General features: G+C 36.2%; 4 protein-coding genes across 8 annotated transcripts; 3 read left to right on the top strand and 1 right to left on the bottom strand.

Moving 5' to 3' along the window:
* The first annotated feature begins 32,344 nt into the window (after positions 1 to 32,344).
* LOC127073818 (ABC transporter A family member 6) lies at positions 32,345 to 37,776 on the top strand. Of its 5 annotated transcripts, XR_007785870.1 has the most exons (17): positions 32,347 to 32,526; positions 32,610 to 32,934; positions 33,052 to 33,131; positions 33,224 to 33,419; positions 33,631 to 33,747; positions 33,832 to 33,956; positions 34,104 to 34,454; positions 34,617 to 34,779; positions 34,854 to 34,979; positions 35,089 to 35,172; positions 35,345 to 35,706; positions 36,031 to 36,231; positions 36,451 to 36,560; positions 36,656 to 36,740; positions 37,069 to 37,197; positions 37,572 to 37,660; positions 37,741 to 37,776. XR_007785870.1 is itself a non-coding variant. In XM_051015045.1 (14 exons), the coding sequence occupies exons 1-13, from the start codon at positions 32,461 to 32,463 to the stop codon at positions 36,547 to 36,549; spliced, it is 2,295 nt and encodes a 764-aa protein (XP_050871002.1). In that variant the 5' UTR covers positions 32,347 to 32,460; the 3' UTR covers positions 36,550 to 36,560; positions 36,656 to 36,758. The 5 variants fall into 5 exon arrangements, 1 of the variants encoding a protein (XP_050871002.1); XR_007785871.1 differs by lacking the exons at positions 37,572 to 37,660; positions 37,741 to 37,776 and having other exon boundaries at positions 36,656 to 36,723; positions 37,069 to 37,121; XR_007785872.1 differs by lacking the exons at positions 37,069 to 37,197; positions 37,572 to 37,660; positions 37,741 to 37,776 and having other exon boundaries at positions 32,346 to 32,526; positions 36,031 to 36,226; positions 36,656 to 36,746.
* On the top strand, positions 36,801 to 38,040 carry LOC127136260 (ABC transporter A family member 7). The gene is made up of 5 exons (XM_051062843.1): positions 36,801 to 36,818; positions 37,069 to 37,197; positions 37,295 to 37,400; positions 37,572 to 37,660; positions 37,741 to 38,040. The coding sequence occupies exons 1-5, from the start codon at positions 36,801 to 36,803 to the stop codon at positions 38,038 to 38,040; spliced, it is 642 nt and encodes a 213-aa protein (XP_050918800.1).
* Positions 38,041 to 48,650: 10,610 nt separating this feature from the next.
* On the top strand, positions 48,651 to 50,368 carry LOC127073816 (uncharacterized). Its single transcript, XM_051015043.1, has 5 exons — positions 48,651 to 48,903; positions 48,999 to 49,048; positions 49,244 to 49,367; positions 49,463 to 49,561; positions 49,655 to 50,368. The coding sequence occupies exons 1-5, from the start codon at positions 48,735 to 48,737 to the stop codon at positions 50,272 to 50,274; spliced, it is 1,062 nt and encodes a 353-aa protein (XP_050871000.1). The 5' UTR covers positions 48,651 to 48,734; the 3' UTR covers positions 50,275 to 50,368.
* A 5,059-nt stretch (positions 50,369 to 55,427) lies between these two features.
* On the bottom strand, positions 55,428 to 58,460 carry LOC127073815 (probable serine/threonine-protein kinase PBL3). The gene is made up of 6 exons (XM_051015042.1): positions 58,232 to 58,460; positions 57,549 to 57,880; positions 56,996 to 57,131; positions 56,713 to 56,849; positions 56,181 to 56,304; positions 55,428 to 56,114 (listed from the first exon to the last, which is right to left on the bottom strand). The coding sequence occupies exons 1-6, from the start codon at positions 58,293 to 58,295 to the stop codon at positions 55,744 to 55,746; spliced, it is 1,164 nt and encodes a 387-aa protein (XP_050870999.1). The 5' UTR covers positions 58,296 to 58,460; the 3' UTR covers positions 55,428 to 55,743.
* Between the last annotated feature and the right edge of the window lie 13,629 nt (positions 58,461 to 72,089).

The raw sequence follows: 72,089 nt of genomic DNA, 5'->3' as shown, positions 1-72,089 counted from the left end.
AGAAGGCACCTTGTTGGATGCATCTACCTCAAGTTCAGGAGGAGTATCTTGTACCTCTTCAGTGTTGGCTGGAATGTCTGTTGAAGTCTCAAGGAATGTTCCAACATCTTCTATGACATTGGATCCTTCATCTTTATCATCCACAATCACATTTATAGATTCTATCAGGACATTGGTTCTGGAGTTGAAAACTCTGTAAGCTCTGCTGTTAGTAGAGTATCCAAGGAATATACCCTCATCACTTTTGGGGTCCATTTTCCTTCTCTGTTCACGATCTGTGAGAATGTAACATTTGCTTCCAAAGATATGAAAGTACTTCAAAGTAGGTTTTCTACCTTTTCATATTTCATACAGAATGGAAGAGGTTCCCTTTCTCAAGGTAACTCTATTGTGAACATAGCAAGTTGTATTCATAGCTTCAACCCAGAAGTGCATAGGAAGCTTCTTTGCATGAATCATAACTCTAGCAGATTCTTGAATAGTTCTGTTTTTCCTTTCAACTATTCCATTTTGCGGAGGAGTAATAGGTGAGGAAAACTCATGACTTATCCCTTCAGATGAGCAAAAATCGTCAAACTTGGAATTTTTAAACTCCTTCCCATGGTCACTCCTTATTCTGATAACACAACTATCCTTTTCCCTTTGGAGTCTGATGCACAGATCTTTGAAGACATCAAATGCATCTGATTTTTCTCTGATGAAGCTTATCCATGTGTATCTGGAATGGTCATCAACAACCACATAAGCATATCTCTTCCCACCAAGACTTTCAACCTGCATAGGTCCCATTAAGTCCATGTGCAAAAGTTCCAGAGTTTTGGATGTTGTAGGATGTCCCAGCTTAGGATGTGACATCTTGGTTTGCTTGCCAACCTGGCATTCTCCACAGACTCTTCCTTCATCAATAAGCAGCTTTGGGATTCCTCTAACTGCTTCCTTGGATATGATCTTTTTCATTCCTCTTCAATGAAGATGTCCAAGTCGTCTATGCCACATCTTCACCTCCTGTTCTTCCTTGGCTGAGGAGCACATTGAGGAGTAGTTTGAGACTTTAGGTTCCCATAAATAGCAGTTATCTTTGGATCTGGATCCTCTCATAACTTCCTGATTATCTCCATTCGTCACAACACATACTTCCTTAGTGAACTGAACATAGAAACCTTGATCACATAGCTGGCTTATGCTGATGAGATTAGCAGTTAGTCCTTTTACTAACAACACATTATTCAGTTCTGGAACTCCAGGACTGTCCAGCTTACCAACACCTTTGATTTTTCCTTTAGCTCCATCACCAAAGGTCACATAACTGGTAGTATGAGGTTGTATATCCACCAATAAGTTCTCCATATCAGTCATATGTCTTGAGCAACCACTATCAAAATACCAGTCTTCTCTGGTAGATGCCCTTAGAGCTGTGTGAGCTAATCTTGCAACCTTTTGTTGTTTCTTGATAGGGGCATTATGCTTAGATGCCTTCTGCTTGGGTCTGACTTGAGGGGTCTGGTTAGGATAACCATGCAACCTGTAACAGAAGGGTTTTATGTGACCAAATCTACCACAGTAGTGACATCTCCATCTTTGAAATTTCTTCTTCTGATGGTTAATCCTCTTGTTTCCCCGATGTTGTGACATTGGTTGTGACTTCTGCTTGATTTTTTGAACTTCAACCTTTGAGCTTTTGAGTTCAGTTGAGGATTCCTTAACAAAGCCTAAACCAGACATGGTTCCTGATTTCTGTCCCACCTTTAGAATCTCTTCCAAAGTGTCAATTCCTTTATTCAATATTCTGATGGATTTTGTCATTTGATCTAGCTTAGAGGTCAGCAAGGTTATCTCACCACTTAGACCATCTATGACAGTCAGATGCTTCTTTTTCTCAGCTTCCAACTCCTTGATGAGTTTCTTCTGCTTTTCTCCTTGTATACACACTTCTGCACTTTTGACACATAGCTCTTTATATGAAGCAGCAAGTTCATCAAATGTGAGTTCATTTCCACTTGATTCATCATCAGAGGCACAGACACTTGTTAGTGCAGTGACATGTTTAGCAGATTCTCCTTCAGATTCACTCTCAGAGTCTCCTTCAGACCAGGTGACAGATAGTCTCTTCTTTTGCATCTTGAGGTACGTAGGACATTCAACTCTAATGTGTCCAAAACCTTCACATCCATGACACTGGATTCCCTTGCCTTGGTTGAACTTTTCTTCAGATGTTGATCTTTTACTGATGTCAGACGAAATGTTCTTGACATTTGGTCTACCTTTTTGATCAATCTTCTTTATGAACTTGTTGAACTGTCTTCCAAGCATGGCTATAGCTTCTGATATGCTTTCATCACCTCCAATACTTCCTTCTTCTGAATCCTCTTCAGTATTTGATACGAAAGCTATGCTTTTGTTTTTCTTTTCAACATTCTCACACAAGCCCATTTCAAAAGTTTGGAGAGAGCCAATAAGCTCATCAACCTTCATATTGCAGATATCTTGAGCCTTTTCTATAGCAGTAACCTTCATGGCAAATCTCTTGGGCAATGATATGAGAATCTTTCTTACAAGTTTTTCTTCAGACATTTTCTCTCCTAAGCCTCCAGAAGTGTTGGCAATTTCAAGAACATTCATGTGGAAGTCATGAATAGTCTCATCCTCTTTCATCCTCAGATTTTCAAACTTAGTAGTCAGCATCTGAAATTTAGACATCCTTATCTTGGAGGTACCTTCATGAGTTGTTTTGAGAGTATCCCAAACTTCTTTAGCCAGCTCACAGTGATGCACCAGTCTGAAGATGTTCTTATTTATCCCATTGAACAGTGCATTCAAGGCCTTAGAGTTTCCAAGGGCTAATGCCTCTTGCTCCTTGTCCCACTCCTCTTCAGGAATTTGCATAATGATTCCGTCTTTACCTGTCTTAGTTGGATGTTCCCATCCTTTGTTGACAGCTCTCCAGACCTTGCTATCCAGAGACCTCAAGAAGGCTATCATGCGAGGTTTCCAGTCATCATAGTTAGAACCATCCAGCATGGGTGGTATATTTGAGAATCCTACATCCTTGTCCATGGTACTAGAAAGTAACGTCCCTAGATCTCACCCAGAAATTAACAGGCAGGGTGCCTGCTCTGATGGCAATTGAAATTCTAGTAACAGACTATCGATGTCATACTGGATGTTATGACATCCAATTCTGCGCAGACAGGAAATGTATGCAGAAGGTAAATGAAAAATACAGTAAAAGACACAGACAATTGTTTACCCAGTTCGGTGACAAACACACCTACGTCTGGGGGCTACCAAGCCAGGGAGGAAATCCACTATAAGCAGTATTAATTCAGGACTTAAACCAACTGTTTAATCCTATCACTTAAGACCTACCCAGTGCAATTTCAATCTAAACTAAGACCTGAGTTCCTACTCACTCCCCCTCAACCACCACAGTGATTACAACCTTTAATTAGTTTAAAGTCAATGGCGAAGTTATACTTCAAACAACTCTTGATTGTTGTTATACGGTGAACTGACTTTTGTGTTTTGCTTTGAAAAGCAATGTCGCGGATAGCAAGAGTCGCCACCGACTTTTCTTTTATCCAATAAGGAAAGGCGGAAAAGAACAGAAAAGACCTTGATTAGATTTTGGGTTCGGGAGGTACATTATACAAAGGGAAGGTGTTAGCACCCTTTGTATCCATGGTTATCCATGGGCTCTTAATTGCTTAACTCACTTATGTTTTCCTTGTTCGAGAAAGTGTTTGAGAAATATGGTGTGTTTAGAAAATATTTTGAAAGGAGAGTTTAACTTTGTAATGATTCTCGTACGAATGTATACAAAGTGTTTATCTCGTTTGATTTTGAAAGATGTTTAGAAAAATATAACTCGGCGATGATTCTGGTGCGAATGTATACCAAGTGGTGATTTTCTAAAAGATGTTATGAAAAGTGTGAGGTGTGAAAAGTATTTTAAGCTGTGAGCAAGCATTTAAGAGTTATACCTAACAAAGGTCTTTATAGGTATTTCCTATCCTTATGAGGGTAAAAACTGTCCCTACTATTGAGAAGTAAGTAGTCTTATCCTTTGGATGTAAAGGGACATCATAGGTTCGTCGATTGGTCATTGAAGGCAACATTTGTAAGGATACCTTAGCATTCGAAGGGACGATCATCATTTTAACCGTAGGCTACCACGAAGGGTCATCGAGGGAAAAAGTCATGTATTCGAAGGCAACATTCGAAGGACTATGATGATTTAACCGAAGGGTCTTTGCTAAGAGTATCCTTACATTCGCGGGACATGGCCGTAATATCGTAAGGCAACAAGGAGAGGGCCCAGATCATATGTTCGAAGGCGATGTAATCAGTCAAGTAATTAAAATGAATCTTCACAAGGGTATCCCACAAATAAAGTGGAATACCTAGCCAACTGTCTCTTCAGGAGTATGTGAACCCTCACAAAATTCAACAAACGGGTTAGAATACCAAGTTATGGTGCAACCAAGAATTGCACCAAACAGCAATAATGGTGTCAGGCAAACAGCGTGTAGATGCAATAGAAAACATGTCAATCAAGTACAGAACAGATTAGAATGCAACTGGAAAAAAACGAATACTGTCATATTCGCTACTGCCTCGCCTAGCGAAGGCTTGGCGAACCCTCGTTACATGTTTGCTCAGCGAAGTGCTGGCGAACGGCTGCGGGTTCTGGGTTCTCCTTTGATAACAATGCAATTTCCGGAACCCCAAACCCTATGGCATCCATTACAGAAATTACATGGTTAAACATTCAAGATATTGTGTTACACGTTCATGCATACTTAAACTCATATGCAAAGCCTAATGAGAAATTCAATCATAATGCCTCATGTATTTGCAGATATCAAATTAGGAGCATAAAATTAATGGGGTTGTGGCAAACCTGTTTGCAATTGAGTTGGGCGGAGGTAACCTTTGTGCAGATGAGTTTCCTTCGGGGTATCCGGGGGTTACTCTGAATTCTCTTTGTTAGCCTCCAGGGTCTTTCCGGTTGCCTCTGTTAGGGTTTTCCTGTTCCCTCTCTGTCCACCGTCTGTCTCTATTCTTTTCTCTGTGTGAAGTTCTGGTATTTATAATAATTGTGTCTTGGTGGGCTCAGAATTAAGCCCAAAATTTTCTGGTATTTCGTGAGCTCGCTAGGCGAGTGAGCTAGCGAAGGATTCGCTAGGCGAGCGGCTAGCGAAGGAATGATGCGTGGGCCTCGCTTAGCGAAGGGTTTGCTCGCCTAGCGAGCATGCCAGTTTAGGTCATCTTCTGGATCTGGTAACCTGTGCGCTGGACCTTTGTTCCTTTCACATTAATGTCTTGAAAATGGGTTAGAATGTCTTGAAAAATGTCCTGAAAACTTAACGGGAAAATTTTGGGGTATGACAGCTGCCCCTGTTCAATATTCATAAACCGAGAGAGTTAGAATGGCATGTATGCCGTTCGTGATCTGGAGGTAGAAGATTATTGAACACTTAGAATGCCCAAAAATTTGCGCTTGTTAATTAAAAGTTAGTCTTGATGGAGACGGGCTTAGAGATGCCATCCAGAAAGTATGATGATGGGGGCTTCAGAGTGCGTCGTACATTAGATCATATCTGAAGACATGGGTGTCATACTGGGTCACACGCTAGGCCGTATAATGAGTCATCCATTAGGTGTTGTTATGGTGAGCTGAACCTGATGAGATAAGGATCAGAATGGGCCATACGTTGCTGGGGATAAAGGATCAGAATGGATCATACGCTAGATCGTATCTGAATTGCAGGACGAACCGTCCGTTAGGCTGCATCTGGAGAGGTAAAGATCAGAATGGATCGTACGCTAGATCGTATCTGAGTAGCAGAATGAGTCGTCCGATTGGCTGTATCTGATGATAAAAGGTAGTCGTATACTAGACTACATTTCAGAATATACCGTACGCTAGGTAGTATCTGAGGAATAAAGATCAGAATAGATCGTACGCTAGATCGTATCTGAGCAGAATGAGCCATCCGTTAGGTTGTATCTGATGATAAAAGGGGTAGTCATACGCTAGACTACACTTCAGAATGTACCGTACGCTAGGTAGTATCTGAGGGGATGAACATCCAAATGGGTCGTACGCTAGACCGTATTGGAACAGTTGAAGGAACCATACGTTAGGCTGAATCAGAATGAACCGTACGTTAGGCTATATCTGATAATATTTGTATATGTTGTATTTGCAATAAATGTCTGGTTTGGGCTTAAAGATGCCATCACTAGGAGGTTGTCAGAATGCTTGCCAGAATGAACATTCATATGGATTATATGAAAGATGCATCTGAATCTCAAATGTAACCGATGAGGGTGTCCGTCTGAATGAACCTTTATTTTGACTGTATCGGGAGGATAATTAACCTGAAAAAGTTAGCCCCATGCCATGTCATGATGCATGAGATGTTTTATGCTTTTGAAAATAAATGCGAACATTGCATGCACGTATATGATGTGAAATGATGCATGAATGAATTATGCGTCTGAAAATTTTTGCCAGGGGAAAATAAATCCCCATATTCTGGTTGGAGATATTTGTATTGATGACCCTTTCTTAGCTGGGGACATTTGATTTCTTGTCTGATGGTAGAAATATTCACTAGGACCTGGCTGGGGATAAAAGAGATGACCAGTCTGTCTAGTAATGCCGATTTCTTCTGGGAAATAACTGGTTTTGCTGGGGAATAGGATTAGCAACCGGACTCATTGGAAAGCATGGTTAGACTTTATCCTCGACCCTAAAGTCTTTTAGTAACTGCTATTTCTATTTTATGCATGTATTTTTGGTAAACATCAATCATATTCAAATGCATATATCAATTCGAATTAAATCAATGGGCGTTTATGCAAACAAAACGGAGAAAGTATCTTTTTGGTAATAAAATTGTATTGATTTTGAAAGGGGGCCTATAAATAGGCAATTTGAGTACAAGGAGACAGAAATCCTAGTAAGAGGAAATTGTCAAGAAAACAAAGAAAAAGCTATGAAGAAAAAGTCCTATTGATTTTAATTCCACTACTGTCATTATGTCTTCAAGCCTCTCATCTCCTGCTGTCGGATAGAAGTGATTGGCTTGTTCAGTCCCTTTGATTTGGGTGAAGCTGACTGAGAACGGGACATAGTCATACGCTTTAATCCCTAATTTTTGCCTGGACCGCCTTTTCAGGTTTTCAGTCCACCAGGATACCCTTTTTTGCCCAAGCCGCCTTTTCAGGTTTTCGACTTGCCGGGTGTACATTTTTATATGTTTATCCCTAATTTTTGCCCGAACCCTTTTGGTTCGCCGGGATGCCCTTACTTTTGCCTAGATACGTCGACCTAGCGGGTCTCTTTTATGCGTAGTATTTTTTAACTATGTCTGCGTTAACGGGATGTGGGAAGTCTTCGCCATCCATTGTAGCAAGCATCATGGCTCCACCAGAGAATACCTTCTTAACTACAAATGGCCCTTCGTATGTGGGAGTCCATTTGCCTCTAGAATCACCTTGTGGTAGAATGATACGCTTTATTACCAAGTCGCCAATTTGATATACCTGTCTCTTGACTTTTTTATTAAACGCCTGGGTCATGCGCTTCTGATATATCTACCAGTGACAAACAGCCGCAAGTCTCTTTTCATCAATCAAATTTATCTGATCGAGTCGAGTCTGAATCCATTCATCTTCATCTAAGCCTACATCTTTCATAATTCTTAGAGAGGGAATCTGAACTTCCACTGGTAAAATAGCTTCCATTCCGTAGACCAAAGAGAAAGGAGTTGCCCCTGTCGAAGTGCGCACTGAAGTGCGATAACCATGAAGAGCAAATGGTAACATCTCATGCCAGTCTTTGTATGTTACTGTCATCTTTTGTATGATCTTCTTAATATTCTTATTAGCAGCTTCTACGGCGCCATTCATCTTTGGCCGGTACGGAGAAGAGTTATGGTGTTTTATTTTGAACTGCGCGCAGAGTTCAGTAATCATCTTGTTGTTCAAATTAGTACCATTATCAGTGATAACTCTTTCAGGGATGCCATACCGACAAATAAGACTATTCTTGATGAACCGTGCCACCACATTCTTGGTGACAGAAGCAAATGAGCCTGCCTCTACCCACTTCGTAAAGTAATCAATAGCAACAAGAATGAAACGATGTCCATTAGAAGCAGTAGGTTTAATCTCTCCAATCATATCAATGCCCCACATCGCAAAGGGCCAAGGTGCTGTCAACACGTTCAACGGAGCAGGAGGTACATGTACTTTGTCCGCATAGATCTGGCACTTGTGACAAGTTCTGGAGTGATGGTGGCAATCAGCTTCCATGGTAGACCAATAATACCCTGATCTCAGAATCTTCTTGGCCATCGTATGCCCACTAGAATGAGTCCCAAAAATACCGTCATGTATGTCTTCCATAATCTTTTCTGCTTCCCTTTCATCCACACAACGCAGCAAAGTCGAATCATGATTACGTTTGTATAATACTCCATTACTCAAAAAGAATTTAGCGGAGAATTTCCTCAGAAATTTTTTGTCATTGATGGATGCCCCTTCAGGGTATTCCTGAGTTTCTAAATATCTTTTTACTTCGTGGAACCAAGGTTTCTCTTCTACTTCATCAGCATTAAGTTCATAACAATATGCTGGTTCATCTAATCGTTCAATGGTGATCATGGGAGCTTCATTGTCCCATCTGACTCTGAACATAGATGACATGGTAGCCAATGCGTCTGCCAACTGATTCTCTTCTCGTGGAATATGTTCAAATGTAATCTTTTCAAAGTATGGGATTAATGTTAACACCCGCTCTCGATAAGGGATGAGATTCGGATGTTTAGTGTCCCATGATCCTTTGATCTGACTGATTACTAAGGCTGAGTCTCCGTACACACTTAAAAACTTGATTCTCAGGTCTATAGCAGCCTTGAGTCCCAAAATACATGCTTCATACTCAACCATATTATTGGTACAATCAAAACATAGTCTAGCAGTGAAAGGCATATGGCAACCCTTGGGAGAAATAATTACAACACCAACACCATTGCCCAATGCATTAGAAGATCCATCAAAAACCATAGTCCATCGGGATCCCAGTTCGGGTCCTTCATCCGGTCCAGGTTCTTCATAATCAGTAACAAGCATGACATCCTCATCTGGGAACTCAAAATTCATAGATTGGTAATCATCCACTGCTTGATGAGCCAAATGATCAGCTAACACGCTTCCTTTGATTGCTTTCTGAGTAGTATATTGGATATCATACTCTGTTAAAATCATCTGCCACCTTGCTATTCTTCCGGAGAGGGCAGGTTTCTCAAATATATATTTGATAGGATCCATCTTAGAAATCAATAAAGTGGTATGATTCAACATATACTGTCTTAGTCGGCGAGCAGCCCAAGCCAAAGCACAACAAGTTTTCTCGAGCAATGAGTATCTTGTTTCACAGTCGGTAAACTTTTTGCTAAGGTACTATATGGCGTGCTCTTTTCGACCAGACTCGTCATGTTGCCCCAACACACACCCCATCGAATTTTCAAACACGGTCAAATACATGATTAAAGGTCTTCCTTCAACTGGTGGCATCAGAATTGGAGGTTCTTGGAGGTACTTCTTGATTTTGTCAAAAGCTTCTTGACATTCATCATTCCATATCATCTCTTGATTTTTCCTCAGTAATTTGAAGATGGGTTTGCAGGTAGCAGTCAAATGGGAGATAAATCGGGCGATGTAATTCAAACGTCCCAAGAAACCTCTGACTTCTTTATCTGTACGGGGAACTGGAATTTCTTGAATAGCTCTCACTTTAGCCGGGTCAACCTCAATTCCTTTACTACTGACAATAAAGCCCAAGAGTTTACCGGATCTTACTCCAAAGGTGCATTTGTTCGGGTTCAATCTCAACTTGTATTTCTTCAACCTCTCAAACAGTTTGTATAAATGATCGAGATGTTCTTCTTCAGTATGAGATCTGGCTATCATGTCATCCACATATACCTCTATTTCATGATGGATCATATCATGGAACAAAACCACCATAGCACGCTGGTATGTTGCCCCTGCATTCTTTAAACCGAATGACATTACTTTGTAACAGAAAGTGCCCCATTGCGTCACAAATGTAGTTTTCTCCATGTCCTCAGGTGCCATCTTAATCTGGTTATAACCTGAGAATCCATCCATGAATGAGAATACCTTGTGTTGAGCGGTGTTATCTACCAGAACATCAATCTGCGGAAGTGGAAAGTCATCTTTGGGACTCGCTTTATTCAAATCTCTGTAATCTACACACATTCGCACCTTACCATCCTTCTTTGGCACTGGTACCACATTAGCAACCCATTGAGGATAAGAAGTAACAGCCAGAAAACCTGCATCGAATTGTTTCATAACCTCGACTTTGATTTTCTCAGACATTTCAGGATGCATGCGACGAACCTTTTACTTAATAGGACGACAATCTTCCTTCATTGGCAAACGATGCACTACTATATCAGTATCCAGTCCTGGCATGTCTTCATAAGACCAAGCAAAAATTTCTATATAGTCATGTAACATCTGAATCAATCTTTCTTTGACACTATTTCCCAAGCCTGCTCCTATTTTGACTTCTTTCTTGTCTACTTCAGTACCCAGATTTACAGTTTCAATTGATTCCTCATGCGGCTGTATAGTCTTTTCCTCTTGCAGTAACAGTCTGGAAAGCTCTCCAGGTACTTCACGATCTTCCTCGCTTCCATCCTCGGCTTGGTAGATCGGATTTTCAGTGTCATAATGAACAGTAGCAGAATTATTATCAACGGGATCCAGAGTGGATATGGATCTGCAATTTGTTACGTGAGTGTGTGTAAGAAAGCATAGCTTGTTTAAAAGATGACAGGAAAGATAAAGAGCACAATATTTGAATGCAAAAAGTCCATTGATTTATTGAATGTGGATATGCTTATGAAAATGACAAAACCCTTAACAAATTAGCTATTTGTGCCTCGGGCATAGACACAATGCTTTAAGAAGTTCAATTGTAAAAATTAAAAATTTACAACACTAAAATAGGCAATAACAATTACTCCTGACTAAAGGAAATCGGGATAGTATCTTCAGCCTTCCAATTATTGAGTCCGTCACCAATTGTTGGGAAAATCCAGCTATCCAAGTCGCAATCGCTATCAGCATCTTCTACATCATTAATCTGATCTTTGACTGCCTTTTCAGAGCTAAATCCCATGCCAAATCTATCAGACTTGTACGGTACGTCGATCAGTTGACCCCAGCCAGTACGACCACCATCTTCGACCACGGCTTAAGCGTCTTTCAGAGAAGTCATAGCAGGAGGAGCACGAATAACCTTGGGCACACGGGAAGTTGGCTTACGGACAGGACCGGTCGGAGGAACTACTTCAAATGACTGAGAAGGAGTCTCAGAGAATTCACCATCCATCTCGACGTATCTGAAGGTATGCACACTACTGACAATATACTCTTCTTCTCCACACACAATGACAATCTTACCCTCTACTGGATACCTCAGCTTTTGATGGAGAGACGAAGCTACAACACTTGCCCCATGAATCCAAGGGCGTCCCAGCAAGCAGGAATAGGCAGGACGAATGTTCATTACGTGAAAGGTAGTGTTGAAGAGTTGAGGTCCTATCTTGATAGGGAGAACTACTTCACCATGGACAACACTCTTCGCACCATCGTAAGCACGTACCACAACGTCACTAGGTTTCAGTTCAATGCTTTTACAGTCAAGTTTATCGAGCACAGCTTTCGGTAGCACATTCAAAGAAGAGCCATTATCGATCAGCACATGAGACAAGGTGATCCCCTTACACTCAATGGAGATATGCAGAGCTTTATTGTGATTCTTTCCTGCTGGTGTCAGGTCAGCATCGGAAAAGCCTGGGCCATTGTCAACAGCCAAGTTAGCAACATAATTTTCGAACTGATCGACAGATGTCTCCTGAGGTACATGAGCGGTCTTCAAGAATTTTATCAATGCATTGGCATGAGATTCAGAAGATAACAACAAGGATAACATCGAAATTTTAGACGGAGTATGCCCCAACTGTTCTACCACATCAAAATCACTCTTGGGAATGATTTTCAGCATTTCTTCCATTTCCTGTTTGGCAACATCTTCGGTAGTAACTTCGACAGGTGTCCTTGACTGAGAAGGATTGATTACTGGGCCAGGTGCAGTAATAATTAGGGGAGCAGTAATAATTAGGGCCAGGTGCAGTAATAATTAGGGGAGCTACCTTGGGCTCAGCAGTAATCTTCACAGGCACTCTAGTAGCGGTAATCTTCACTGGAACTTTGGACCTAGCAATCACAGATATTTCTTCAATAGGGTTTTCCACCTTAGGAATCTTTTCAAAGAGAATTGTATGATCATCCATCAGCTGTTGAATACCATTCCTCAACTTTAAGCAATCATTGGGGCGGAGTATACAAAGATCGCAATTTTCAGCGCAACCTGGAAATAAACCCGCTTGCAATAAATTCTTCTTGACGATCAAGAGAGGAGATGCTAAGTCAGCTACATTAGAAGTGTGAGAATCGTCATCCACAGCATTAACAGTCTTGTCATGATTAGGCATAGGAGCAGTGATGACATTAGGAGTCTCCGGAGGATCAAATTCAATTTCTCCAGCGTCGATCATATCCTGAATCTTATTCTTCAACAACCAACAATCGTTCGTATCATGCTCGGGGCTATCAGAGTGATATGCACACCTGGCATTGGGATTATAACGAGGAGAAGTAGTGTTGGGATTTGCAGGAGGATCTCTGAGGGTAATTAACTTTGCTTTTAGCATACCCTGCAGTGCTTGTGCTAAAGTCATATTGATCTTGGTAAACTGCCTTCTTGGCCTGTCTTGTTTGTGTTGGAAGTTTTGAGATGGCGGTGCTGTAATCGTAACTGCTCCAACAGCATGGTCACGATTTTTCTTGTTATGACCCTTTTGACCGTACACAGCATTTGATTCGCTCCTCCCCTGATAGGGCTTTTTGATGCTTGCAGAGGTAGCCACCTGTATCTTTCCACTTCGAATGCCACTTTCAACACATTCACCTGTTAATATAAGTTCAGTGAAACCCGATGAGGAACTTCCTAATAGATGGTTGTAGAAGGGGCCAGTCAATGTACCCATGAACATGTCCACTAATTCTCGATCAGTCATAGGGGGTTTGACTCTGCCAGCCAAATCTCTCCATTTTTGAGCATATTCTTTGAAGCTTTCTTTAGATCCCATAGTCATATTCTGCAACTGTAGCCGAGTAGGCGCCAATTCAGAATTATACTGGTAGTGCTTGTAGAAAGCTGTCGCTAAATCAGTCCAGGTGCGGATGTTAGAGCTCTCGAGTTGATAATACCATTCTAACTGTGTTCCAGACAGACTCTCTTGGAAGAAATGGATCCATAGCTTCCTATCAGTGATATACGGCTGAATCTTTCTCACATAAGCTCTCAGATGCATCTGAGGACAAGACACACCATCATACTTAGTGAAAGCGGGGACCTTGAATTTGCGGGGAATGACCTCATCAGAGACCAGACCTAAGCCTTTGAAATCCAGACCGGGCGCCTTCTGACCCTCCATAGCTAGCATGCGTTCTTCCAGCAACTTATACTTATCATCTTTCGGAGAGTACTGTTCATTTTCATAATCCTCCTCGTCGTCCTCAGGGTTGAAGGGATCAACATTTTCCTCTTCCGAATCATTTTCTGTCTCATCTTCTTTATCCTTCGAAATTCCAATCTTGACTCCTGTGACCTGTCCTTTAAGCCTTCTCCCAGGGTTAATGTAACTCACAGCTTTCTTGTCTTTCTTCTTCTCGAGCAAGAGAGCCTTCAGCTCATCCTGCCCCTTGGATAAGTTCAAGATCATCTCCTGGAATTGAGCATTCTGAGCCTGGAGATCTTTGACAGTTTGTTCGAGAGCCATCTTTCTGTTTAGAAGGAAGACCGTGAGAACATTGATCCTTTAGAATACCTGTTATGCAATGTTATGTTATGCTATGCAATGTATGAAATGTTTTCAAGGACTTTTGGAATTTAACTTTGCGTAAACCACCAAAAAGGGGAATTTTTTATTATATTTCTTTAATCAATGTTCATTACAAAAATAATAAAAATACAATGAAAGCTCAAGTCTCCCAGGGACGGCTTCTTTTTGGGCGGAGATATGCATTGAGTCTTCGTTCCTCATTAAGCTGGCTGGTGAGCTCCAATACTTTCTTCCTTTCTGCACCGAACTGAGTTTCAAAAGTATCCCTTTCCTCTCTCAACTGGATCCAGGATTTCTTCAATTCTTCAACGTTGGTAGGCATATCTGGATAAGGAATGATCTGAGGGGCACCTCCTTCAACTTTTGGTTCGACAATCAGAGGTCCAATTGCAAGATATGGCATGGTAAGCTCACGAGCTCTGGCGCGTACCCATCTGAGATAAGGTTCCATAGGAATAGAGTTTTTCTGTCCTAAAGTGCTTCTTTTTACCATGCCCCAAGCTCGTACAAACCTTTGACGGAGACCTTGAGAGTCGTTGTCATAGTCAAACACAGTGCCTTGAATAATTATTTCATGTGGACCATCTCTTCGAGTATAACCGAACTGACGTAGGGCTAAAGCTGGGTTATAAGTAATACCTCCTCTTATCCCCAAGAGTGGTACGTTAGAGAATTCTCCGCAACGGTCAATGATGATAACATTTTCTTTGGGTTGGGGACACTAATGGATGTCCGAATGGGAGAGCGACATTATCCTTTGAGACCATTTCAAATTTTGCTCATTCTTTAATACTGATTGAGGAAGGTGCGAAATAAACCACCTAGATAATAAAGGTACGCAGCACATGAGAGTCCCTTGCCTTTTCATAGTACGAGTGTGAAGGGAATGCAAAATGTCTCCAAGCAAGGTGGGCACAGGATTATGAGTGAGAAATATCCTAACAGCATTAATGTCTATGAATTTATCCGGGTTAGGAAATAGCACCAAACCATAGATTAGTAGGGCTAGAACATCTTCGAAAGCATGGACATTCATAACTTTTAGGAATTCTCGGGCCTTATTTATCAGAAATTTGGCAAGTAAACCCTTAACTCCACTTCTTGTTACCCAATTAGTTTCAATGTCGGACTTTGTTATGTGTAAAGCCGCGGCAACCTCTTCAGACCTCAGAATCTTTTCTAAACCACTGAAAGGTGTTTGATCAAGGATAGGTATCCCAAGCATCCTGGAGAATTCTTCTAATGTGGGTACCAACTGATAATTTGGGAAGGTGAAGCAATGATGTTTAGGATCGAAGAACTGGAATATAACTCTCATCATATCTTATTTGAAACCGGTGGTAACTAAATTGAGGAGAGAACAATGCTTATTGATGAACTGAGCATGATCGGGCAGCTCTGACACTAAATTCTTGAGTTGAGGAGAGATCGCTATAAGATTGATCCGGATGGCCTTCCTGGAAGCCATAGTCTGTTTAACAGAGCAAAGTTAAACCCCTAAGTCCTTGAAATGGTTAGTACAATGTCATGATGTCATGATGTTATGATGTTATGATGTTATAATGTTATGATGTTATGATGTTATGTAAGTAACAAACACAAACAAGTCACACCGCAATCATTCCTAGGTTTTTAAGGCTTGCATGAGTTCCATAGGTAAGTACCCTCCCCACTGAAGTTTGGTTGGTTCCACCTGTTCTAGAATAGTAACCGGGTTCTAGAAGGATCTCAAATCATCGACCTTTCCTTAAGTCCACTTCAGTGCAACACCAAGCGGTTGACCAAAATTTCCCTAAAGTCCAATCTCAAAGAGTGTAGTATCGAGTATCAACCAACCCCAGTCGGAACCGAAGTCAGTTACCTCACTACTTCCTAATGGCTAGGATGAGTCAATTAGGGTTCTAAAGGTCTGGTTAATGCTTTGATGACACCACGCATACGCCAAATTTTTCCTCAAGTAAACATGAGGAACATCAGGACATCTAAAGTGTCACATCAACCGTAGCCATCACTTTAACCATTCCAGTATACGCCGGACAGTCGCGATGATCTCTTGCTAGTTACCTAAGGTACACTAGATCCGGGTGTAGGATCTTTCACTCAAGCATAGAATACCCAAGCAATCCCTTAAAAGTAAATCAGACGAAGGAACAATTCGAAAACATAAATGACCTTATTTTTTTTTTTTATTTTTTTTTTAAGGTAACCTCTCTTTTTAAGTCCCCAGCAGAGTCGCCAATTCTGTTATACGGTGAACTGACTTTTGTGTTTTGCTTTGAAAAGCAATGTCGCGGATAGCAAGAGTCGCCACCGACTTTTCTTTTATCCAATAAGGAAAGGCGGAAAAGAACAGGAAATACCTTGATTAGATTTTGGGTTCGGGAGGTACATTATACAAAGGGAAGGTGATAGCACCCTTTGTATCCATGGTTATCCATGGGCTCTTAATTGCTTAACTCACTTATGTTTTCCTTGTTCGAGAAAGTGTTTGAGAAATATGGTGTGTTTAGAAAATATTTTGAAAGGAGAGTTTAACTTTGTAATGATTCTCGTACGAATGTATACAAAGTGTTTATCTCGTTTGATTTTGAAAGATGTTTAGAAAAATATAACTCGACGATGATTCTGGTGCGAATGTATACCAAGTGGTGATTTTCTAAAAGATGTTATGAAAAGTGTGAGGTGTGAAAAGTATTTTAAGCTGTGAGCAAGCATTTAAGAGTTATACCTAACAAAGGTCTTTATAGGTATTTCCTATCCTTATGAGGGTAAAAACTGTCCCTACTATTGAGAAGTAAGTAGTCTTATCCTTTGGATGTAAAGGGACATCGTAGGGTCGTCGATTGGTCATTGAAGGCAACATTTGTAAGGATACCTTAGCATTCGAAGGGACGATCATCATTTTAACCGTAGGCTACCACGAAGGGTCATCGAGGGACAAAGTCATGTATTCAAAGGCAACATTCGAGGGACTATGATGATTTAACCAAAGGGTCTTTGCTAAGGGTATCCTTACATCCGCGGGACATGGCCGTAATATCGTAAGGCAACAAGGAGAGGGCCCAGATCATATGTTCGAAGGCGATGTAATCAGTCAAGTAATTAAAATGAATCTTCACAAGGGTATCCCACAAATAAAGTGGAATACCTAGCCAACTGTCTCTTCAGAAGTATGTGAACCCTCACAAAATTCAACAAACGGGTTAGAATACCAAGCTAGGGTGCAACCAAGAATTGCACCAAACAACAATAATGGTGTCAGGCAAACAGCATGTAGATGCAATAGAAAACATGTCAATCAAGTACATAACAGATTAGAATGCAACTGGAAAAAAACGAATACTGTCATATTCGCTACTGCCTCGCCTAGCGAAGGCTTGGCGAACCCTCGCTACATGTTTGCTCAGCGAAGTGCTGGCGAACGGCTGCGGGTTCTGGGTTTTCCTTTGATAACAGTGCGATTTCCGGAACCCCAAACCCTATGGCATCCATTACAGAAATTACATGGTTAAACATTCAAGATATTGTGTTACACGTTCATGCATACTTAAACTCATATGCAAAGCCTAATGAGAAATTCAATCATAATGCCTCATGTATTTGCAGATATCAAATTAGGAGCATAAAATTAATGGGGTTGTGGCAAACCTGTTTGCAATTGAGTTGGGCGGAGGTAACCTTTGTGCAGATGAGTTTCCTTCGGGGTATCCGGGGGTTACTCTGAATTCTCTTTGTTAGCCTCCAAGGTCTTTCCGGTTGCCTCTGTTAGGGTTTGCCTGTTCCCTCTCTGTCCACCGCCTGTCTCTATTCTTTTCTCTGTGTGAAGTTCTGGTATTTATAATAATTGTGTCTTGGTGGGCTCAGAATTAAGCCCAAAATTTTCTGGTATTTCGTGAGCTCGCTAGGCGAGTGAGCTAGCGAAGGAATGATGCGTGGGCCTCGCTTAGCGAAGGGTTTGCTCGCCTAGCGAGCATGCCAGTTTAGGTCATCTTCTGGATCTGGTAACCTGTGCGTTGGACCTTTGTTCCTTTCACATTAATGTCTTGAAAATGGGTTAGAATGTCTTGAAAAATGTCCTGAAAACTTAACGGGCAAATTTTGGGGTATGACAATTGTGCTTAACAGCTTTAATCAAGAAACACAACACTCACACTTAAAAGGTTAGAGTGACACAACAATTACAACTCAATGAACACCCTAGTCCAATGCAGTCATCTAGGTGATAATTGCTTGGCTCACAAGTAAAACCTAATACACGACACAATCAAAGTACAACAGTGAAATATGATGATATAATAAATGCTTCACGCTTCAAACCCATGAGTTGCTGAAAGTAGGATTGCCATCCTTTTATAATGCAGCACTTGGGCCTTGTACTTGAATTTCCTAAAATTAAGGTTAAACAAGTTAACCTAAATTCCACATATTAGGGTGCTAACAAATAGGCTATTTGTTAGGGCTCTTAGATTTAGCTCTTCTGTTAGTTTTCTGGATTTTAGCACAGCTGTTAGATTCCTGAAAAACAGCCTGAGATAAATACTGAAACAGAAAAACTAACTAGCCTACACTTTAGCATATGCTGTCAGGAATGAATGTCATAATATTCAGTTTGACGTCCAGAACAAAGGCTATATGCTAGGTTTCTTAATTCTAGCTCTGATGTTAGTTTCCTGAAACAGCAACTTGAATTAAATACTGAACTATACCAGAAAAAACCAACTGGCCTATAATTGAGTATCTGCTGTCAGGGATGAATGTCATAACATTCAGTTTGACATTCAGTAAATCCTATATTAGCTAATCCTGCAGCATACTACTCAAGCATGTCATGACATCAGTCAAGACATCAGAGTATAGTTTGTGTTTTAACACAAAATGCAGTCAATCAAAAACATCTACAGCTCTAAATCAAATTGGTTGTTTAAGCCATTTGCCATATTGATTTTGTTTTTTTCTTGTTCGGTAGCTTTTTCCATTCCTTATTTCGTTTCTTTTGGTTGTATTCGGCTTATCTACCTCTTATGCTCACTTTAATATAACTTTTTTGCTTATAAAAAAAGTCAAATAAAATTTATATATCAACATTCTAAGATAAGGATATATTAGTTATTTAGGTGGAGAGTCACTATTTTCTAGAAGGATTTAAATAAAATATTATAATGAATGATTGATTAGATTGTTAGAATATGTCAATGTTATAAGAATGGAATTGGTGGAGCATTTGACTTGACACCCCCTATTTGAACTTGACACCCCCAATTTGTATGAATAGACAATACTGCCTCTACAATTTTTTTCACTCATTTTCGAAATTCACAATTTCAACGCGCGAATTTGAAGTCTTTGGGGCGATACCAGAAATTTTGTTTCTTCTATCGGAAATTTCAAAATCAGTAATTTTATTTACCGCAAATTACTAAATTTGAGTGATTTTGTACCTAAAATTTCAAAATTTATAGTAGAAATGGAAACATTTTAACCAGAAATTTCAAAGTTTATGATAAAAAATCACCTGGAATTTCCCAAAAATTTCAGAATTTTCGATAGTTATAAAAACTTTATTTTTTTAGCGAAAATTTCAGAATTTCTGGTAGTTATAAAAACTTTGTTTTTTACTAGAAATTTCTGAATTTCCGGTAGTTATTAATTTTTTTCCATCATTTGCAGTGACATACAATGGCAGGGAAGACATTATTGAAGGCATAACGATAGATAGAGTGACAGACTAGGCTAAGGATGTTGAGGTTGAGTCTTCTTATATACGGGTTGGACGAGTGGTTCCAACTGGTTCATATTGGAAACAGTTGGTTGAGCACGAGCAGTTTCGCGCACCCCATAGCACCAGACGTCGACTGGTTAGATCAGTTGAGTAGCCCATAAATGATGTTGAGGTTGTTCATGCTCAGGATGTTCATGACCTAGGGGTCGAGACAAATGCGACACATATTACTGATGAGATAACTGCTAATGAGGTGGCTCAGCCATATGCCTCTGTTCCAGATGAGATAGTCCAGTCAGATGTCGTTGTGTTGATCCGGTCCCATCTGCTACTGCTGACACAAAGGTCACAGCTCCTTCGACCGAGTCATCTGTGCACACTGATGGAGGATTCCTGGGAGGACCCATTGACCCATCAATGTTGATCGAGTATGTTGACCATGTGGCATACCGACTATGGCAAGGAAAGTTATATATTTTATGTTTAACTTTAATTTATTTATTATTGTTACATGAAAGCTAACTGGTAATTTTTTAAAAATTGTTTGTTACATGATTGTCTCCCACTGAAGGTGACATCACACGGGTCGAAGTTGAAGGGCTTCCCGAAGACTCAGATGCCTGAGGAGGTCATCCTATTGTATGTGATTTTGAGCTCATTGATTTTGCACACTACTCCCTCACCATGCTCAACGCTTCACTACTTACTGCTTTTGTTAAAAGATGGCACAAGGAGACATCTTTATTTCATCTTCCATTTGGAGAGATGACTATCTGAAGGAAAATTGCGATCCAAAATGTAACAGAAATTAAATATTTTCTTTTAGTGATCCTTACAAATGGGCATGATCAGTGATTGAAACGGTTACCTCTTGTGGCAATTGAAACCTTTGACGCAGATCTAAGGAGTGATCACGAGCGTTGAATGGTGGCAACGCCTCTACTCAATCCATACGAACGTATTCCTTCAGTCTCAGTGCTAGTTGCTACGAATGAAGGTTTTGAATGAGTGAGTGTGTGTGTGTGTGTGTGTGTGTGTGAGAGAGAGAGAGAGAGAGAGAGAGAGAGAGAAACGAAATTTCATCAAGTGAAATGCTTCTGCATAAGGGTTCTATTTATAGAACCATTTGTGTGGGTTGCAAGCTAAAAAGGCCACTTAAGTGTATGTAGCACATATATTATGGTATACTGAAAATCACTTAGCGCATGGTACCTTACCATATTTCGTATTCTACTTAAGTGCACCATACCTTACAATATTCTACAATTCACTTAAGTGCATCGTACCTTATGGTGTTCCTTATTTACTCTACCTCTCATCAATCCTTCCTTTTATGTGTTACCCTGTAGGTTTTCGCGACATTGACAATTATACTAAATCATGTATTTAACATAATAAACAGTGAACAATATCTAGCAACACATCACTACTACCCAAGACACGAAAATATCATATGATCTGACAAATCCTTTTTGTGATAATACTTGTGTGTACAATTACCCTTTTGCCCTTATGTCTATATTGAACACAAGGCATAGACTGCGTCATCCTTGTCTAGTTCAATATTGGGCCCGTAGACATTTATCCTGTTACGCAGGATGGGCAAATTCCATCTAGGTCACTCATGTCCCTCAGCATGCATCATGGAGTACCCATCAACTGTCCTTCTGGTCATCCAGTTACGGACAATGTTTAATCAACAATAAAACACTCGACTCTACATCTAGGGTCCATAGTGGTTATGTCGAAGGGTGGTTAAACCACTATTACCATGACAATAACTTATGACACTTTGCATAATATTCTATGTAGTATTCTCATAGCGGGTCAATCCAGTATAAATATTACTCCTATATTCATACCTTTGTTTAAGACTTGATAACTCTTTATCCATGATCCATGAGATGTGATCATCAGTCTATATACATAATAGTCTTAATACTTTAATGTTATCCCACTTCACAACAAAGCTCGACTACGGATACTTTAAGAATAATATCCTCATGTTTAATGGGATCTCGTGATTAAGTCACACTTGATACATTAAACAGACTAGCTATTCTAGAGACTTTATTAAACAAACATAATAAAGAAAAAGCCTTTTATTATTAATAAATAATTCAATACAAGTACCAAAAGTATTTGCCTCTAGGGCTTACACCAACAATCTCCCACTAGCACTAGAGCCAATCAGGCATACCTTAATACCCATAAATATAGTATGGCCATCATGCTTCTGCTGCGCAAGAGGATTTACCAGTGGGTCAACAATATTGTCAAGTATAGGTACTTTGCATATTTTCAGATCTCCTCTATCTATTATCTCTTGAATAAGTTGATAACGTATAAGTATGTGTTTGGATCGTTGGTGAGATCTAGGATCCTTAGCTTGTGAGATAGCACCATTGTTATCACAATAGAGATCAATGGGATCCACAATGCTAGGAATTATGCCAAGTTCACTAATGAACTTTTTAATCCAAACAGCTTCCTTTGTTGCACTTGAGGCAGCAATATACCGGGCCTCGGTTGTATAACCAGTAACTGTATCTGTAGCGGTAAATTCATGACCATCAAGCTATGGATAAACTTGACGTCAATAAAACTAGAGTCGCCACCGCTCTTCTATTATTTCCAAAGGAAAAGGGAAAAGTATGAACAAAACCCAAAGATAAGAAGTTTTCAAATCAAACCTAATAAAATGCCAGAGATTACAAGTAAGGGGGTTGGTTACGCAGAGGGAAGGTGTTAGCACCCAAAGTGTCATAGGTACTCCTAGGGAGCCCTTTTTTATGTGTGCATATGTTTTTGGTATAAAATATGTTTGATAAAATGGAATGTGGGGATTAGAAAAGAATTCATTGATTATATTTTTGTGTTTGACAATACCTTCGGTCTTATGCATACTTACCAACATAAAAATGAGAGATCAAAACCTCGTAGTCCGTGGTAAAAATTTCAAATAAGTTGGTGAATTTCTTTTAACAAAAGTTTAATAAGAAAAGGGCGCAAAAGGCAAAAAATTTGAGTGGAGTTGTTAGTTCTTTTTGTCCTTTGAAATTTAAGTCAATATGGTTAAGTTTATTTACAAGTTTGATTTAATAAAAAGTTTGAAAATTCATTGTCATAAGGCTAAAGTTTCTAATCATTAAACATGTCTAAGTTTGAAATCACAAGTAAAGAAAGTTTTTGAAGGGAGGGAGAGATTTTAAAATTAAAGAAATGAGAGGAGATAAAAAGGCTATCCTAAACACAAATTTAAAAGTTAAGAGTTGAAAAGATCTGACCAATGGAATGCAATCAAATAGACAAAAATGTCATATAGAAACCCATTTCCTCTGGACTTTAATCAAACAATAATCAACAAGCAATGGGAAATATCCAGACATTATGAAGATCAATGCATCAAATAAATATAGCCACATCCAAGCAAGTACTCCAATAGCTAGAAGTCTTCATTGTCTTCCAAATTATTAGATGAAATATTCCTTAATCAACTCAGAACAAAACATCAGACACAAACAATCAAAATAAGAAATTAAGCACAAAGACAGAGTAACAGATGAATCCAAAGCACTCAAAGGTCTTGCATAAGATGAAGGCATAATTTAAGATAGCTCAGACTCAGAATGTGGGCATTGACCAAGTCCTTTAGCATATGGAATGTTGCCTAATCCTAAGTCCAAAAGTTCAGATCAAGTTCAACAGTCCACCAAATGTTTTTTAGGGTTTTTCTTGTTATTAAATGTTTTAAGGTCCTAAGACCATAAACAAAACCAAAAGCAAACAACAAATATATACAATCACAAGATATGGCTCAAATGAGCAAAGTGAAAAGGACTTGAAACATAAACAAGTTATATGAAATGTAAATGGAAATGGATGATAAATGACTGAAATTTAAATTGCATAATAGTAAATGACTTGAAAGTAAAGCAATATTAACAAGAGTTAGTTAATGGTTAGTCAAATGTTAGTGGTGAATTTTAATTGATTAAGTCATTCTTTGGAGAACACTCAACCATTCATTCACAAGTATGAATCCTTAAACCAAGACATCTTCCACGAGAAGGGCTCCAACTTGGATAATTTAATAAGTATGCCACTAGCTCCCATGGAAGGAAAAAAGGTCAAGTCTCCACACAATTCCATGAAGAATGGGAGACTTACAATCTCACTTACTAGAATGCTATGCCTTGAGGGTCAAATTTAACTCTATGTTAAGCAATCATAATTTGACTTATGTAGAAGTCACAACTATCTGAGGCCGGGCAATAAAAATATAGGTGTTAATGCATGTTAAAGATTTGTTACAAAGAACCAAACTCCTAAAACATACCACACACTAAAAGAAAATGGGAAAGACCTATCTCAGTCATACTTGTATTGATTCATCTGACACAAGGTTATTGATGAATCAATTAGCCTTTAGACATTAGAGATTTCATTGGTCAAATGAGGGAATGTGGAAGAATATGGATGAAGATGAAGAGGGATGGGAGGATAGAAACACAAATTGGTCATGAGAGGAATTTCATCAAATCAAAACCATCCATTCATTTTGGGAGATGAAATGTATATTTCATCAATCCCCTAAGTCCAATGGTTTTGATCCAACAAAAGTCAAATCAACCATGACCAATGCCCAAACAGAAAGTCAAACATCACAAGACCATAAAAATGGCTCAACAATATTTTTAAACAATTAATCAATTAAAAATCACATTAAAAATGAATTAAAATACATTTTAATTTGGTCAAAACCTAAAATCCCTTCAAAACACCAAATAAATGGCCAAGGGATATATCCTAGGTCAAAGAAGGTCAAAGGACCTTAGACAAAAGATTTCACAATTTTTAGAAAGTCAGAAGGATTTTTAAACAATTAAAAATATACACAAAAACACTTAATTCATGAAAAAAATAGAAAAATCAATCCAAAAAATAATTTAATTCAAAATATGGAAGAGAAAAATATGTAAAGATTTTTGGTGAAAGTCCCATATTTTTTGGATTAAAAATGTATTTATTATGAATTAAACAAAATAAAACAATTAAATGGAAAATCAGAAAATATGGAAAATCAGGGGCCATCAGATCTCCCTCATTAATTGAGGTGGCAGATCTGATGGCCACGCGCATGTGGAATACAATGGACCCTGGTCAATGCATCACATGCGGGGTATTTAAAAGGGACGGTCAAGATTAGAACGTGGAACTAGATCAGATGGTTTGGACTTTGTCAACACACCACCGGAGCCCTAGCTCTGGTCATCTTCTCCGGTGGACCTCACCGAACTGGTCCACCCTCAACCAAATGAAAAATGAAAAGCGAGGACATGTTTTTGAAGGAAAAATGCTCAGGAGCACGAATTTGACCTCCATTTCTTCCAATTTCAAGTATATTGAAAGATACATGGATTTAAAAATTGAGGTTCATGATCCGAGTTGCTTCGATTTGACCTCAAAGCAACTCAATCTTGTTGCCTGCATTAGTAGGACTTCAGCCAACCAAAAATTACTTGAAATGATGGAGAATTGAGAGAGAATCGAAGAGAAAAAGTTTCACAAAATTCACCTTCTGTTTGCAGCGATGAAGCTCGATTTGGATTTCAATTGGCTTGGGCTTGCCTCTACTTGCTTGCAGGAGATGAAAGAGATGATCAAAAGGCTTGGATCCTTGGAGTTTCAATCCCAAAATAGAAATGGAATTGAAGCTCGATTTCAAATGAAATCCTTAAGGTTATCCTTTCAATGGGGTTTGGGGAAGAAGCAGGTCGAAGCTTGGGCAAGAGGATCCTCATTCTGATCACCAATGCCATGTATTTATAGAGTTCTTGCATTATTTTTCACACACTTCAAAAATTGGCCAAAATTGGAAATGTTAGTGCATGCTTGCATGGGCGTGTGATAGGCCTATGAGATGATTGGAAAAGATCCACAAAAGATCATGAATGATGCTGAAAGTTTAACACGAGGCCATGCATTTGTAATTTAGAAATGATCATGTGATTCATCCAAATGGAACCAGGAAGATTAACCATGCGCAAGATATTCAAATCTTGTCCAAATGAGGTGATCTTGGACTTTTTGGAAATGTGACATCAAAGGGGACAACTTTCATGTTGAACACTTTTCCATTTGAAGCTTGGATCATGATAATTTTGAGTTGGAAGTTTGATAAATCAAACATAATTGAAATTTTTCTAAGTACCAAGTCAAATATCCACTTCTTCCACCTTGAATAACTTTTGCTATGAGCTTCAAATGGAAAAAGTTCCTTCATTAAAGTTGTAGCTATTTGAATCCTCTTAAATTTAGTCACAAATTTCACCTTATTTGCATTTGGCATGAAGTAGTTATACATTTTTGAAGTTGAGGAAAATTGCTTGTTCAATAATGATGGCCCAAAATGACCTATAATGTTTCCTCTTTGCCCATGACCTTTCAAGTTGAATTTTAAGTTTCTCAAAGAATCAAAGTTGGAGAATACATATTAAAATTGATCATGAAACTTGGATGGACTTCATATTATATAAATTGAGCAAGTTATGGTCCTTGGAAGTTGACCTCCTAACTAGGGCACAAACAAAATGACCTATAATGTTTCACCATAAAAATTGACTTTCCAAGAAAAAATAGCTCTTGATGTCAACATGAAAGTTGTTTGTAATGTCATAAAGAGTAACGTTTCTCTTGGAATCATTTTCATATGACAAAAATTGTAGGATATAGGATCTAGGGAACCCCAGTTTTGACCAGTTGACTTTCTCTGGTCAACCTCTTTGAACCAACTTGCAAACTTGAAGTTATCTTGATATTTGGGACTAATGGAGGATCATATATGTATAATATGATGTAGTATGAAGTATACCTTGAAATATTTGATCAAATGATGAATAAACTTACTGAGGAAGTCACACAGGATACCTAGATGAATTAGGGCTTCCAAGGCAAACAAGCTTCAAACTCTTGATGATTTCTTGATAAAAATGATAAGTGAAGATCATGGGGATCCATACATGATGTCTAGAACATTTATGAACCATATCTTGATTGATCTCCTTGTACTGAGGGTCTTAAACCCTAGATGTGAGTTTGATAGAGCATGGGTGGATGCACACACTACCTACAAAAGAAGTAAAGCTATACATAGACATATTTTTGGCATTTTGGTTAGTAAATAATAAAAAACAAGGTATGATACAATCAAATGTGCTTGGTGATCTCTCCCAATGCAAACCCAATGAATGAGGCATAAGGAGGATGCCAATGTGTGATCCCAAAGCCAATGCATATGATGAGATAACATGAGGGATCTTAGGGTCAAAATTGGGGTCTTAAAGTATCTTGCTTTGAACTTTTCTAGATCACAGCGCCACCATTTAAGCAGAACACATAACCAACTTGCAATCTAAAGTCGTCCTTATTTGTCTTGAAGTTAGCATCGGTGTATCCAATTACAACAAGCTCTTCCTGACCTCCATATATCAAGAATGAGTCCTTAGTCCTTCTCAAATACTTAAGGATATTCTTTACAGCTACCCAATGAGCATCACCAGGATCAGATTGGTACCTACTCGTTGCACTTAAAGCATACGAGACATCTAATCGAGTACATAACATGACATACATGATAGATCCTATATGGAATATTATTCATGTGATCCATTTCTTCCTTAGTTGAAAGGGATTTTGTTTTTGATAGACACATGCCATGTTCCATATGTATGAATCCTTTCTTGGAATCATGCATATTAAAGCGTCTCAGCACTTTGTCTATGTATGTACTCTGACTTAGCCAAGCAGTTTTTATGATCTATCTCTATAGATCCTGATTCCTAATATATAGGCTGCTTCACCTAGGTCCTTCATAGAAAAGCATTTCCCCAACCAAGTCTTTACTTGTTGCAGGGTAGGGACATCGTTTCCAATGAGTAATATGTCATCTACATATAATACCAGGAAAATGATCATGATCCCACTAAACTTCTTGTAGATACAAGGCTCATCTTCATTCGTGATGAATCCATATTGTTTTACTGTTTCATCAAAACGAATATTCCAGCTTCTGGAAGCTTTCTTCAATCCATAAATTGATCTCTATAACTTGCATATCTTTTGGTCTTCTTCTGGTATGTCAAATCCTTTAGGTTGTGTCATGTACACATCCTTAAGAAGATTCTCATTAAGGAAAGCAGTTTTGACATCCATATTCCATATTTCATAATCATGATATGCAGCGATAGCAAGTAAAATCCGAACAGATTTAAGCATTGCAACTGGTGAAAAGGTTTCATCATAGTCAACCCCATGAATTTGTTTATATCCTTTTGCAACCAGTTTTGCCTTATAGGTATGCACCTTACCATCCATGTTAGTCTTATTTTTGAAGACCCACTTGCATCCTATAGGGTTAACTCCTACAGGAGGCTCTACCAAGGTCCAAACCTGATTTGTGTACATGGAATCCATTTCAGATTTCATGGCTTCTAGCCACTTCTCATAATCAGGACCAGTTATGACCTCTTGGTAGGTCATACGCTCATCTTGATTCATGAGTAAGATATCACCTTGATCAGTTATGAGATATCCATATCTCTCAGGTAGGTGAAGTATCCTGCTTGACCTACGCTGGTCTTATTCTACTTGAGCAGGTTGCTCGTCCACAACTACTTGTGTTTCTTGCTCCAAATCCTCCATAGGTGTATCAATGCTTTGTGATTCTTGAATTTCTTCAAGCTCTACTTTCCTCCCACTGATTCCTTTGGAAATAAAATCTGTTTCTAGGAAAACTCCAGTTCGAGCAACAAATACTTTGCCCTCAGAAGGATTGTAGAAGTAATACCCTCTTGTTTCTTTAGGATACCCCAAAAATAAGCATTTGTCTGATTTAGACTCAAGCCTAGTTGAAATTTGTCGTTTCACATAAACTTCACAACCCCAAATCTTCATGTAAGACATATGTGGTTTCTTACCACTCCATATCTCATATGGTGTCTACTCAACCTTTTTGGATAGAACACGATTAAGTGTGTAAGCTACTGTCAATAGTGCATGTCCCCAAAAGGAGTTTGGAAGATCGACGTGATTCATCATGGATCGTACCATGTCTAACAAGGTTCAATTTCTTCTCTCAGATATACCATTCCATTGGGGTGTTCCATGAGGAGTAAGTTGGGATACAATCTATATTGAACACAAGGCATATACCGTGTCATCCTTGTCTAGTTCAATATTGGACCCTTAGACATTTAACCTGTTACACAAGATGGGCAAATTCCAACTAGGTCACTCATGTCCCTCAGCATGCTTCGTGGAGTACCCATCAACTGTCTTTATGGTCATCCAGTTACAAACAATGTTTGATCAACAATAAAGCACTCGACTCTACATCTAGGGTCCATAGTGGTTTCAGGTCGAAGGGTGGTATACACCACTATCACCATGAGAATGACTTATGACACTTTGCATAACATTTTATGTAGTATTCTCATAGCGGGTCAATCCAGTATAAATATTACTCCTAATATTGATACTTATGTTTAAGAGTTGATAACTCCTTATCCATGATCCATGAGATGTGATCATCAGTATATATATATATATATATAATAATCTCAATGTTTTAATGTTATCCTACTTTACAACAAATCTCGACTACAAATACTTTAAGAATAGTGTCCTTATGTTTAATGTGATCTCATGATTAAGTCACACTTGATACATTAACGGACTATCTATTCTAGAGACTTTATTAAACAAACATAATAAAGAAAAAGCCTTTTATTATTAATAAATAATTCGGTACAAGTACCAAAAGTATTGACCTCTAGGGCTTACACCAACACTGTCACCCTGAATGATGTCTCCTCATTGTTCCATCTCCCCATCACCAATAGAATTTGGACGGCTCCTGCTATTAGCTCGTCGCATGCAAGTTTGATTGCTACATGAGATTTAGGAGTTTCTAAGGAGGTCGTGCTAAAGGAGTTTGACTTCAATAGGGGAGCTCACTTTCATGTGTCATGGCTTCGGGATAGATACGAGGAGCTTATTGTGACACTGAGATATGAGGTCTCTGCTAAGGTGTACATGTTACATCTAGTAGCATGTACTCTTTTTGCAGACAAGTCAGGTGTTTATATTGACGCCCAATAAGTGTGGTTGTTCAGTAGCCTCGACGTTACCAGTTGGGCTCGGGGTTACGTTGCATTGACCATCATGTATACAGTACTTGAAGTGGCGACAATATTTGAGACCAGACAACTTGTTGGTTATTTGAGTCTGTTACAGATATACTTGAAATTATTATTTATTGTTGATTTCCTATTTAATTTTTATGAATAACATTTATTAATTATTATTTATTGTGTATGTGTTATGATATCAGTACTAGATATCCGAGCATTTCCCCACCATCTGTGATAGGAGGGTGCATCATTCTCTAGTGGGGGGGCCCATAGGCGAGGAGATGGAGGGCAAAGCAATCAAATCCCAGAGGTGTTGTGAGTACATGAGGAGGCTAGATGCACTGACTGTGGATGATGTCATATGGGCACCATACACTGATCATAAAGTCCACCGTGAGTTTCATGACTCTTCTTTATATTTAGGTTATATGCGGTGAGAAACATGGTCGCTAGACACTTACCTGAGAGGTGTCTACGACAATATGGTTATGTTTAGAGCATCCTACGACCAATTCCGGATTTACCATATGCGGGCATTAACAGTTGGTTTCATAGTAACATCATCGGCTCTGGTCATGCCATTAAAGATCGTGCAGTTCCGGTTCAGCGTGCTTCATAGTGTGAGGATGGTTACTTAAAGTGGTACCTCATTGTATCACACCCACACATCATCCCATATGTTGAGCATACAAATGATATTGGGTCTTCTGATTATGGGGTATCTGTCGATGACGTGCCGCTGCCGCCTCCTACAGTTGGCGCCGATGACCAGCAACGTCTCCAGATGATTGCATTTGTTATGGATAACCTCATAAGGTGGTAAACCCAGATGACGAGGTTTATAATGGATTATCTTGTGCTGCACACATAATCCGTGTGGGGGCTATTTAGACATTGTTATCTTTATGTATTATTTGTGTATTACATGTAACATTACTCAGACATCTTCATCAGAATTTTTTATTAGATGATATTTTTGATCTTCCATTCATGCAACATCAACATAAACTAACATTTGACAATGGATTACATAATTTAAACATAACTTTTAAAAACGGTGATAAATAAGAAAACCTAGACACTACCAGATGATTCTGGACGTTTCATCGTCCTAATTATGTCATCGCAGACCTTGAAATCTTAGCATCCAACTCGATCGACCCCTTTGTTAACCTACATCGAAATGATCTCCACATATCCTTCACATCTTCATCGGTCTTCAACTCGGGAAGCCTGAACTCTACAGGGGGCGAAGCTCCGTTGAAGTACACTTTTGCCTTGATCAAAAATTGATGAAAAGACACTTTTGAGATGTTTTTATCAAACAACAACTAACCACACAAAACTATCGGTGTAATCACAGTCGTCCAAAACTGTCGGCGTTTAAAATTTGAAACAAATAACACTATCAGAAATTTCACTTTAGTTGAAATTTCTAGTATAAAATGATAAATTCAGAATTTCTAATATATATTAAAAAATTTTAATACACTACCAAAAATTTAAATTATATCGGAAATTTGGATTTTGACTGAATTTTGAAAAAAAATAAAACTATGGAAGTGTATATCTGATGGTGACAAGTTAATTCATCATATTGGTGAATGGAATGATCACCAACAAAATGAATAAGGAAGTTACTTTTATAATATTGTTGCATAGTTTTAGCATCTTTTAATACAATTGTTCTTAATTTCATACATCACCAAATAAATATTCATAACTTAAAAAAGTCTTTCTTTATAAACTCCCTTCTTTTTCTTCTGTCTTTTCAAAGATCGATCCGACTATATTAATTTTGTATCACCTTCTTACATATTTTAAATTAAATTTAATATATGCATGAATATCTATCACATAAATACACATCACATATTTTATTGCATAAATACTTAATTTGAACTAAAATCAAAATTAAGTAAAAAAAATAGTTTATATTTTCACACTTATAGCATATTGATTTGAACATTGATATTTAAAAATTTAAATTCTTGTTTTATTTACCACTAATATCCGTATGAACATAACATTTTTTGTTGAGTATTTTTCATTTATAAATGTATAGGTTAATCTTTCAGTCAGAAAGAATTAGAATGGACAATAATTTTTTTTTTAAAAATTTAACATGGTTGTATATTCAAAATTGAATTTGAACCCAAAAACTTTTTAAATAAGAGAAAGAGTTTTGTAACTATATATTATATTATCTAAGTACTCTTGGATAACTCATCCCAATAGTCTTGGTGTGGGTGTATTGAGGCTAGTTTAAGAAAAAGGAAACATTTACTAAAGATTCTTTCTTACTATTTTAGTGATTTCTTAATGTAGAAGCATTGAGTAGTTGTGCAATAAAGTATTATTATTATTAGTAAATATCATCCAAATATCTTCTCTAAATAAATTTTATCATAGATACTACTTTTACTTTCCGCGGTAAGAGTGTTTGCATTAGCTGAAAATAGAAAGGTTACATTACATACATTACAACTGCTGCTTGTGTCATGTATCTCTGTCCAACAATCACAAAAAGATGACAATCTCTTCCACTTTCTCGACTCAAGCAAACGCGCTTCTCAGAAAGAACTTAACCTTCCAGGTACTTTACTAAATCATCCTTTCACACTTCATTCAAAATAGCTTCTTCCATGCCATAACACAACTCATTTTTCCGTTTTCAAGAAACGCAACAACAAGACAAACATTCGCCTCATTCTATTCCCGTTCATCCTCTGCGTCTTTCTCTTTCTCCTCCAACCTTTAATCGACAACCAATTCGATAAACCCCAATTCAAATGCGGTTGCGGTTGTATCAACAACACCACAACGTGTAGCGACTCAGAGAAGCTTTGTGGAATTCAGTATTCCGATCAGAATCAAGTTTTGGCCTGTGCTATTCCTAGTCCACCGGAATGGCCTCCTCTCTTGCAACTTCCGCCCGGAAAGCCGTGGTATCCGCCGGTTTATACCATGCTATTCACAGCTGAGAATCACTCCTTTGGACAGAGTATAACTTGTTTTTAATCGGTTACTATTATAGTATTATGTTTCGATTTTCAATTGCTTCATGTGTCTTTTGATGATTTATGTTTTGATACATTCACAATGTCTTTTGTTTGCACAGTTGTGTCTGACAATATGTTTCCGACTGTTTTAACTATGGATTACTCTGATATCATGGCTAGTTTGGCATCAAATATGCTGGTAATTTTATTTATTTATGTCTAGATTTCAAATGTTACTATAATTTTGGGTATTAAGTTGTTGTCGTCCGTGAAACTGTGGAAATAATATAGGGATCTGAGGCAAAGCCGGAGAGCAACAATTTTCTTGAACCTGCTTTCACTTCTGATCTTCCCATTTATTATGTACAAACTAAGTGCCCTCAGGACGACCTTCTATTCCCACCAATTTACTCGGTAGGAGGAATTGATGCGCAGCAGTATATGGAAACATTTCCATTCACGATAGCAGGCTTTCACGTGGATATAGGTATGAAATTACCTGCTATGGCGATGTATGATAACATAATCAATAGGTGATGCCGTGCGTGCATGCATACAGGTGTTTTATGATGGAAATTTACAATCCAATGTGCCATTTTTATGTTTCCACGAGTTGTGTAGACTAAGGATATCCTGGATGTGCAATGTTTGACTATGACTTTGTCGTTAATGGTTGAATTTATTTCCCCGTGATGTAGAAATCGGATGTGCGGATGGTATAAATTTATGGCGTAACAGTTCTTCTGAGATCAATAATGAGTTATATGAAGGTCATGAAAGAAGTTCCCCACAGCGGATCAATCCAATATTTTCAGGTACTTTTATCATTATGTTTCAGCATACATAATGTGTGGAAGAAATCGATACTCATGTTTATATATTGTTTTGACATTTGACAGCTTTTGATTTTCTAAATTCAAATGAGAACGGATTCAATGCTACTGTATGGTACAAGTCAACCTACAAGGATGTCACTAATTTTGGTCCTACTGCATTGTTGCGAATTCCTCGTTCTGTAAATTTGGTATATTTCTAAAACTTGTTTTAATGGCTGCGTCCTCCTTGTCACTGGTATCCTAAATCCCTTTCGTATACGTAACAACAACAACAACAACCAACCCTATGAATCTTGGAAAATAAGTGAATGATAACTAGCATGTTATGCATGCAGATATCAAATGCCTACCTGCAATTTCTGCGTGGACCTGGTACCAAAATGTTATTTGAGTTTGTTAAGGAAATGCCAAAATCTGAGACCCCATTTAGGATTGAGATAGCTTCTCTCCTGGGCGGTCTATTCTTTACATGGGTCGTCCTGCAACTCTTTCCGGTAAGTGCAGAAATATCTAAGGAAATTTATCAGCATGAAATACATTGTGTAATTAGAGAATTTAACAGAACTGAGAGGACAGTACTGACATTGTATTGCAGAATTGATAACTACTGGCCAATTTTGAAATTTGAAATAGCTGTGATATTCTTACCTATGTCTAAATCAGCTATATATGTCTGTAAACATGATGTAAGTATGCATTCATTTTGTATTTTCTTGTCATGGAACAATACATGGCTCGGATTCAAAGTCAACAATTGCATCTAACATTGAACCCAAACACAACAGAAAAGATGTTTTAGTTGATTTTATCTGTTCAGCACGAGTAAGCTCTATATGCATTTAATGTAGGTTGTTCTGACATCACTGGTTTATGAGAAGCAACAAAAATTAAGAATCATGATGAAAATGCATGGTCTTGGGGATGGGCCATATTGGATGATTACATATGGTTATTTTCTTGCCTTATCAGTGATCTACATGTTGTGTTTTGTGACATTTGGCTCAGTATTAGGTAAGAACATAACCATTAACTGTCTGTTCTCGACATTTTCCTGTTCTATCTAATGTTACCGACTTCATTTTCAGGACTGAAATTCTTTACCTTGAATGACTACAGCATCCAATTCGTGTTTTATTTCATCTATATAAACTTACAAATTACATTGGCATTTCTGTTGGCTTCCTTTTTTTCAAGTGTCAAGACTGCTACAGGTTTATTTATAACTACTTCAAGTTGTTTACAATAAAGAGTGTTAATATTGTTGATAGCTACTTCAAGTTCTCAGATCTCACTACTGACTTGTATGTATACTATTTGCAGTAACCGCATATATAGGTATCTTTGGAACCGGGCTATTATCCGGGTTTCTATTCCAATTCTTTATCCAAGATTCGTCATTTCCAAGTAAGTTATATGGCTGAAGAATTATACCATTCCAAGTTGTTCGCATGGTTTCCACGATGATTAGAAGTTTTATCTACATAAATTTCACATCAGTGTCCTTTATATGTATCACATGCCTCTGTTGGCAGCTTCAAACATTCTACCTTGTTGATTTCATATGCAATTTGTGCAGGAGGATGGATCATTTTTATGGAGTTGTATCCCGGGTTTGCTTTATATCGTGGGTTGTATGAGTTTGCACAGTCTGCCACCAGTGGAAGTAATGTGGGGACTGATGGTATGCGGTGGCATGATCTGAGTGATAGCGCAAATGGCATGAAAGAGGTCTTAATTATAATGTTTGCTGAGTGGATAGTAGTACTTTTTGTTGCTTATTACATCGATCAAGTGTTTTCGACAGGAAGTGGAAAAAGGCCACTTTTCTTCTTGAAAGGATTTCAAAAAAAACCTCTTTCATCATGTAAGACGCTCAGTATTCAAAGGCAGGGGTCAAAAGTTTTGGTTCAGATGGAGAAACCAGATGTCATGCAAGAGGTTAGCTTTATATTTATTGAATAAATGAAATCTTATTATGGATTAAGAATTAAGGCATCCCAAATGCAGCATTCAGCCTCCTAACATTAGACTGCAATAACGGGGGAAATTCCCACACAATCTTTTTCTATTTTGAACATCATTTTTTATTATAAAAAAATTTAGCACCAAAGAATGAGTCTTACTTCAATAAAGCAACTCCAGTGGGGTTATTGAAGTAGATTTTTAGCTCTAAGAACTAGTTCTTAACATATTTAGCATTGGAGATGAATGAATCGGTTTGCCAGCATAATGTATTAAATGATTTCTTCTTTTTGTCTTTAGAGGGAGAAGGTGGAGCAGCTGCTACTTGAGCCAACCATTGATCATGCAATTGTTTGTGACAACCTAAAAAAGTTCTATCCGGGAAGGGATGGAAATCCAGGGAAATTTGCAGTGAGAGAATTGTCCCTTGCTGTGCCTCGAGGGGAATGCTTCGGTATGCTTGGTCCTAATGGGGCCGGGAAGACTTCTTTTATCAGTATGGTCAGTTAAAAGTTGATTTTGTTCAATATATTCAGACTTTTGAAAAATTACATGATACATATGTGCTTGGTCCATTCATATAAGGATGTATGGACCTTTGATACATATGCTCATTTCAGTTTGCTACGCAATTCTACTATAATTCAATGAATCATTTTTTATCCTTTGAATGGTATTCTTCTAATTTTATAAATCTAATCTGCTTATGTATGCTTATAGATGATTGGTCTCACTAAGCCAACATCTGGTGCGGCATATGTTCAAGGCCTGGACATAAAAACTCACATGGATGGAATATATACTAGCATGGGAGTATGACCACAGCATGAGTAAGTAGAAGTTTCTTCCAATGTTTACGTTTTTTCTGAAACCCAATTTGTATCAATTGAAACAGTTTCTAAATTTATTTCTCATGATATTATAGCTTGCTGTGGGAAAGCTTGACAGGTAGAGAGCACCTACTTTTTTATGGTCGGCTTAAAAATCTTAAAGGTCCCGTCTTGACTCAAGTAGGTTCACTCCACACGAACTCTGGTGCGATAAATAGGTTTTTTAGGTTAGTTAGAGAAATGAAATTGGAAAATACGGTATTTCATAATTCTTGTGCGATGTTTTTAGACAACAGTATGTAGAAAAACATCATTCCATATCATTGTTAGTTTTTCCTAAGTATTTAGTTAACGTGAAAAAGAGTATTTAACGACATGTTTCTCAACCAAGTTTTATTGCTAATTTTTCTATTAGGAGTATGGATCTATAAAAGATATTTGCAGTTAAATGCAATTTGAACAACTTTCTCTTAATATTAACTATTTATCTTCCATTCTATTGTTACAGGCAGTAGAAGAATCTTTGAAGAGTTTAAACCTTTTCCATGGAGGGGTTGCTGATAAACAATCTGGAAAATACAGTGGAGGGATGAAGAGGAGGCTTAGTGTTGCAATTTCATTGATTGGGGACCCCAAAGTTTGTTTTTTCTTTTCAACCCAATTTGATCATTTTATTTTGAATTAAAGAAGAAGATTAAAGTTTTCTTATTCTGTACGTGCTAATTTAAATTTAGGTTGTTTATATGGATGAGCCGGGTACTGGATTAGACCCTGCTACAAGAAAATGCCTATGGAATGTTATCAGGCTTGCAAAACGGGATCGTGCGATCATTCTGACCAGTATTCTAGCCCTCTTTCATGGACTTATTAGCAATATATTATGCTTCTTGTTCGTTTATGCTTTAGATGTATTAGCCTGTTTTAGATTTGATTCCCTAACAACTTGAAGTAAATATTTATTTCTCTCTCTACATAAACAGATTGTTAAATCTTGATTTTTTTTGCTTTCAGCACATTCTATGGAAGAGGCAGAGGCACTATGTGATCGATTAGGAATATTTGTAAATGCTAGCTTGCAGTGCATTGGAAATCCAAAAGAGGTACATTATACTGTTTTTTTTCAAATTACTGCCAAATAGAAAGTGCAAACTTGAATCGTACTTTTGTTGTTTTGTCATAGCTGAAAGCGAGATATGGAGGAATCTATGTGTTCACAATGACAACATCTTCCGATCACGAGAAGGATGTGGAGAACATTGTACAACAGCTCACCCCAAATGCCAACAAGATATATCATCTCTCTGGTACACAAAAATTCGAGCTGCCAAAAGAGGATGTTAAAATAGCGAATGTATTCCGAGCTGTTGAAGTTGCGAAAAGAAACTTCACTGTTGTTGCATGGGGTTTAGCTGACACCACATTAGAAGATGTCTTTATTAAGGTTGCACGTGAGGCTCATGCATTTGATACCTTGTCGTAATTTTTACACATTATGCAAGGCTATGTATTATATGTGTACTCTACTATACAAACAAGCGTTGGTGTGATTTGTCTCTAATATTTTCTCTGTTTGAGAGTAATATCAAAAGGAGGAAAGAGTTAAGAAATTTGTAGTAGTCTCCGATATTTAGGTATTATTTTTTCTTTTGACAAAATGAAAGTGATTAATTTAAGTATGAATTTACTGTAAATGGGTATAGGATGAATCCAAAAGTGTATCTTCAAATTAAATTTTAAGAAAAAATATGAAGTGATTGTTACTTAAAATGGTATTTTGGTGTAAAGATGGTGAATCAGAAAATGTATTTTCAGATTCTCTGAAGAAATTTCTTTTTTCACCGGGATAAACAATTATAATAATAAAATTCAATCTTCTACCTAAGGTAACAATGGTAGAATCTATTATCGTTGCAATTGAACAAAACAAAAGTGGCACTAGTGTATCTTTAGGGCCACTGATGGAGCCACGGATTATAACTTGTGGAGGAAGCATAAATAATTTATGAATTTATAGTAGATTATGGACTCGTTATTTTAGTTTTTTTAAAAAAAATGATTTTTATATTATTAGATATTTTTATGTAACATTAAGAGTTTAATTGAAATACACCATCAGTTAATCATAGACGTCGGATATTAAAAAAAATTTGATTTTTATTTTAAAAATCTATAAAGTAATACAAACGGATATTAAAAGAAGTTTGATTTTTACACTGACAGTATAGTAATTAATCTCTAAAATTAATTTATAATTTTTTTTATAAAAATTTATTTTGAATAGTTATTCTTAAAATATTATTTTAATTTGAATATTATTTTAGTTATTCTTAAATTTGGTTTGAATATTAAAATTTTAAAAAATCATTTAATTTTGAAGTTATTTTAAATAGCTTTTTATAAAATTATTTTTTCAATATAACTTTAAAAAAAATTATAATTACGAATAAAATGTATGTTTATATTATAGGATTTCAAAATTAATCTTTTAATTTAGATAAAATAAATTTAAAAAATTGTAATATTTTGAAAAATATTTTTATAAAAATTATTTTTGAAAATACAAAGAAAAAATCTTTTTTTTTTTTTAAATTTAAAACAAAGAAGCTCTATGTAACGCCTCATACATACACGTCTATGGAATAATACGTAATGGTGTCATAAATGTTACATGAAAATCATTCATAAGTTTATGTATAAGTAATAGTATTAGTACAAAGTACAAAAGTCGAATACATCATGGCTAAAATAGTACAACACTGATAGTATTAATACATAATTTCAAGAATAAGGTTGAAAAGCTCAAAACACAGCGGAAGAACTCTACTACTGAAACATCTTCAAGCCATCAAGTCATCTTACCATTTCCTTTATTTCCTTTGTCCTGCCTCAAGCTACCTGAAAAGAATCAACAACATTAGGGTGAGATTACTAAATCTCAGTGAACCCTCCTATCTTCCCTCCTATCTTATGAGTCCACTAGACTCTAGAGGATAAACTGACCTTATCCAGATGCATGCAACACACTTTCACTCTACTAAGGTGAAATCGATGAAGTCTGCATAATTTCCTACCACTCATGAATACACTGTATATTGTCCTCTATGCCGATAGACGACGAGAATTACATGTATCGCACGTCTGCGTCATATCACCATGAATATATCAGACTCGCTGCCCAATGAAGGAAAACAGATGGAATACCGTCATTGTGATTCCATAACCTTATTGGGACTTACTTTAAAGTGCAGAGGAATGCGGTTGTGCTCATTTTTTTCCCTTGGCAAGAGAAATGCTGGAATTACACTACGGTAGATTCCAATCTTTAGTCGAACTATAACACGAGTAGTATACCTATTCTTCACGAGTTCATCCACAAACAGGACACCTATCCACGATTAATACGTAATTATTCTACCTATGGTTTATTCTCACTATTAACTATTTCACATAGTAATTACACATGCGTTCATTACTAATTATACAAGTGAATCTTAAATAGTATATGCCTATAAACTCAAGCTCATTCATTCACTACCTCCGTATAATAGAACTCACATCCAATTGTTCAAGATAGAACACAACGGACAATCGAGAAGAAATAGTGGAAGTTAAGAGCATAACTCCCACCATGTCATAATAATTTGTGTCAGTTTCCCAATGCAACTGACTGCATCTTATTCTTATTCTGAGTTACGAAACGTCACAAACAACATTAAGGGAAAAATCTGCACTGTCAGACTCATTGTGCGACACCTGAGCGAGCCCCTAACGAGCTTAGGAGGAAATTCCACTTTTCCCTAAAAGCACCTTCTCGTTGGGCGATTTATCGCTCCCTAAGCGAGACAAACCCAGAAAAACTTGCTAGGCGAAGTCAGGGCAAACTCCAAGCGAGCTAAAACAGAATGAAACGCATTCCCTGAAATGAGTAGGCTCGCTGGGTGAAGCCTTTCTCGCTGGGAGAGAACTCAACAACCTAGAATTCCCATGCTTATGAAGGCTCGTTGGGCGAAGCCTTCTCTCATTAGGCAAGAGCAGCAAAAAATGCAGAAAACACAACTTTAGAAATACAAAGAGGCAATTTCATAACATAATATACATGGATTTCGTCATACAAGGTTATAAGTTCAACATGCAAGAGAATTAATAACACATTTAAGAAATTAGGCATGCAACTGAATGATTTCAAGCAATTTTCACAAACCCCGGCCATTATCATGCAAGCCCTAATTTCTAACCCCAAGTCCTAACTAAGGACTCGCCTTGGTATTAGGGCTGAATTAGAGGAGAAAGAGGTTGGTGATGATGCTTGCACATGCAAATGAGATGAATATTGAAGAAGCTTGACTTGCTATCCTCTTTTCCTCTTTTTCACGTGAAAGCTCTCACAATTCTCTCAAGTTCTGATCTTGCATCAAGGAAAAGTGAGGAATAGAATGAGATGGAAATTTAGAACTCTATTTATATTTAAGGGGGAGAAAAGACCATTTTTTCCCGATCACTAATTGGATCAATTAACTCTTAAACGTTCTATTAGTATGGTAAATGCACCATCAATCTCCTATTTAATCACTCAAATAAAGCATTAGGGTGTTACTCAGACGATATGTATGCTGAGAATTGTAATGATATTATAGGATATCATAATTAATTTTCTAACATTTTAGATTTATTATATTAGTATTATATTATAGGATTAATAATAAATAAGTTTTATGAGAATTGTAATCATATAATTATAGAATATATAACTCTCTTCTCTTTAACCAAATTAAACATCAAAGAGATTTATGGTGCAGTTGGTAAACTGCAATCCTAATAATTTTGAAAGATTACATGTCTGATTCTTAAAAGTTGACAAGATTTCATTTTTATAATTTTAATTTTATTTAGCTATTATAAATTATTAACATATTTATAAATATTAATAAAATCGGATTTTAAAACAGAGTACTAAAACTTAAGAAAAAATAAAATAGGGGGATCAAAATTATAGTTAAGCTAAAAAAATAATAAACATAAAAAGATAAATCCACCAGATCAAGAAATCCACCGGTTCACTGGTCTGACCAGTGAAATGGTCGAGTCACACAGGATTTTACCGGGTCAATTACAACTATGGTTCGATGATCATACAGGACCACTCTACCCTTCAGTTCATGGTCTAACCCGTTTGACCTGCCAAAAATATAACATTGCCTCAAACATTCAACATAAGTGGTGAACTCCCTCTGGGCCATATTATGGGTAATGTTTGCTCTTAGCCCAAACAATAACTGGTCTATCTTCCATAGCTCATCAAGTTCATAGGCTACTTGCTTGGAATAAGCATCCATGCCTTCAAATATCTCTACATACTTAGCCACTAACATATTACCTTGCTTGAATTATTGGAATTCTCTCTCTTTCTGCGCCCGCAGACTATTAGGGTAATACTTCTCTAAGAAAGTCACCTTGAAGTGTTGACAATCTTTTGGAATCATCTGAGAAGTCATAAAAATAGATGCAGTATTCCACCATCTGATAGCTGGTCAGTTCAACATTTGTGGAACAAAAATTACTTTCTCTTCTCCACTACAAGGAACAACTTGGAATACTCTTTTCATACCAGCCAACCAACCATGAGCCGCCACTAGGTCAAGGCCACCTAGGAACTCTGGTGGATTCATTCTAAAAAATGCACGAAACTCGGTCCTTGCAAAATGCTATGGAGCAAGATGGGGTTGTTGTTGCCCATGCATACCCTGCATCATCATTTGATTTTGTTGTTGCATCTGTTGTAGTACTTGGGTATATGGTTGTTCTACATTCCCAGTTTCCACTTCAAGTTCCATATTCTTGGTCCTAGGCCTTCTAGAACCTCTACGTCTATCATCCATCCTCTTGTCTATCCTACGCACGAAATTAAATTGATAAGGCTCAATGCCATAAGTAAGACATAAGGGTTCATGCTGAAAATTACACATCTGAGGCATAATTGAATTGACTTATGATGTTTCATGGCTAAGTTGAGAATTCACCTGCTCTGATACCAACTATAACACCTCATACATACATGTCTAGAATAATACGTAGCGGTGTCATAAATGGTACATGAAAATGATACGTAAGTATCATACATAAGGATAAGTATGAAAATACTAACTCTCAATTGTATTTGAAATTCTGATTTTCTCTTTTTCTAAAATTCGATTTAGCTCTGAATTAGTAATAATTTTGTTTCTAAAATTGTTTAGTTGTCCCTATTCTAATTTTGAGTTGCAAGAGTTTCATACGTCAACTTTGGTTTGAAAACCCTAATATCTTTCTAATGAATTTGAAAACGCGTCCCATATTTTTATCCGTGTTGATTGTTATAACTTCAAAACTAATCTTTGTTATGTTTTTTGAGGATACAAATTTTCAGTCATTCTTGAAAACATTTTAAACCCCGTTTTTTTTATAAGTTTTATACTGCCTAATTTGATTCTACCTATTTTGTGAATAAGTAGACATAATATTCATTCAAATTTCACCTTGTTGAAATTATGTTCCAAAAGTAAAATGAAAAGATTTTATTTGAATTTTCAAACCCCTATTCTTTCATCAGTTTAAAATCGTGTGTATCATACCCAAAATTTTGATTGGTTTTTTTTTTGTATAGTTTTAAGGAATCTTTCATTTTGAATGAATGAGATAGTTCAATTGATAGTGTAGTGAGTGTCATTAGCAAAAGCTCATGGGTTCAAATCTCACATTTCTTAATTTTAGAGTTTTTTTTTTCGCTTTTTTTATGTTTTACCTTTATTTACATCATATTTAAAATAAAAAATTGAGTTTTTTATTTTTTATTTTTTATTTTTTCATTTTTTGTTAAATATTTTAAAATAATTATTATATTATTTATTTTAATGCATTTTTAGTCCAAAAATAAAAATAAAAACTAAAATATTTGTTATTAATTATTAGTTGTCTAGTTATTATGAAAAATAAAAAAAAGTATTTTATTATTATTATTATTATTATTATCAAAGAAAAATTAAAGGAAAAAAATCATTTGTTATCATTAGTCATTATTATAGTATTAGTCTTGTTTTTTAGTTTTAAAGAAAGAATAAAAAAATAATGAGAAATGATACTCCCATATTAAGGAATCACCACACGTTCAAAAATAATTCATGTCCAAATCATTTCATTCCAAAACAATTCAATGTCCAAATCATTTCATTCAATGATCATTCCCAAATGAAAATAACAATATAATCAAATTATTAATTCAGATTAATATCAATTGAGTCTTAGTTCTCCTATAAATTGAGAAGGAATCCAGGGGAAAATGGGGAAGAAATCGTGAAAAATCACATACACTCAGGGATTTTCTGCACAAAATCGTGATACACAAAAAAATAACTGAGAAAGAAAAATCAACCAAGAAACGAGAAAACACAAACACACCACACACAAATAGAAGAAAAAAATGATCCGCAACAACACGCAATCACCTACAAATAGTCGGAATACCAAATTGCAGAAACCGCCTCTGCCGAAATGTACTAGCTTCAGCCGTTGCAGGGAACACCACTCCGACACCTCTATTGAGATATTAGATATAATCCAAATTGAGTAGTATGGCCCAAGCCAAAAGCTAATTAGGATTTAGGGTTTGTTACTGTTATTTTACTTAGTATTCAAGTCACTTAGGTGTATATAAATAGACACTTTGTAATTCAGTATTATCATTTAATTCAATAATACAATCTTTATTTCCTTATTCTCTCTTTCTCTCCTCACTAAAAATGTCTCACGCATTAACAAATTTGTTGACTTTGACTCTGGTAAGAGGACAAATATCAAATGTGTTGATGATAAATACCTCAACGCTGAAGGTATGGGAAATGTCAGAGTGGTTCTGAATAATGGTAAAACTGCATTAATTCAGAACATGTGGTATGTTCGTGGCATGAAAAGCAATATGACGAGTGTAGGTCAATTAATTGAGAAAGGATTTTCAGTTACCATGAAGGACAATCTTTTGAAGTTGTATGAATGTAATCAAAAGTTTATTATGAAGTCAGAACATGGGAGGAATTGAACATTCAAAATGAATGTTAAAACTGCAGACTCTAAATGCCTGAGTGCAACAAGTGTTGTAAAGGAAAGTGAGTTGTGGCACAAAAGATTTGGTCATCTGAATTTCAGAAGCTTAGGGCATCTGAATTCAAAGAAGTTGGTACATGGAATTCCTGCAATTAAGAAGCCAGAAAAGTCATGCAATGTGTGCATGAGAGAGAAGCAACCAAGACTACCATTTGCATATGAAATGCCTCCAAGAGCAAAACATGCTCTCGGTGTGGTGCATTCTGATGTGTGTGGACCATTTCCAGTACCTTCACTTGGAAGAAATAAATACTTTGTGTCATTTGTTGATGAGTTCACAAGAATGACATGGATATCCCTTATAAAGTTCAAACATGAGATGTTTGTTGAATTTAAGAAATTCAGAATCAAGACTGAGAATTATAGTGGCCAGAAGCTGAAAAGTCTAAAAACTGATGGTGGAGGTGAGTATAACTACAGAGTTCGGAAATTTCTGTGAGGAGAATGGAATTGAGCATGAGGTGACTCCTTCATAAAATCCTCAACACAATGGTCTTGCTGAAAGAAGAAACCAAACTTTGCTTGATATGACAATGAGCATGTTGAAGGAGAAGAAGCTACCTCACACTTTGTGGGGAGAAACTGTTGCCACCTCAACATATGTGCTCAACAAGTGTCCAACCAAGAAGCTGAAGGAAAGTGTTCCTTTAAAGAAGTGGATTGGAGATAAGCAATGTGTGAGCCATATGAAGGTGTTTGATTCTGTTTGCTACAAACATGTTCCAGATGCTAAGAGAAGTAAGTTGGATGACAGAAGTAGAGTTATGTTGCTTGTATGGTACCACAGTAAAAATGCTTATAAGCTTTACTGTCCAACTCAGAAGCATGAGATTGGAGTAAATCTCAATCCAACTATGGTAGAGTGCCAACTTCTGAAGAGATTTCTGACTCTGAAGGTGAGTCAGAATCAAAAAATAATTCTGAAGGTGACTTTGAAGGCGAGCCTAGCTCTGAAGGTGAATCCGATTCTGAGCCAGATTCTGATGGTGATTTAGACTCTATAAATATTCCAAACTCTGAAGGTGTTCATGCCTCTGAAGGTGTTACTTTTGTGGTTCCAGCATCTGAAGAACATTCTGAACAAGTTTAGAGGCCATAAAGAATCAGAAGCATTCCAAGGAGATTTGTAGAGTTAGACATGTTGCAAGATACTAAAGTAGACTCGGAGGAAGAAGTCATTCAATGTTCCATGTTAGTAGATTCTGGACCAGTCAGTGTTGAAGAAGCACTTAAGAAGAAAGTGTGGTTGAGGTCCATGAAAGAAGAACTCGAGGCAATAGAAAGAAACAAGACTTGAGAGTTGACTAAGCTTCCAAAGGACAAGAAAACTATCAACGTCAGATAGGTTTTCAAGGAGAAATTGAAGCCATATGGATCAATTGGAAAACACAGAGTAAGGTTAGTAGCAAAAGGTTTCCTACAGAAACTCATATTAGATTACTTTAAAGTGTTTGATCTTGTAGCAAGACATGAGACAATCAGACTAGTAATTGCAATAGTTGCTAACAGGAATTAGCCTCTAATGCATTTAGATGTGAAATCTGCATTTCTGAATGGTCCATTGCAAGAAAAGGTATACGTGTCACAACCTCCTGGATTTTTGAAAAATAATCAGGAAGGGATGATGTACAAGTTGCATAAAGCCTTGTATGGACTTAAACAAGCTCCTAGAGCTTGGAATCTAAAAATTGATTCATTTTTCAAGCTACAAGAATTCAAAAAGTGTGAGATAGAGTATGAAATTTATGTTCAATATACTTCTGAAGGCAATATGATTTTGGTGTGTATGTATATTGATGACATATTGCTAACAGGGAGTTGTGAACATGATATAGCTAAGTTCAAGAAGGTGTTGATGAATGAATTTAAGATAACTGATCTAGGAAAGATGACATATTTCCTAGGGATGGAGTTTATGTACTCTGAGAAGGGTCTAATTTTGCATCAGCTGAAATATGAACTTGAGCTTCTGAAGAGATTTGAGATGCTGAATTGTAAGACTGCTGTCACACCGTCCGAAACAAATCACAAATTGGATTCTGATTCTGAAGGTGATGATGTAGATTCCACAACTTTCAAGTAGTTTGTTGGATCTCTGAGGTATTTGTGTAATACCATACCTGACATTTGCTATGCAGTTGGAATGGTTTGTAGGTTCATGAGTAAACTTAAGTGGTCTCATTACCAAGTTGTTGTCAGAATTTTGAGGTATATTAAAGGGACTCTGAAGTATGGAGTTTTATTGCCTTCTAGAAAGAAGACTAATACATAGCTGATGTGTTACTCAGACTCTGATTGGTGTGGAGACAGATTTGACAGAAGAAGTACTTCTGGATATTTGTTTAAGTATCTGGGAAGTCCTATTTCTTGGTGTTCCAAGAAGCAACTGATTGTTGCTTTGTCAACCTATGAAGCTGAATATATTGCAGGTGTTGTGGCTGCATGTCAAGCTGTTTGACTTCTGAATTTACTGCAAGATCTGAAGGTTAAGGTAAACAAGCATCTAAAGTTGATGATTGATAACAAGTCTGCAATCAATCTTGCCAAGAACTCAGTGTTGAATGGGAGAAACAAGTATATTGAAACTAATTTTCATTTTATGAGAAGTCAGGTTCAGAATGGAGTGCTAGAAGTTATGCACTGTAGCACCAAGAAGCAGCTGGCAGATGTTTTAACCAAAGCGATCAAGACTGGTCAATTTCTCCACTTAAGGGATAAAATTGATGTTATTAGTTTTGATTAATTAAATCCTAAATTAACGGATGGTGTTGAAGAGTAATTCAACATTTTAGTATTTTACTTACGTGACATTATTATTTGTATATATATAGTAATGTAGTTGTCAACAATTATATCCACGAAGTATTGTAGTACAATATGTGCAACTATTTTATTGTAACGTTTTAACATAATAATGGAGATTTATTATTCTCACTTCTCTTCTTCTATTTTCATCTTCTTCACCTTGATTAATTGTTAAATTAAAAAAAGTAAATATCTGAAAACTTTATGTGTTTTAAAAGAGGATAAAACAATTTAAGTGATAAAGATTTTTTTAATAAAAACATAGTATATATGGATATTTGTGAATATATCTCATAATCGGCAAATAATCTATTTTGTGAATACACGAGTATGAGACAAAACACTTATATCATATTTATCAGTTATATCAGAGTAGCTAAAGATTATCATAGATTTCCAAGAATATCCATTATCATTAATTTAAACTTTTGTTTTTGCTATTGTAAAATGCCACGTGAATTGCTTTTATTCAAATTAGATATTTTTTCCTACACTAATTTCTTAAATCAAAGATAAAAACTTTCACTAAAAAAGTTTAACACTGGTTTATTTAAATCCTAAATCTCTGAAAAATCACATGTATTAAAAATAATATTCTTTTCAATTTACTTTTATTCAAAATCAATTTTATATAAATCAATTCACACTAAATTAATTTAATTATCACTAAAATTAGACACGAAGTGTAACAGATTCACTTATTAACAACCGAGATAAAACAAAACACTAATATTAATATTAATCCTAATATTATGGTTTCACTTGAAATAAAATAGTATTTAAAAAATAAGTGATTTATTTTAATTTTTAATATTTTTTAAATTTTTTATTTTTTAATCAATATTATTTTTATTATTCTCGATACATAATAAATATACTTTAATAAAAATACATTCTCTCTTTTATTTATTCATTTTTATTAATATGCTTAAAATGGTCATTTGAATCACTTAGGATAAATATCCAGAAAATCACAATTTAACTACATTGAACGGGTCAAAGTCGAAACATAGAAACTGTTTGAAAATTATGTCTATGTTAGGTATTTGTGGCAACGACGCATATGCCATAACAACTTTCTTTACAAAAATCCAAAACTTATCCAATAATAACATTAAACGCTAATTTGGAATTTAAATCCGATTTTTGTGGGTCCCATTTCCTCCCTATACATGTCTCTTTCCATGCTTTGGGTTCATCGTTATTGTGAAAGTGTTTGAGAAACCTTTTTCAATAATGTCTAAAGTATCCTTATTGTCTTATTTTCTCTTGGGCCTTGTGGTTCTTGTTCATGCAAAGGAAAATAAAAAAATTGATTTTTATGAATTGAAGAGAGGAGATTTGAGGCTTAATTTGACAAACTATGGTGCTTCAATTGTTTCTGTTTTTGCACCTGATAAACATGGTTTGTTTTGTTGTTTGATTTCAATTCTGAATCTGAATTACTTTTGCTCTAATAATGTCATACATTAACATTTTCTTTTTGATTCAATTTTACAGGGAAATTAGATGATATTGTTCTTGGTTATGATTCCATTGAGTCCTATGAGGTATGATGATCAATTCATTGTTTATTGTTTTAACTGATTTAGGTTATGATTTTTAACAAAGAAAATTATGCATTCATGGTGCTTGATGAAAAGTTATCAAAAAATTGTAATGTGTTTGTGTTATAGGAATATATCATTTGTTGAGATTAGTTGTTACAGTGAGATTAATACATGAAAGGTTGAAATTTGTTGCAGACTGATACATGTTACTTTGGTGCTACTATCGGGCGTGTGGCTAATAGGATTGGAGGAGCTCAATTCACTTTGGATGGTAAAACATACAAGTTGCCGGCAAATGATCACGGGAACACACTCCACGGTAGGTTTCTGGTAATGATTTCTTATTCTATGCTTGCAATGGTTCATGATTATGCAGATTTTCTGATTGATTGTTATTGAGTGATGAACTTGCAGGTGGCACGAAAGGGTTCGGTGATAATGTATGGACAGTGGATTACCACAAGGAAGACAGTCATATCACATTTGCCTACAACAGTTCCGATGGCGAGCAAGGTCGGTCATTTGATTATTCACAAAGTTTTTCAAAAGGATCTTGAATGCAATTGATCGCTAACGGTGGTAAGATTTTCTGTGAAAACTTGACAGGTTTTCCTGGAAAGCTTGAGGTAAGAGTGACTTACATGTTACTTGAAAAACGCATATTGGGTGTGAAAATGACTGCCATGCCAATAGACAAACCGACACCGGTGAATCTAGCACAACATACCTACTGGAACCTAAGAGGACACGACAGTGGCGACATTCTATCACACACGGTTCAAATCTTTGGTTCAAACATCACGCCAGTAGACGATAAACTCATCCCAACAGGCAAACTCCAACCCGTGGCCAACACGCCATATGATTTCCTTACACCAAAAGAAGTTGGAAGTCGAATTAACGATCTTCCTGGTTTATACGACATTAACTACGCGTTGGACAAGAGTGGTCAGAGTCACTTGAGCAAAAATGTTGTGGTGAGAGATCCTGTCTCAGGGAGGAAAATGGAGTTGTGGTCAAACCAAGTTGGGTTGCAATACTATACTAGTGGTATGTTGGGTGATACTAAAGGAAAGAATGGAGCTACATATCACAAATATGGTGGCATTGCTTTGGAGACACAGGGTTTCCCAGATTCAGTGAATTTGCCTAACTTTCCATCTCAGATTGTGAAGCCTGGAGAGACTTACAAGCATATCATGGTTTATAGATTCACAGCCAACTAGATTTATTTCTGAATCTTTTTCTTCCATTTGTCACGTGATTTACAGTGTCATTATTTTTACCTAAACAATGAGGATACTTCACATATTTATCACATATCTTCTTATCTTTCTATTTTATTTTTTATATGAACTGTTATCCTCTGCGCTGAACTTCATATTTTAAAGTTGTTATACAACCTACTTGTATGCAATTTAGCAGTATCGTGATTAGATGAAGGAAATGAGTATTAACATGAAAGAAAATGGTCAAACCCTTTGATTTTTAGGCTACTTACATACAAAATAAAAAAAATAAAGTTGTTACTTCAAAACTGTAACAAAAATATTTTTCAACACTTTAATAAAAAGATAATAATTAATTATAATTTTGACTCTCGTTTAAATAAAATCATAGAATAGTAACAACCACTTTATACTTAAAAAATAGTGACAATCACTTAATAAATTACAACAATAAAATATTTTAATTTAGCTCATAAATTCTACCTCAACCGACAAATAACAATATTGTTAAGTTTGACGAAATTATTAAGGATCTATGCAAGAAATTCAATTATATATGTGAATTTTAATGATTTATTACAGTTTTTTATGGGTAATTTTTTTAAAGTTATAATTAGAATAATATTTAAATAGTTGATAGAAAAAATATTTAAGTCTTACTCCCTTTGTCTAAATTTATAGATGTTTTGGTCATTACATTAAGGAATGTAATTAATTTTATTTGGGGAAGAAAAATTAGATGAAAAATTATAAAATTAGACTATATTAATGACATTGAAAAAAGATAAATTGAAATAATTCAATTCAATTTTTTTATTGTTTAATGGAGTATATTATATTATTTAATTTTGATATTTTATCTTATTTAATTTAGGTATTCTTAATTATTTGAATTTTATTTTAGTTATTATATTCTATTATTTTAATTTTGGTTTGAATTAGTTTAATTTAATTTATTGTAATTCTTTAATTTGATTAAATTATTCTTAAATGAATGTTGAAATGAAGTGTAGAATTATGTTATGTTCTTATATGTATTATCGATATTGTTGTATTAAATTTGTAACGAATTTTTGAAATATTTATTTTATTAAGTTGTGAGCATATGATTATGTGTGACATATTTATGAAATTTATTTTTATATTATTAGTTTATTTAATAAACGGTTCGACCGTAGGTTTAACCGGTTGAATCAATTGAACCTTAAACCATAAGTTTTATCGGTTCGATCTTTGGTCCAATTTTTAAAACATTGGTTGTGAGACATAAAATATGTATATGTTAGAAAAGTACAATGATGCACAACCTTTTGTTATGTAAAAGTGTACGAGGGTTTAGAGTGTTTAATAATGTTTTAGGGCTAGTTCACTCTTCGCATATGTTTTTAGCAAACAATTACGAGTTTAAATATTATATGAGATTAACTCAAAAAATCTCGGAAGTAATTTATGCGAAACACATGTAAAAGAAAGTATGTGTATGAAGTGAACGTGAATGTTTGTATGCAGACAGATGCCAAAACTTGAATTACACTAAATGAGAACTACAATAAATGACATTAAACGAAATGTTGTAAATGACAAGAATAGTAAATAACAAGAATGAGAAGTGTTTCAATTAAGAAAGCATAAAGATAATATAGAAAATCGACGCAAACTCACATGTTACTAACAAATTATTTCGCTTTTTGACTCGATTACTCCAATTTTATAGAGAAAGTATAAGAATTTTACGACCTTGGTTACAATGTATGAATCTCCTATATATATTTAACTAAAGATAACTGTCTCCGACAGCGTATTCCTAGAAAATAGACACGTCTTTAAGAGCATGCAACTTAGTCTTCTGAAACACTGCCACGTTGTCAGAACTTATAAACTGCTGAAAACCATTATCCCACATTCGTAACTGCTCTTAGCGACTATTAACAGTTCGTTCCTCAAAGGTGGTCACTGACAGCGCTAAGACCCTTCCCAAGTCTTTGGATTTCCAAAATCTTCTAAGTCTTTGAAGCTCGTCGAACGCTTTGACTTCAATACGGTGTCGAGAGATCAATTAAATATGCTCCTGAGACTCATCCAAACCATGTTTCAAAATATGCTCTTGAGATTCTTCTAAATCATGTTTCAAGATGCTAATCGAAACGTTTCAGTCGATGTATTCGTTCCTATCGACTTGTGTCAATCAATGCTAACACTTAAAATTTTCCCAATTCAGTTAATTGACTCTTTCCCAAGTAGAAATTTCAGACTAACACTCACATAGGATTGTGAGAAACTCTGTATCTGCATTTTCATGAGAGATTGGAGATCCCCCTCTCAATCATAAGACTAAGGTATTTATAAAGGCTCCTTAGGCCTGAACTAGAGAGCGATTACCAATTTTCTCATCAAAAACATTGGGAGGATGAATTTTTTATTCCTTGGATCATGGAGGAGACGATTTTCCTTATTGATTGTCTCTTTATGCTCATCAGAAACATTAAGAGGAAGGATTTGTTCTTCCTTGGGCCAAGAAGGAGACAATTTTCCTCCTTTACTATCTCCTCGTGTTTTATCATTTGGACTCGTCATTTCCCACGTTTGTTTAGTAGGTGGATGGTGGATTTAATTCGGTTGGACCAATGGGTAGACCTATATTTCTGCTTATGGGCGACCTGTGTTGTCGCTTCAGGGTGCTCGCCCACTGTTAATGTGTTTTGTCCATTACTACTTACTAATACATTATCCTCTCTTGGGCCTAGTAAAATTATCACAGTACACAATCCCTCAAGCATGAGGCATTATAAAAGCAAAGTGATTTAATCCAGACAAAAGGTAATTTTTCTTTGGGATAGACTTAGATAGTCGAGTCCCTTAGGAGAGACTTTATAAATGTGAGCTCGTCCAACTCTTAGGCCCTTTATTCGGAGTTGAGTTCCTCAAGCATTGCTCGGGGGTGCATTTGATCTTTTAGGTATTTGTAGTTTCATTCACCATTTATATTCCATTATTTGTAGGCCCCATCTTTAACTTAGTTTTGAGGCGTATTCCTCTTATGTTGCCCTGGGCGAGTTTGTTTATTCCATTGAAAGAGACCCTCAAGTTTAGATTTAGAGGGGCGAGTCCCTCAAGCGCTGGTTGAGATTATTTTGGAGAGGATCCTTCAATTAGGGTTTAACATTTTTATTAAATTTGAGTGCGGAGACGATTCCTCTTTGAGGATCCACCATTCATATTGCCTCTAAGGGAGACAAGGATTACTCTTTGAGGATCCAACATTCATATCACATATGAGACGACAACAATTCCGCTTTAAGTATCCAAAATCATATTGCCTATAAGGGAGACAAGGATTCCCTTCGAGGATCCAACATTCACATTTGCCTCTAAGGACGACAAGTATTTCTCTTTGAGGATATAACACGCATATTACCTCCAAGGGTAGCAAAGATTCCCCTCTGAGGATCCAACATTCATATTATCTATGAGGGCAACAAGGATTCCCTCTTTGAGGATCCATCGATCATATTTCCTATGAGGGAGACAATGATTCCTCTTTGAGGATCTAACATTCATATTACCTTTAAGGACATCAATAATTTATCTTTGAGGATCTAAAATTCATATTGTCCATGAGGCCGATGAAGATTCCTCTTTGAGGACCCATCATTCATATTGCCTCTAAGGGCGAAAATAATTCCTTTTTGACGATCCAACACTCATATTCTTAATCTCATTGTTATTTTGTTTTTAAGGCGATCCCCGGTTGAAGGACCCTCTATTTCATGGAAAGATGCTACCCTATTTATGATATTAAAGCAAGACGTTTTATGAGAGTTTATACATTGGCGAAACAAATTCCCTTTGTCTTTTTAAATAAGCAATAGTAAATAACTAACTATGATAATTTCTCATGTTAGATGAGTTCTACGGCCTAGGAATGAGTGTTCCCACTAGCTTTTCGAGTTTGTAGGGGTCATTAGGTGATTTTTTACATGATGTGCACCTTCTCAGTTATGCTACAATTTTTCCAAGCGAGTTGGTATAGCCACCTACCTAAGCACGAGATCACCCTATTGCATTTCCCTTGGGACCATTTTGGATTTGTACCTTATGGAGGCCCCCTATTTGGCTGTGTATTCTCTAATGTGGACGAAATAACACATTTTTTATTAGGTCGGTGCACATCTAAGTCCTGTTTCGTTTTCCTCTTCGCAGAACTGAGTGCACCTCCATGTGAGCGTGTCAATTTCGATCAAAAAGGCGTTGGTGACGTATACCATTGTGAACGAGGTTTCTTTGATGGTTGAATAAGGAGTGGTGTGATAAGACCATAACACTTTGTGGATTTTATTTGCGTCATCCAACTTTTTCTTCATTCCGCCCAATATCATCCTCTTCGCCGTCTCAACCTGCCCATTTGTTTGCGGGTGAACAACCAAGATGAAATTTGTTTATATATCTAGGTATTGGTAGAAATTGACCACAACTGAGTCAGAGAATTGTGTGTCATTGTCTTAGATGATGAATATGGGTAAATAAAACTTGCATATGATATACTGCCAATAGAAGTGACTAACTCTTTATGTCGTGATCTTGAAGATGAAATTTGCCTCTATCCACTTTGTCAAATAGTATACTCCGCCAATTAGGAACTTCAGTTGGTCAGGCGCCAATGGGAAATGACCTAGTATGTCCACGCCCTATTGGTTAAATACTCTTTACTTTTTCACATAATGACTCGAGCGTCGGAGTGCTAACCTTGCAGGTACACCCCTGCTCCGCCACAGCTTCCGCATCTCTCTATATTTCTGATTGCAGAACAGAACGCAGAACGCTATGTCAAAAGTAGCATTGATGCACACTAATGTTAAACATTTGAAGTAAACTATGATCTTCTCCCTACACCATGTGAGTAAATAAGAAAAACAAATTCTCAATAGTTTGTTTTTCTTATTTAACTTCCCTATATAGAGAGAAGAATACATCTTTCTTCAAGTGTTCAATGAAATGCAACTATACTCTTCTCCTCCCCTTGCCAATCTTGCATGTGAGAATTTCTGTTTATCACAAATATCTTGCAGTATTTCAATCTGTTATGTTTTTTCCTCATGCAAAAATAAGTGACAGAGAATGTGATAGTATACCCGAATCATTTGCAATTAGCATACAAATAAACTGAAATTATTTTCATTAGACTTATATCACTGTCAACTTGTTACTAGAATACTATCTTGATATTGAATATTGATGGCAAAAGCTGAAATGTCTAAGATAATACTTAAATGTTTGCCAATATCTTTCAATGATCAAAGTTCTGTATATTAAGAATTCACAAAACTCTGTCATGAAGGCTAATGCTATCACCTAACAAAACCCAGAAAAAGTAATATTCAGAGGTATACTTGGAGAGACAATAAACCTGTGTTACATTGTCATCTTTTACATCTGTCTGTGCGCACGAGTATACTAGTTTTTTTTTCTTCAGACTCTTTCTCTTATTGGACTTGAGATTGGTTTCGCCTCTAATCTAGAAGGACTAGGTGAATTTCTGATGACCGGCAATTGTTCCAAAGTAGCCAAAACCTCAGACATTTGTGGTCTAAACTTGGCCTCACTAATACATTGTAATGCAAGAATCGCAGCGGTATAAGCTGCCCGTTGTGGATACTGCCCTTCTAATCTTGTGTCCATAATCCGAAACAGTTTCCTTCTATCGCCCAAATACGGCCGCGCCCAATCTACCAGATTATGTTCCACTCCTGATTTTGTTTTATCGACCGCGTTTCGCCCTGATAGTAGTTCTAATAGCACAACTCCAAAGCTATAGACATCACACCTTGTTGTCAGCCGACCTGATAAAAACCGTTTTTTAGGAACCGAGTAGCATTAAATATGTAAGTTTAAGAAAAAAATCCAACCTGTAGCAATATATTCAGGAGCAGCATAGCCTTGAGTTCCCAGGACTTGAGTAGAAACATGAGAACGATCGCCAGTAGGCCCTGCTTTGGCCAACCCAAAGTCGGAGAGTTTTGCATTAAATTCCTGGATTAGTAATTAAACACATTAAGATACCCAAATGCTAGAAAATACTAGAGTTTACATGAACATTTAATCAGTAAATTCAAAGTCCACTGATCCGTTTGTTTTGTCTTAACCCTCCGGTTCTCAGGAGAAAGGAACCCTCATAATCCAAAAATTGACCAGGAGATAGGTAAAGTCTAGTCAATGATTGTTCAAGTAAGAATTCAAACTCAAGTTCTCCAGAACGAAAACCACTAATTTGTAAATTTAGTACGCATTTTTGTTTTATATGCTTTGAAAAATGAAGAAGCGATGGGAATAAAATAGATAAGAGATAAAGAAGATACAGCTAAAAGAAGTTTATAGCAACATATTTTGCAAGAAATTTCACAGTAGCATGGCATTGCGAATAATTATAACTCAACATACCGAGTCTAATAAAATATTCGATGCCTTGAAATCACGGTAGATAATTTGTTGATTAGAGTCATGTAGGAAGTTGAGACCTCGAGCAGCACCAGTTGCAACTTTGATTCTTGTTGCCCAAGGAAGTAGTTGTGTTCCCTCTGCAATGCAATTAACAGTTCCATAGTTATTACTGCACAAATCACTGGCTCAAAGAAAAATACATTTAGGATACCATAACCATTCATGTAGTTCACTCGAAGTGTATATCAGAAACTTATACAACCTACTAAAGGCATCAACATACTTCGAAATAGATGATTTTCCAAGCTTCCGTTGGGCATGAACTCATAGACTAGAAGCCTGTTATCCCCATCTAGGCAATATCCAGTAAGTTTCACAAGATTTGGATGATGAAGTTGGCCAAGATAATTGAGTTCAGACTGTCAATAAAGAAAAACTATAAGTATATATAATTCGCATGAAAATGAAACACGCGCTGTCAATATAAAATTGTTCCACACTGATGAAGATTCACATAACTAGTTCTACAATCCAGTTCTCACGTAAAGCATCTCGTCCCTACAGACGTCATGCTTGACGGACTGTGTACATGTCCGAAAATTTGGATCGGGTCTAAACCAGGGTTCAGGAGAGCCCACCCCGATTTCAAGCTATCCCATGGGGCAGGACCGATTTGGATAACATAAGTGGGCCAAGTAAAAATGGCTGGCCCAAAGCCTGTGCACTAGTAGAGTTATCGACTAGTGTACCCAACGTGTACACTAGTTATGTTTAAAAACTATCAAACGTAATCTGACAAATGAAAGAGTTATGAATGAATGGAATGACAAACCTACCAGCCACTCCTTATGGCCTTGAAAACCTTCTGGCTTAAGCTTCTTGACAGCAACAGCAGTTCCAGCAGCAGGCTTTGCGGCTTTAAGCGACCGACAATCGATCCAGCCTTTATAAACGTAACCGAACCCTCCTTGTCCAATTAAACTATCATGACTGAAGTTTTTAGTGGCATTTCTAAGATCCTTAAATGTGAACGGTTTTAAATGAGGAGAAGAAAGTATGTCCCCTTCCGATCTCGGAGTTGGTAGAATCTCAGGTTTAGCTCCATTGCTGTTTCCATGTACTGCTGCAGCACTTGATTGAACTAACAATTGAGTGCTTCTAAGAGGAGCTTTTGTAACATACCAGAGACACAATAAAAAGATCTATTTAGTTTGCGAAAACGGTTTATGCATTACAAATTATTAAAACCACAATCATTTTCTTCATCATAGATAACAAACAGAAGGCATTAACTACATGAAATAATTAATCTACGAAAACACATACACCAGACCGACCGACACTGAAAATGACACACATTTTTCAGAGGTGTCTGTGCTCCAGAGGAATTAATGGAAAATCATATTATGTGGACACAATCTTCAAAATATCGTTATTGAATTGCATGCATATATGGATTGAAAAATACAGACATGAAATATAATATATGATATGTAAATAGGGTGACAAGAAAAAGTACCAGAATTGGGCTGGGAGGTGAGAGGGACATTACCCTTGGAACGACTTCCAAAGCAATTCCCCATCAAAGGAACCACCAACCAACCCGTTTTTGAGAATCTAACAAGAAAAAACTATGTCTGAATATTACATAATTCTCGACAACGTGAGACCTTCAAATGTATTGTTTTGTGATTCTATTGCAACAATGTCCTTCCCCCGCGTTTCCAGAGAAAAACACCTTGCGTTCTATTATTTTTACGCATAATAATAAACCATAAATATTTCTCACAAACACAATAAATATTTTACAAAATACACTTTTTTTTTGTTATGGGCTACATATGATTTATATTAAAATTTAAATTGCTTTTATAAATCATTTAATAGTTTGAATAATAATATATGCTTTTATATCGTAGAATCTTTAAAATATTTAAACATGTAACTATTTCAATTTTTTGACATATATAATTTATACTTGGAAACTTTGGTTCATTTCATCATCTAAAATAATAGCTTCGAGTATTCTCTTATCTAATGTTTATTCCACAATTTTGATTAAACGTTGTTTCAGGATTTTGAAAAATTGTCCCCGAAGAAATTATCGAGTCAAGTTATGGATCAAATCGTTCTCTTTAAATTGTTTTGCGACACTTTTTAAAATTGTGCAAGACAAACGATTAACCACGATGCCTCCAAGATAAAACAATCTGGTTATGTATTGTACGATTACTATTTGCACGATAGATAATCCGCCTAGAAATTCACTCCCTAATGGCACAAAGAACAGCCGATGATGGTATAAATACCAATCGCAGTATCTGGTGAATACCAATCGTAGTTTCTGGTGAATACCACTCGTATCTGGCGCAAAGCAACCAATCAAAAAATGAAACAAACAAACAAAAATATAAAGATGAAGCAAAGACAAGAGGAGAAAGATTTCATAATGCTTAAATCTAGAGTGAAGAAAATGAGACGAGAAAACCTCAATTTATAGGAAAATTTCTGACCCAAATGGAAGAAAAGGGAGTGAAGTTGATCTGACCCATAACTAGTCGTTATAGAATTCGGTCAGTAAGGCATTCATGGAAATGTGGAAGACAAGACAAATTGGTCAACAATTAGGGTTACCATTAAGGGACATCACACCAATAATTAAATTAATTAGTTTAAATATTTTTCACCATTTCGGGTACAAAAATATAATGGATTATCCAAACCCAAATCCAAGCCCAAGCCCAACTTGAGTCAAGTCGGCCGGCTAGACAGCGGCGGGCGCGTGAATGTGATGGTTTATGACTTTATCATGGTGCATCCTCCCCCTTTCACAAAACTGTGTATCCCTTATGCAGACCCAAAGCGACCAACCTACCACACCATCTCATACTTGTGCTTATTTCTTATCAACTTAAAGCCAATAACTCCTTCCAACTCCCCACTAATCCTTTGATTTCTAACAATCTCCCGCTTGAGTTCTAAAAATGTTTAAGAAGTACGTCAAACATTTTTAATATTGTGTATAAACAGATGTGTCTTTGACTTGAACCTTTTTCGTAACAAGTAGGATTTCGATTCAACAAAAATGACACATTTGTCTTGAATTATATCTTAGACACAAAACTAGCACACAACCTTTTCTTAAGGTGTATTCTAAAAGGGCAGATATTAATGCTTATACACGTCTATCCTAGTCTAGTAAAGGCTCTAGGAATTCTACCTCGAAATTCCATAGGAACCGACCTAAGTTCCACGATCAGACATGTGAGTCTATAAGGAGTACTCGTGTAGCTAGATATTCCATTCATACAGAGTATATATATCATTAAGAGTTTCTATCATATCATACTCTTATCTCTTTAGGATTCATGCTTATCTTTATTTATATTAGCATGATCATCTCATATCACTCACAACTTGTTATTATCCATTGAACCTAATTCTTGAGATCTCCAGTCTTTTAGGTTGGGTTACCATTGTGAATAACTCACTTATCTATGGGTATTAGTCTTATCTTCTTGGATGTATTATGGACTTTATCTATAACTAATACTTTCTATTTATCTATGGGCATTAGTCGCGGTATTATCGTGGTGGATCAACATAGTTGGCATATCTTTTTTCCACAAAGGAATCTCAACTAGCAATCATCTTAACCACATGCTTCTTTCCTAAAAGTTGTTAATTATTTCATTTCAGACTCCACTGGGCACTGAGCCAAGATGGTCTATTTATTTGATTTCCAAGATGTAACTCATCTTGTTATACTGAATAAATAACCTCTACTTGCTTTAGAATCATCTAATAATGTGTTATGCATCGTTGTATCCTTCAAGTACTACAGGAAATCTCTGGTAATGTAGACCAAGATTCATGATCCTCTTAAGGTATCACTTAACTCTTTCAATGGCTTGCAAATGCTCATTATGTGATCTACTTGTAACCATTCAAAACAATCATACGCCATATGCAATGTTAGATCTAGTACAATCAGTGATATTGCTAAGATTGTCAATGATGCTCGCATACTCATTTTGTCTAACACTATCATGATTGTTCTTAAATAGTTTTACATTAGGATCATATGGTGTGCAAGCAGATTTACATCAGTGATTAGATTTCTTTAAGTTCTTCTCCATATAGTGCAATTGATCCAAATAAATCCCCTTATCAAATATAATGATCTTCATTTAGAGAATCACATTGGCTTCTCTGAGGTTTTTCATATAAATTTTGTTGCACAACAATGATTTCACATGATTAATGGAATTAAGTTTTGATCCTGTAAGACCCTAATTTTGACCCTAAGATCCCTCATGGCATCATGTTATTGCACAAGTGCATTGCCTCAAGGATCATAGCATGTTTGGCTCCTTAACCCTAGGGTTGGGACTTGTGTGAGTGGTTTGAGACCACCAAGAATGCTTGTATTGTATATTATTTCTTTTCTTATTTGATTACTAACCAAATCACAAAAATATGTCACTAACTCTTTTGTTTTGAAGCTCAAGTGATCATGTGCTCCAATGCTCCTAGGAGGCTCCTAAGCCCAATGCAATGGCTAGATGAAGATGAGAAAAAGCATTACAATGGTCCACAAAGTTCCTAATCATCATATATGTCTCCCAAGTATCTCATTTTTCCAATTTGATCAAGATAACCCAAAGGGCTTGGGGATTGTTTCCCAAGGAAACCCTAATTTCAACTGTGCTTTGACTGTGCCTTGCCCATGAAGCAATCTCAACCTATGATCAAATATAATCAAGGGAAGTTCTTTCATTCATTATTTTATGCATATATGAGCCTATTTGAGGATCCTCAATTATTTTTTCATTAAGATTGGAAGTTTGGCCTTGAAAAGTTGACCAGTCAAAGTCATCTGACTAAACTGAGGATCACTGAGATATAACTTTTGATGTGTTTGTCAAATGAAGATGACCCCAAGATAAAAACTGTTATTAAGAACCATATGAAAAACTTTCATGTTCATAACAATTCCATTTGAAACTTTTAAGTTCATCATTCATTTCAAAACATTATAGGTCATTTTGACTGAAACCCTAATTTTGGGTCAACTTACCAAGGGCATAACTTTCCTAATTTTTATGATTTTGAGGTGATACTAAATGAATTGGAAAGCTTGAGATGTCTACTTAAAAGTTTATGTTGTACAAAATTTCATAATCCTAAAAGAAACACATGTTATAATACAAAACATTATAGGTCACATTGGACCTAAGTCATTGAATTTGAAAAAGTACCCAACTTCAAATGCCTATAACGTTTTCATAGGAAATCCAAATTATGCAAAATTTGAGTCTAAATTGATCATATTGAAAATATGTACAACTTTGATGTTGGAGGTTTTTCCATTTGAAGCTTGCATCATGCAAACATAGGGGTTTGAATGGCCTTGCTTTTGGTGAAAATTTTCAAAGGTGACTTAAACATGTTTTGTACCTAAATTTTCACAGCCAGTTTTCATTAATTTCCAAATGCCAAATGAATTTTTTCCCAACATGACTTTTGTTCCTTATTTCAAGGGTTTTCTAAACATTACTCATATTACTTTTTTGGACTTACCATTGATGAGTTTCGAAGAGCTCTTCATTTAGGTACATTTTGGGTTTTCATGATGAAACTTAATGTGCAAGCTAGTTTCACTTCATGTACACGTCCAATTCCACTCCATATGAACTCAGCATGATTTTGCGACCATCATTGGGCCTCACATGCGCCTGTACAGACCCTTGCATATCCATTTCCATTTGCCATGCACACATGAGAAGTGTGATCATTGGAAACCCTCAGCTATAAATAAGAGCTCCCTCTCATGCATTCATCAACCTTTTGGAGATCTGAAACACTGCAGCATTGAAACCATAGCCATGCGAATGGAATTTTCCAGAAATTTTTCTCACTTTCAAGCTTGAAATTCAACATCATTAGTTGATTTTCAAAGCTCAATTCCTTAGCCTATCATCTCCACTGCATCTCTAGAGTAAAGAGGAGTCAGGATCTTGAAGTTTTCGTGGCTTAAAGAGCTTCAATTCAGAGGTAGAACTTCAAACTTTTTTGGATCTAGAACTTGCAATTCAATGTGATATCCTTGTGTTTGTGTGGTTTTCTGAAGTCTTCACACTTGAGGCAAGCCAATGGTGGTTTCAATTTTCCATTTTGTGCATTTTCAGTTTGAATACCATGATCTTCCACTTCACATTTCTCTCAATATAGGAAGAGTGAGGAAGATCCATGGATACAGTGGTGATCTACATCACACGAGCTTCAATTTGATGTCCTTATTTTTCATTTTTGTTAAAAAAAAATTCTCTGCAACTGGTGGCCGGAGATTGTAGGTTCACTGGAGAAGATGGTGGTTTCCACCACCACCACCACGTGTATGCCTTCATGGGCCTTGGATCATGTTCCCACGTTCTAATCCTGATCATCCATTGTGTTTACTTTTTTTAAATCACTTCGTGGCGCGCTTGACTTGGTTGTATCGTGTTCCTCATGATCTGGACGATTCAACCTTGCCACGTCAATTAATGAATCTGATCCTGTGGCGTTGGATTTTCCATTATTTCTATTTTTCATTTTATTTTCAGTTAATTCCTTTTATTTTCAAAAATTCACACAAAATATATTTGAAGTCAGAAAAATATGAGGCCAATTCCAAAATTTTACTTGAAAAATCTAGTTTCATATTTTGATTTTTAAATATTTTTGTGACTTCATTTAATATTTTGTGTGAATTATTTGGTTTTTAATAGTTTTAATTCATTTTAAAATACTTTCTGATATTTGAAAAATCCAAAAATATTTTCCTAGCACTTATGGATCATGATAAGTCAATGAAGAATAGTCTCATCAATTTCTTATTTGATTTGAGATTTATTTGAGATTTTAATCCATTTTGTGCTATTTTTAATTGTTTTTAATTGCTTTCTGATTTCAAAAATTATTGAGAAAATTAGTCGAAGTTTGTTTGACCATGTTAGACCTATGAGAATTTAATTGGACTTGTTGAAGTTGATTTGAAATGAATTTGAGGTTTGACTGTATTTGTTTATTTTTTATTTTCATTTTATTTTAATTCAAAAAATACCAAAAAATATGGTTGACTTGTAATCTTCATTTCTTTTCTATTTGACATTGATTGATGATGACTTGATTCACATTTGATCAATTGGACTTGATACTTGTTCTCTTTTCCATTCCCTTTCTTCTTCATCCCATTTCTTTCCATTAATGGCCAATGAGTTAATGTCTTATGGTTGGTCTTGACAAATGAGAGGTTTAACCTTCTTTGATCTAAACCAAACTCAACTTGATCCATGATCAAGTGAGTTGTTTTGTGTCCAAGATAGGTTTCTTCTTGGTCAAGCAAATAACCTAAAGTCCATACAAGGCCCTTCCCCTTTTGTTTTGACATGGAAAGTTTATGGAGCTTGGCTTACTAGTCATGATCTCTAACTTGTGTTCTTTGCCTATATTTTTATTGACCGGCCTCAGATAGGTGTGACTACTACATTAGTCCACTTACGATTGCTTAACATAGCGCTACGTTGTCCTATGACAAGCTAACATAACTTCACTAATTACTAACTTTAATTTGAGCATTTAATTTCTTACCCTTTACTTTTAATGCCATTTATTTCTTGCTCATTTATTCATATTGCTTTTCCCTTTGCTCACTTGAGCACATATTTTATGTTTATGTCATTTTTCTTTTGCTCATTTGAGCCCATTATTGTATATAAATATATTGTTATCTTGTGTTTGCTTTGTGTTTGTTTTGTGTGAATCAAATGCAAAAGAAGAAAAGACTTAGAATTAGGACTTACCTATGCTTAAAGGAGTTCAAGAGCAACTAGGCCTCATGCCTTTAGAATGATAATTTTGTTGAAGAGCAACTAGGCCTCATGCCTTTAGAATGCTAAAATCCAAAGTTGATCTCAAAGGACTTCTCATCCAAACTTATTCTTTGTCCATTCCCCTTATTTGTGTTGTGAACTTTTTGATGTTTGCTCTTGTGTGATAGGGATCCCATCTTGAGATTATGAAAGGAGGACCATTGTCATGAGAAGCCAAGTTAAGAGACAAGCCAAATGGAGAACCTAGGAGCTTGAATCTAAATTGTTTGATTGCTTGATTGTGTGCTAAGTCCAAAGGAAAGGAGCATCTTGAATCATCTCTATGATTTCAAGAAAAGGAACTCCAAGGGTTTATCTTCTCTCTCTTATCTTTGAATGCTTTAGGACTAGCCCTTCTCTTCTTCTCCCCACTCTAACCAAGCCAAAATCTTTTCTTCAAACTTTGACTTTGTTTCAAATTAGAAACCTAGGCCTTAAGCCTTTGACTTTTCAAAATTCTTTTCATCAATACTCATTGTGAATGAATCTTAATCCAACTTTGACTTCATTTTGTAAATAAATCTAACTTGTAAATATAACTCACTTCAAATTGTTTTTGTGGTTCCAATGGCCACCTTATTAAAACCTTTTCAAAAACATTAGTCATAGGTTTGAGTTATCATAGTGGTTGATGTAAATCTCACCTCATCCTTAGTGATTGGATTATAAGTCTTTCATGCTTATTATAGGGTTAACCCCTCACTAGCATGTTGAAGCCTTCTTTACATGGTGGATTGTTGGTTTAGGATGAGTTTTCTCCCTTTGATAACAAAATATCTTAAGGATTTTGATCAAATCAATTCACCAATCTTTGAGATTTTTACCCCGAACTACGAGGTTTTGATCCTCCTTTGTGATGGCACGTAGGCAATGGGTTCATCCATTCAAACAACAAAATTGTAAATATAATCTATTCTCTTCTCATTCCTCCAATATTTTGCACAAATCTTTTCACAAATACCAACCTACAACGCATATTTGCAAAAAGGGTTCCCTTAGAGTACTAAGGATATTTTGGGTGCGTAAAACCTTCCCATTTCATAACCAACCCCCTTACCCAGATCTCTGACCTTTTTATTAGTTTTTGACTTGAAAAACTTCTTACTTGGCTTTTGTTCGCTTTTTAGCCTTTCCTTTGGACAAATAAAAGTGCGGTGGCGACTCGAATTGTATGTTGACTTTTGGTTTAGTCAATAAACCTAAAGGTAACGAAAACCCCGCTATAGAAAAGTGGCGACTCTGCTGGGGACACTTATTTCTCTAGTGGGTTTAGCCTACTTTTTGCTTATGTGTGTTGTATGTTTATATTTATTTGTGACATATTTTTGTGAAAATTTGTGTAAGACACTAATTTTGACCCTAAGATCCCTCATGATATCATATCATTGCTCAATACATTGCCTCAAGGATCATAGCATGTTTGGTTCCTTAACCCTAGGTCTGGGACTTGTGTGAGTGGTTTGAGACCACCAAGCATGCTTGTATTGTATATTATTTATTTTATTATTTTGATTACTCACCAAGAGCACAAAAGTGTGTCACTAACTCTTTTTGTTTTGAAGCTCAAGTGATCATGTGCTCCAATGCTCCTAGGAGGCTCTTAAGCCCAATGAAATGGCTAGATGAAGATGAGAAAAAGCATGAAAATGGTCCACAAGGTTCCTAATAATCATATATGTCTCCCAAGTATCTCAATTTGCCAATTTGATCAAGATAACCCAAGGGGCTTGAGGATTGTTTCCCAAGGAAACCCTAATTCAACTGTGTTTTGACCGTGCCTTGCTCATGAAGCAACCTCAACCTATGATCAAATTTACTCAAGTGAAGTTCTTTCATTAATTATTTTATGCATATATGAGCCTATTTGAGGATCCTCAATCATTTATTCATCAAGATTGGAAGTTTGGCCTTGAGAAGTTGACTAGTCAAGCCATCTAACTAAACTGAGGATCACTAAGATATAACTTTTGATGTGTTTGTCAAATGAAGATGATCCTAAGAGAACAAATGTTCTTAAGAATCATATTAACAACATTCATGTTCATAAACAATCCATTTGAAACTTGGAAGATCATCATTCATTTCAAAACATTATAGGTCATTTTGACTGAAACCCTAATTTTGGGTTAAATTACCAAGGGCATAACTTCCTTAATTTTTATGATTTTTAGGTGAGACCAAATTAATTGGAAATCTTAAGATGTATACTTAAAATTTTATGTTGGACAAAATTTCATAATCATAAAAGAAATACATGTGATAATACAAAACATTATAGGTCATCTTGGACCTAATCCATTGAATTTGAAAAAGTACCCAACTTCAAATGCCCATAACTTTGTCATGAAAAATCCAAATTATGCAAAATTTAAGTCTAAATTGATCATATTTAAAATATGTACAAATTTGATGTTGGAGATGTTTCCATTTGAAGCTTGCATCATGCAAACATAGGGGTTTGAATGGCCTTGCTTTTGGTGAAAATTTTCAAAGGTGACTTAAACATGTTTTGTACCTAAATTTTCACAGCCAGTTTTCATTAATTTCCAAATGCCAAATGAATTTTTGCCCAACATGACTTTTGTTCCTTGTTTCAAGAGATTTCCAACCATTACTCGCATTACTTTTTTGGACTTTCCATTGGTGAGTTTCGAAGAGCTCTTTCTTTAGGTTCATATTTGCACCCATCATTGGGCCTCACATGCGCCTGTACAGGCCCATGCATATCCATTTCAAATTGACATGCACACGAGGGAATCATGATGCACAACCTTCTTCAGCTATAAATAAGAGCTCCATCTCACTCATTTGGTAACCTTTTGGAGATCTGAAACTCTACAACACTGAAATCCCAACCAATACCAAAGGAATTTTCCAGATTTTTTTTCTCACTTTCAAGCTTGAAATTCAACATCATTAGTTGATTTTCAAAGCTCAATTCCTTAGCCTATCATCTCCACTACATACCTAGAGCAAAGAGGATTCAAGATCTTGAAGAATTCGTGGCCTTAAGAGCTCCAATTCAGAGGTAGAACTTCAAACTTTTTGGATCTAAAACTTGCAATTCAATGTGATATTCTTGTGTTTGTGTGGTTTTCTGAAGTCCTCACACTTGAGGCAAGCCAATGGTGGTTTCAATTTTCCATTTCGTGCACTTTCAGTTTGAACACCATGATCTTCCACCTCACATTTCTCTCAATATAGGAAGAGTGAGGAAGATCCATGGACACAGTGGTGATGTACATCACACGAGCTTCAATTTGATGTCCTTATTTTTCATTTTTGTTAAAAAAAAATTCTCTGCAACTGGTGGCCGGAGATTGTTAGTTCACCGGAGAAGATGGCGGTTTCCACCACCATCACCACATGTATACCTCTATGGCCATTGGATCATGCTTCTACGTTTTAATCCTGATCATTCATTATGTTTACTTGTTTTAATTCACTTTGCCACGCGTTTGACTTGGTCACACCATGCGCCCTCACATCTGAGCCTTTAATCCACGCCACGTCATTTAATGAATTGTATCTTGTGGCTGCACATTTTTCTAATATTTCTATTTTCTTGTAATTTCAGTTAATTCCTTTTATTCTAAAAAATTCATAAAAATTTATTTGAAGTCACAAAAACATGAGACCAACTCCAAAAATTTTCTTGAAAAATCTAGTTTCATATTTTGATTTTTAATTATTTTTGTGACTTCATTTAATATTTTTTGTGAATTATTTGGTTTTTAATAGTTTTAATTCATTTTTAAATACTTTCTGATATTTGAAAAATCCAAAAATATTTTCCTAACACCTATGGATCATGATAAGTCAATGAAAAATAGTCTCATCAATTTCTTATTTGATTTGAGATTTATTTGAGATTTTAATTCATATTGTGTTATTTTTTAATGTTTTTAATTGTTTTTAAATACTTTCTGATTTCCAAAATTGTTGAGAAAATTAGTCAAAGCTTGTTTGACCATGTTAGACCTATGAGAATTTAATTAGACTTGTTGAAGTTGATTTGAATTGAATTTTAGGTTTGACCTTATTTGATTATTTTTATTATGCATTTTATTTTAATTCAAAAAATACCAAAAAAATATTGTTGACTTGTTGACTTGTTATCTTCATTTCTTTTCTGTTTGGTATTGATTGATGATGATTTGATACACATTTGATTAATTGGACTTGATACTTGTCTTTTCTTCCATTCCCTTTCTTCTTCATCCCATTCTTTCCATCATTGGCCAATGAGTTAAGTTTCTTATGGTTGGTTTTGACAAATGAGAAATTTAACCTTCTTTAATCCAAATCATACTCAACTTGATCCATGATCAAGTGAGTTGTTTTGTGTCCAAGATAGGTTGCTTCTTAGTCAAGCAAATAATCTAAAGACAATACAAGGCCCTTCCCCTTTTGTTTGGCATGACAAGTTTATGGAGCTTGGCTTACTAGTCATGATCTCTAACTTGTGTTTATTTGCCTACATTTTTATTGACCGGCCTCAGATAAGTGTGACTACTACATTAGTCCACTTACGATTGCTTAACATAGCGCTACATTGTCTTATGACAAGCTAACATAACCTCCACTAATTACTAACTTTAATTTGAGCATTTAATTTCTTGCCCTTTACTTTTAATGCCATTTATTTCTTGCTCATTTATTCATATTGCTTTTCCCTTTGCTCACTTGAGCACATATTTTATGTTTATGTCATTTTTCTTTTGCTCATTTGAGCTCATTATTGTATATAAATATATTGTTATCTTGTGTTTGTTTTGTGTTTGTTTGTGTGAACCATTGCAAAAAGGAGAAATGACTTAGAATTAGGACGTACCTATGCTTAAAGGAGTTCAAGAGCAACTAGGCCTCATGCCTTTAGAATGCTAAATTTCAAAGTTGATCTCAAAGGACTTCTTATCCAAACTTATTCTTTGTCCATTCCCCTTATTGTGTTGTGAACTTTTTGATGTTTGCTCTTGTGTGATAAGGATCCTACCTTGAGATTGTGAAAAGAGGACCATTCTCATGAGTAGCCAAGTTAAGAGAGACAAGCCAAATGGGGATCCTAGGAGCTTGAGTTCAAATTGTGTGATTGCTTGTTTATATGCTAAGTCCAAAGGAAAGGAGCATCTTGAATCATCTCTATGATTTCAAGAAAAGGAACTCCAAGGGTTTATCTTTTCTCTATTATCTTTGTATGCTTTAGGACTAGCCCTTCTCTTCTTCTCCCCACTCTAACCCAAGCCAAAAATCATTTTCAAAACTTTGACTTTGTTTCAAATTATAAACCTAGGCCTTAAGCCTTTGACTTTTCAAAACTCTTTTCATAAATACTCATTGTAAATAAACTTTAATCCAACTTTGGCTCCATTTTGTACATAAATCCAATTTGTAAATGTAACTCACTTCAAGTTGTTTTTGTGGTTCCAATGGCCACTTTATTAAAACCTTTTCAAAACATTAGTCATAGGTTTGAGTTATCATAGTGGTTGATGTAAATCTCACCTTATCCTTAGTGTTGGATTATAAGTATTCCATGCTTATTATAGGGTTAACCCCTCACTAGCATGTTGAAGCCTTCCTCACATGGTGGATTGTTGGTTTAGGTTGAGTTTTCTCCCTTTGATGACAAAAGATCTTAAGGCTGTTGATCAAATTAATTCACCAATCTTTGAGTATTTTACCCCGAACTACGAGGTTTTGATCCTCCTTTGTGATGGTACGTAGGCAATGGGTTCATCCATTCAAACAACAAAATTTGTAAATATAATCTATTCTTTTCTCATCCCTCCAATCTTGTGTACAAATCTTTTTAAATACCAACCTACAACACATATTTGCAAAAAGGGTTCCCTTAGAGTACTAAGGATGTTTTGGGTGCGTAAAACCTTCACATTTCATAACCAACCCCCTTACCCAGATCTCTGACATTTTTATTAGTTTTTTATTTGAAAAACTTCTTACTTGGCTTTTGTTCGCTTTTTAGCCTTTCCTTTGGACAAATAAAAGTGCGGTGGCGACTGGAATTGTATGTTGACTTTTAGTTTAGTCAATAAACCTAAAGGTACCGAAAACCCCACTACAATTTGGGATGAATTTATTGTTTGTAATGTATGAATTGCTTGATATATTAATTGCTTGTATGCTTGGTGGTTTCTTGTGAGATGAGTTTTGTACCCGAACTCGAGTGCACTTATGATAGGAGCATGGCATAGTCTTGTTGACTTGTGTGGAGTTATTCCTTAACAAGTTAACTTGCAAGCCCATTCACTTGGTGGAGGTCTTATTGGGATTAAGAATGTCACACGAGTAGTCGTGGTTAGGCATTATTCTTTCCAATATAAACCTTAGAAGCCAATGACCTTAGATACCTAACCCATCGTTCAAGTGTAAGATTTGATACGATTGTTACGCGATACTACACTCATAAGAGTCCCTCTTGAGAATATTTTTGGAGGACGAGTAGTTGTTTTATTCGATAATATCCGAAAGATGGGATGATGACTATGGGAACCTTTTTTAGAACATTATTGTCAGGTATAAACTGTAGTACACTCCCATTGGGTGGTTCTTAACCGAGACTCCATGCTCGTGACTCTCAATAAACCCTTGATTCGCGGTTGATCCGTTCTTGTATATCCTCAATATCAATGGAACTTGGGTGTAGATAAGGTGTAAACCATAATCCACCAAAATGGATGATTGATATTGATGATGACTTGAGCCATCCCGTGACCTTTGTGTGGTGTGACTTGCTTGATCCTTGAGTGTGATTGTTGCATCCATACATTCATGCATTCATTCGCATTCATGTCATCAACAATAAGGATTTTATAAGGAATTTAAGAGGTCTATTTGCAAATTTTCAGACATGGATAAGCAAAGAAGGAATACGAAGAAGTACAGTTTCAAACAACCCGACTTGAAAGAGGTAAGGAGTTTGACATCTTATGTATTAGAGCCTTTGGAGTTCAAAGCTCGCCATGGGAAGCTTTTGCCTATTCTTTCTACCAAAGTGGATGAAGGTCTGATGAGTGTGTTGGTGCAGTTCTACGATCCTCTGTATCGATGCTTCACTTTTCCGGATTTCCAGTTTTTGCCTACACTTGAGGAGTATGCCTATCATGTGGGTATACCTATTCTGGACTAGTTTCCGTTCAGTGGTTTGGAGAAGATTCCGTCTTCTCAAGAGATTATTGATATGCTTCATGTGGATGTATCTGACATTGTTGCTCATATGACTACCAAAGGTGGAATTCAAGGGCTCCCATCTGATTTTCTGATTGCCAAAGCTACTTTATTTGGGAAGGCCATGAGTAAGGAAGCTTTTGAAGCCATATTTGTACTACTCATTTATGGGCTAGTGTTATTTCCTAACATCGACAATTTCGTGGATGTGAACGCTATTAGGATTTTCTCTTCTCTTAATCCTGTTCCGACTCTGTTGGGTGACACTTATTT

The sequence above is a fragment of the Lathyrus oleraceus genome, chromosome 4 (genome assembly GCF_024323335.1).
Source record: "Lathyrus oleraceus cultivar Zhongwan6 chromosome 4, CAAS_Psat_ZW6_1.0, whole genome shotgun sequence".
Lineage (NCBI taxonomy): Eukaryota > Viridiplantae > Streptophyta > Magnoliopsida > Fabales > Fabaceae > Lathyrus > Lathyrus oleraceus.
The sequence above is the reverse complement of the archived record's forward strand: the minus strand, read 5'-3'. Positions and strand labels throughout refer to the sequence as shown.

What these genes read in the sequence shown, in the direction of transcription:
- LOC127073818 (XM_051015045.1), top strand. Translation starts at nt 32,461, where the DNA reads ATGACAATCTCTTCCACTTTCTCGACTCAAGCAAACGCGCTTCTCAGA. An exon ending in AGGCTTTCACGTGGATATAG is followed by an intron (nt 33,420 to 33,630) that starts GTATGAAATTAC and finishes CCCGTGATGTAG; the next exon opens with AAATCGGATGTGCGGATGGT. An exon ending in AAGTGTCAAGACTGCTACAG is followed by an intron (nt 34,980 to 35,088) that starts GTTTATTTATAA and finishes TACTATTTGCAG; the next exon opens with TAACCGCATATATAGGTATC.
- LOC127136260 (XM_051062843.1), top strand. An exon ending in CATTGATTGGGGACCCCAAA is followed by an intron (nt 37,198 to 37,294) that starts GTTTGTTTTTTC and finishes ATTTAAATTTAG; the next exon opens with GTTGTTTATATGGATGAGCC. An exon ending in GCATTGGAAATCCAAAAGAG is followed by an intron (nt 37,661 to 37,740) that starts GTACATTATACT and finishes GTTTTGTCATAG; the next exon opens with CTGAAAGCGAGATATGGAGG.
- LOC127073816 (XM_051015043.1), top strand. Translation starts at nt 48,735, where the DNA reads ATGTCTAAAGTATCCTTATTGTCTTATTTTCTCTTGGGCCTTGTGGTT. An exon ending in ATTCCATTGAGTCCTATGAG is followed by an intron (nt 49,049 to 49,243) that starts GTATGATGATCA and finishes AATTTGTTGCAG; the next exon opens with ACTGATACATGTTACTTTGG. An exon ending in TCACGGGAACACACTCCACG is followed by an intron (nt 49,368 to 49,462) that starts GTAGGTTTCTGG and finishes ATGAACTTGCAG; the next exon opens with GTGGCACGAAAGGGTTCGGT.
- LOC127073815 (XM_051015042.1), bottom strand. Translation starts at nt 58,295, where the DNA reads ATGGGGAATTGCTTTGGAAGTCGTTCCAAGGGTAATGTCCCTCTCACC. An exon ending in CACCTCCCAGCCCAATTCTG is followed by an intron (nt 57,881 to 58,231) that starts GTACTTTTTCTT and finishes ATGTTACAAAAG; the next exon opens with CTCCTCTTAGAAGCACTCAA. An exon ending in TCCTGAATATATTGCTACAG is followed by an intron (nt 56,115 to 56,180) that starts GTTGGATTTTTT and finishes GGTTTTTATCAG; the next exon opens with GTCGGCTGACAACAAGGTGT.